This window comes from Glycine soja, chromosome 3 (genome assembly GCF_004193775.1).
Source record: "Glycine soja cultivar W05 chromosome 3, ASM419377v2, whole genome shotgun sequence".
NCBI classification, from domain to species: Eukaryota; Viridiplantae; Streptophyta; class Magnoliopsida; order Fabales; family Fabaceae; genus Glycine; species Glycine soja.
The window spans coordinates 14,628,325-14,700,413 of NC_041004.1; the positions used below are offsets into that span (position 1 = coordinate 14,628,325).

The following is a 72,089-nucleotide window of genomic DNA, read 5'->3' on the forward strand; positions in this document are numbered from 1 at the left end:
CCCAGTTGAAAATAGACCTGGGAGCAAGGTAGTACAGCCAATCTTTTGCCACTCCCTCTAGAGAATGAGGAAAAGCTTTTAAAAAGATATGGTCTTCCTGGACATCAGGGGGTTTCATGGTGGAACATACAATATGGAACTCCTTAAGATGCTTATGAGGATCTTCACCTGCAAGACCATGAAACTTGGGCAGCAAATGTATTAGTCCAGTCTTGAGAACATATGGAACACCCTCATCAGGATATTGAATGCACAAGCTTTCATAAGTGAAATCAGGTGCAACCATTTCCCTAAGAGTCCTCTCACGAGGTGGAGGTTGAGTCATGTTCTCAGTATGAAAATTAGTAGTCGAATGCTCAAGATCAGAATATTCAAAATCACCCTCAACAGAATGCTCAAAATGCACAGAATGACCAGGATGCACACTACGCCTAACTAATCTATGAAAGGTTCTATCTATTTCAGGATCAAAGGGTTGTAAATCACCTGGATTGCCCCTAGTCATGCACTATATGCAGCAAAAAATGTGTTTCTCAGCAAACACCTAACAGGGGGTAAAACTACAGCTATACTCAAACGATATCAAAATGAGCTGAAATTTTGTGAGGAACACCCTAAAATCATGAAAAGATAGCACAAAAATTTTCAAACAAAAATTCAAAATCTAACTATGAAAACTACCTAAGCAAAGTTTAGAAAAATAAGACAATAATACTTAAAAAATTAAAAAAAAAAACTTAGTAAACGGCTAATTTTTAGAGTTTAGGAGTCCCCAAACGGCTTTAGCATGTTGTTGCGATATGTGAAATTTTTTTCAGCCCCAAATTCATATATAATAATAGTTATTCTGATACCCGGAGCCAAAGTTATGACCGTTTTAAGTTTTGCTAAAAACAAGTTCCAAAAAATTTTGTCTCTCTCAAATAATGTCACACCAAGTGCTCCTGGAATTTTTCACACAAAATATGGATCAAAAGAAACTACCACACAAAAATTCAGCCAAAAATAACAACTCTAACTATCATAACAAAAATCGTTAATTAAATTGCAAAATTCGTCGCTAATCACTGTTCAGCACTGTTCTCAGCAAAATAAAAGGCTGAATCAGTCGCTGAATCCGTCGCTAAAATAATCGCTAAACAGGGAATGCAACTGAAATGCAAAATAGAACGCTACACAAAATAAGATAACTAAACACTATTATGAACCTTTGGCCCATTGCTCCCCGGCAACGGCACCAAATTTGATCGAGGTCGTACCCGAATCAAATAAACATTAAAAATGCAATACCTAGGAAGTGATCCTAGGTCGTCTCCCAATGAGCAATGGTCAACCAAATGTTCATAACATATAGTAATAAAGCAGTAACGAATGGGGGGGGGGTTGAATGTTTTTGTAATTTAAACAGCGAGCAAATTTTAATTAGAAAATAACAGAATTAAAACATGTTGTTTTCCCTTGATTCACAAGCAGTCTCTTATCCCAGGTTACGAGAATTTATCCTTAATCAGTTCAACCACTTAATCCAACCTTAAATTAAATTACTAAGTGAAAATTAACATAAGGCTGTCATTATGGGATTAAGCAACACATACACCAATTAATCATGAACGAAACTGATCATTAAGCATGAACGTAAATTAAGCACAGAGACAATTAATCAAACACAAAGCATGCATGGATTAATAGCAACAATTATAGAGTAATTGGTGAAGAGGAGAAAGTGATCAGAATTCAATAGAAATAATAAAACCTCAAAGAGAGTTGTGCTTGATCCTCAAGAGAAAACAACGCTGGAGACTTAGCCTTCCATTAATCAGTAGAAACAAAAGTTGTAGATTGAAGTAGAAAATGAAATTTTATTGCTACGTGAATAGTAAAAACTGGAATTGCAAAACCTAAAATTATCCTTTGTCCCTAAAACGAAAAAGAAGAGACCCTAAAAGTAGAACCTTGGTGCTGTTATATAGTTCTCAGCTCCAAAGCTTACAAATCTGTTTTAAGTCCAAGCCCATAAATAAAATAAAATCTATATAAGATAAGATAAGACAAAATCTATATGAAATAAAATCTAGATGAGATAAGATAAGATCTAGATGAGATAAAATCTAGATATGATAAGATAAAATCTAGATATGATAAGATAAAATCTAGATGAAATAATATCTAGATGAGATAAAATCTAGATAAGATAAGATTTGTTAGAATAAAATTGTCTGCTCTCTTCAAGTCCAAGCCCAATTACTTATAATTCTCCTAAAATTAAATTAAAAGCACAAAATTAATCAAGTAGGCCCAAATGATAAAACTGCATAATTAATTTGACAATTAAGGCTAATAAGTAATTAAAATGGTGACAAAAAGGGTTAAGAAATATGAGAAAATGATGACACATCAATGATATTTTCATTGTGTATGTTATGTAACAAAAATTTCCAAGAGACTGTTATCCATTACCGTCATTAGCATTGTTATGGTCTACACATTGCCATCATTAGGCAAAGTAGTGGCCCACACCATATATTAGTAGAATGCAACACTATACAAATTTGTCAAGGTTGAAAATAGACTTTGCTAATTTAGGTGAAGATTGAACATTTAGTTACTTATGCGGTTGTCATGTATTAGCATAATATACGCGTGTTTCCTTCGATGTTGATATAATTATGTATTTCACTTAATTTTCAAATGGTATTTATTGGGAGTATGTTTTAGTGTGTTTATGACAAAGTCAATCCACTAATCAGGGTTTAGTCTCACGTAACTAATTAAGGTTATTTTTAAGGTTACTATAGTACGTAGTGTCTAGTATCATGTCACTAATTAGGGTTTACCTAAACATTTCCAATCAAGGAAAGTTTTTACATCGCTATTTAGGGTTTACTAATACCTTTGCAATTAGGGGTTAGGGTTAAATTAGTATTTAGGGTTTAGTGTTACTTGAATAATTAGGTTGGTTTGACTAATTAGGGTTATTAAAGGTTTAACACAATAATGTAAAATGGTGATTACTTTTAAATCCATATACAATTTAAAAACTTATCAAATAACATTAAATAATAAACATTGTTTAGTCATATTGCATACATAAATAATATAAAACCCAAGAAATCGCAAAACTCTTCATGCGTCTTCCATACGCCGCCTTCATCTCGATCGAACATAGACATTTCGTTGCCCAATGACACCTCTTGCGATCCTCAGAGATTCTTTGGTGACAGTGTATGCTTCTATTCCTTCGATCACTATCCTAGGTTGAGCAGCCTTGCCCAACCTTTCAACTATGGCTTGGCAAGCCTCCTAGGACATTATAAAAAAAAAGAATTTTTTTTAGGGTTAATGCATATTCAGATAAATTGAGTAACAGTCACAATTGAAAATATATTTTACAACTGCATGTTGAGGCTGCCCTACATCAGTATGTGCATCTTCAGGTGGTTCGTCCATAACCGCTGTCGCCACCGAGTGCGGAGTAACATCTAGTTCAACAAATGTGTCATCGTGTTGCATGGGCAGATGTCTAGGAGGATCCCCATGCTGTGTCAAACTCATGAAGGGATGAGATATCATGTAGAACCACTCCAAGTAGTCTGGTGAACACTGTCCAGGTGCTACTCATATCTGACACATTGGTGCAATGTATTCAGAAAACTGAATCCATCTATCATGGTGTGGAGGAATGGTTTGCACATACTTATTCGATATGTCTTCGGTCAGTGTATGACAATAGATGGACCACATTCGATATGTCTGGAAAATAAAGAGATAACCTTAAACTCTTTGAATGCACGATGGTCACAATATGAAATCCAACACACAACATCAGACGTCAATCTATCCAAACACTTTCAATACGTCGATACTAGTAATGCCTTCCCAGACTTCCAACGACAGACACATGCTTTCCTCTCATCATAATCATCAACAACAATAGCAGAACCAACAGAAGGGAAATGCTTGTAGATCCAACACTGCACATGTTTTAAAAACAAATAAATTCAACACAATTCTCAATATAAAGTAAAAACTAAAAATAAATTAAAAAAATTTCAAATTACCTGTAAAAGTGTGATATATCCTGCAAGTTGTTTGGCTGCGTTCTTTGATGCATCATTCAAATTCTCAAACATACGCACTAGTGCAACAACTTCCCATGCATAGCTTCCACTCTACATAAGGTCACAAAATGCGTCCAAGAATATCACATGAACGTGTGTGGCACTCTTGTTAGCAAAGAGTGTGCAGCCATGCTATGCAACAAATACGCTCAAGCTGCTACAATCCACTGTGCTGCGTCATATTTTCTCTGATATACGTCTCGTAGCCAGGATAGTTGAACATATGTCCCATGGTATTGTACTGTCTCAGCTCTTGCCTTTTCAAAACTCACTTCAAGCAATTCGATTAAGAGGAAGACGACATTGTCAACATGAAGAAGCTCAAAGCTATGGAACACGCTTGTAATGGGGAGATGCAACAACGATGCCACATCACCCAAGGTGATAGTCACCTCTCCTACGGGCAAATGGAAACTACTAGTTTCCTTATGCCACCGCTCCACAAAAGTAGACATAAGTCCTCGATCACCAGGGTCCAACAAACATACAATCAGAGGACTTAATCATGTGCCAGTCGCTAGGCCTTCGATCTCTGGAGCAGGCCTGCCAAATTTGTCAACTTTCATGGGAGGATAACTTCAGCTCAGGATGTTCCTGAAAATCATAATTTAAATCATTTCAACAATAATAACAAATATTTACGAAAATATTATTTATTTAAAAATATAAATATCTCTCCATTCCAAAATTTCATTGCCACATGATAAACATAGTCCATCAAAATTGATGTGTCGTGGGGCCTGCCTAAAAAACCCTCGACATTAGTAACTACATCATCAGCAGCTGTTTCTTTAGGCTGTTCATGGACCTCATCATCTGCATGATCCACATGCTAAACATCCTCAGCAACAGGTGCAACTTCTCACTGTCTATGTGTAGATGTTGTAGGCCTTCGCTGCTGGGGGGATTCATCCGCATCACCACTAGCTTATCTCCTAGGGCTCTTCCTATAATCCTGCCTAAAGTCTGACCTAAACCTTTGGTTCTAACCATAATCTGCACATTAAAATAGTCATAACAATTTATGTAAACGTTCAAACAATACTTCAAGAAATTACTATTTAATACTTCATAAATAAAATTTTTATTATTTTTTGAATAAATTTTTTATTACTTTAATATATTCATAAATGCATATAAAAATTCTTTTTTCAAATATATAGAGTTCACAACACTAATTCTACTAAACTTAAATTAATGACCAAAATGTAACTACAATTTTGGTTTTCATTTCTAACAAATCACTATTTCATTTTTCAACAAATTACTATGACAATAACTTTAAATTTTGTTTTGGCTAATGACAATTTTAATTTTATACTTCCAAACACTATTTATATACATATTTAATACTATGACTCTAATAATATATATATATATATATATATATATATATATATATATATGACTATATCAATAAAAAAATTGTAATTTACAAATTTAATTTTTTTTGTTAAACTAAATTGTGAAATATATATTAATAAAAATTTGAAATTTATGATATCTACCAAATTTATAAAAAAACTTTTTAAAATATCAAATATAACAAAATTACTTGTACTTTTAAAAAAAATCGCAATAGTATATATATACATTTGTTTTAAAATAAACAAATCAGTTAACTTCTTAATTAAAAACCAACTTAAAAAAACAAATATAATTAATTAAATAAAAATAAAAAACAAAATTATTACAATTTTTTAACATAAATATTAATTTTTTAAAATTTTAAAAAAATTATAAAATAATTTTTTCTTTCAAATTTAAATAAAAGATTAAAATAAATTTATGGATTGACTAATCCATATAAGGCATATGGATTGACAATATGTATGCCTTATATGGATTCTCAATCATTACTTACGCAAATGCAGAAATAAAAAGAAGGAGGAACCTAGACCACTTATGACAGTGGAAGATGACGACCACGACGAGGCACGACGCAGATGGATGAGGCACGAAGTGTCCAAATCGCAAAGACGACGCAGAGAAGGAAGAAGAAGAATCAACCGTACACATGAGGAAGAGAGAGGGAACACTTTTTAAAATTTTAAGTGAAAGACATTTTTATCACTCCACTTAAAACATTGGATGTACCAACAATACGGATGGTGCCCAAAGCAAAAACCTTTCCTCCTACGTAGTCATTAGTACCACCTTAGAGATCATGGCCTAATCTTAACTAGAGCACCAACTGTTTTTGCACTACTAAATATTTGATTTCAATTATATTCATGTGATTTACACATTAAATAGCACATGAAGTTTTTTTTACCTCTATAAAATATTGTTTTATTATGAAGTTAAGATCCAAAAGCATCGGTTATCATACATGAAAATATTGCTTTATTACGAAGTTAAAATGTTCATGAAAATATATTTAATGTGTAAATTATTTGCAATACCATGCATAATCATGGATGAAACCCAAGATTTGATATTTTTTTGCACTACTCAATTATTTCCATGTGTGTTTTATGCACTCCTCCAGAAAACGTGAATAAAATAATTAAAAATATTTTGAAACTATATCATAAAATATGTGCAGATATTTATACAAGACCGATTTGCTTTTATTTTTAATTGTTCGGGTCAGCCTATCCCGAGGCCAATTGGCCCGTCAGGTTAAATGGGCTGAACCATTTTGACTAGTTTCTATTTGGGCCACCTTTTTGAGAGCCCATCCTGGCCCTACTTGAAGGCTGGCCAGCCGAGCCCACCAGGTCAAGTCCATTTTGCGTGCTCTGTATATTTGCATAATTGTTTTAAACTCCAAAAAACCATTAAGTCATGTAATCAAATCAACCCTAAACTGGTAAGTGGTCACTGGTCAAAACATAAAATATATTGGGCGCTTGTACTAGGGAACAAACTTATTCTCCTTGCTTTGATTCTGACAGCAATAAACTCAAATTTTCCACATGTTCCCCGCTCATATACAATACTAACAATTAGATGATGAATCTGGACATACTAATGTCTCACAATCTATTGTAACTGATATGATGAAAAACTGAAACCTGATCTTCCATCATTAGTGGATTTCAACTCAAGCTTCTGGTAAGGGCTGCAAAGGGTCCATATGTTTCATGTCAAAAACTTTCAAAAGATATAATTAAAATAGTGAGAGGCAATAAAAAATGCTAAATGATCTGATAAGCACATGCATAAGACTAATAAGTTTGCTGAAGTTCAAGGCTGAAAAACATGGACCACAATAAGTGAATAAACCAATTGGAAACATAAGAGGAGAGCACCTGCTATTGGGATCATAATAGAATCCACTGATAGAGCCATCGCTGCAAGAGAAACAAATGTAGTAAAATCCGGCTATGGTTAATCCACAGTCGGTTCCAACATTCACAAAGTACTGCTCCTTCCACCTCTGCAACAAAGAAATAAGTGCGATTTGTAAAGGTTCTCATTTCAGATAAATACTTTTTTTTTCAACATTATCATTTTCTCTTGGTGAGGGCGAGCCCTGGTGCAGCGGTAAAGTTGTGCCTTGGTGACTTGTTGGTCATGGGTTCGAATCCGGAAACAGCCTCTTTGCATATGCAAGGGTAAGGCTGCGCACAATATCCCTCCCCCATACCTTCGCATAGCGAAGAGCCTCTGGGCAATGGGGTACGAAGTTTTTTATTATCATTTTCTCTTGGTGAAAATTAATTTACCATGAATATGTAAGGATAGTTGCTCAGGTCCAAAGACTTGCCACCATCAGCCTCCACTTGGCCCTAGAATGTTAAAGAGCATTAGAAACGCTACAAGCGATGCAATCTTACACATGACACCAAAATTTAAATTGTTACCAATAAGGGAGAAAAAGATGGAAATTTAGACCAGTGCCTTATATCATCCTCGGGACTGAAAAACATAAGGAACAGAAAAAAAGGTTAATAAAAACAGAGTATGTATCCAAACTAATTCATGGACATCATCAGTGTTATTGAAATTAAGCTCCTCTTGATTTAAGAGTTGATTGCATAGTAACATACGATGCCTCCCATTTGCCAGTGAAGAAAGTATAATTCTTTGTATCAACTATCTCCCCTTCCCAGAATGTTACTACCTGATATAAATCATTAAAAGATAAAGTGAAAGCCATGGTGATTTTTCTTTCTTTCTAAAAACCTTCAAGAATTGACAACCAGGGCATATAAGGCAAAAACTGAAGTTAAAATATATTTGCTCTACGTTACACACCATTCAAGAGTATTTTGAAGAAGAAAAATAATAAATATATTATCTATAGTATTCTAGTCTCGATTTAAAATATTGAAGTTAAATCTTTGTGAATATGCTATAAGACACAAAATATCCTATACATTATCCACATAAGGGATAAATGCATAGAAACTAATTTTTGGCTGGATCATATTGGTCACAGCAGCAATATAAAATGTGAAGATTGATCTTTAACAAAGAAAATTAATAATTAATAAAATCATTAGCATGTAAAAAAACCCAAGACAAGTTCTACCATACTGTAGGTTAACAACAATCTAAGAATTCAAAGGCCAGTTAACTACTTTGTATTTAACAAAAAATACTGTATGCCATCAAATGGAAGCTGAACAGACATCATTAATTCATTTATATAAACTGTTTGTTAGGTAAGTAATAAAAAAATAGGTTATTCTGATAAGAGTAATGTATTACAGATTAATGCTGTCCTAAATCGACAGATTCAATTTGTGACAAAACAGTAATCAACAGTTTAACACAACCAATTGTTCAAATTAAACTAGAACAGAAACTATAAACATGCATATTTTCTAAAAGATGAAAAGTGGTCACTTTTCTGTTTCACTTTTAAGAAAGATGAACCAAAAGGAATTGCTTACAGGTGTGTCTGCCATAGGAACATTAAGAGCTTCCATGGTGCCACACAAATACCCATGCTCAAGGTCACATCCTTGTATACGGACATTTACTCTCCATGCTTCATCCTTTTGTACACTTGAGACATTCTGGGTGCCAGAAAAGGCCTGTAAACATAAACACCTTGAGTATATGCCATGACTCTGAACTTATAGTAAGATATACTGGACGAAAAACAGAAGATGTGAAATCTAATTCAGTGGAAAGTTGAAGTTGTGTTCTCTATGACTATGAAGTGTGGGTACGACAACAACCAGCAAACTGTACACATAGATAAAGGCATACATACTAAATTAAACAATTTTCGACCCTCCAAACACACTTACCAGACACCAACAACAACTAAACTAAAGAAACACACAAGCACAACAGAACAGAAAGTGTTTCATTTGTTTCTCCGAAGCAGGGAAAGAAGGGAAGAAACAAAGTCACAACACAACAATGTCGATCACTTTCTCCTTCTTAACTCCACCCTCTTCCACTTCCTGTTGCCTTTTCCCTCTCTACACCCTCCCTCTGTTTCCGCATCACTCCTATCCGGCGCCCTACAGATCCCTTTTAACCTCTCTGCTCCACCAGCAGAGGCTCTATTGCCGGATCCTTCGAAGGCCACAGCAGTGGCAGTCACAGAGATGACGACAATGACAACAATAATGAGGCTTTATTAGTGGTGACAGAGGCGGGGAGGTCATGGGAGAGCATGTCAGCGGCGATAAAGGATGGAAAGTGTAAAATAAGAGAAAATAAAGAGGGATAATAGATTGAAACCGTGTGTTAGAGTACACAGCAGATGCTCTATTATATAGTGGTCATTACAATAAATACCGATAATGAGAGGATATTCAGTTTCCTCAATCAGATATGTTTCCTATAAATCAAATCCTAATGAATCTATACATTAAATATTTCTGATTCTCAACAGAAAGATTCCGACGTCGGTTGTGACTCGCTTTCTCAAACTGGAGAAGTCTCCATTCCTCTGTCTGGAACAACTTTGAAGCCAAGCAGCCCTGGCGGCATGCACGGGGTGAGCAGAGTTGCAGCGGCCAACAAAGACAAACCTCAGAAGGAGACAGGTGATGCTAACCGATTCGCTGTGCCCTTTCTGCAGAAATAAAGAGGAGGAGGCTACTCACCTATTCTTCAACTGCAGCAACATCCTCCCTCTATGGTGGGAGTCATTGTCCTAGGTTAATCTAATTACAGCTCTGCCTCAAAACCCAAGGGATCACTATTTGCAGCATGGAATCGGGAACGATCATGGAAAGAAGGCTACAAGATGGAAATGCTGGTGGATTACTCTAACAAGAACAATATGGCAGCATAGAAACAAAATAGTTTTTCAAAATGCAAGTTTTGATGGAAGCAAACTGCTGGATGACGCAGTCCTCCTAATTTGGACGTGGGTCAAATCCATGGAGAAGGATTTTGCAGTACATTTTAATCAATGGTCCTCTAATTTAAAGGAAGAGTTTAGTAACTAGAAGGGGTAGGGAGATGATGAATCTATGTAAAATTGTTAGGTGTATCTTCCTTGGTTTTGCAATTAATGGAACCTGATAGATCCCTACAGCCAATATGTACTTATAGTACCACTGGTACTTTCTTAGATTAATAAAATATCTATTTTTGCTGTGCAAAAAAAAAAAAAGAGTTGCAGCGGCCAAAAGCTCTTGGGTTGGGCCTAATTAACTTATGGTAAGCCAAAGCACTTCGGGACGGATTGGTTTCCGATGGGTCTAGAAATAACTACCAAACCCGATCATGTCTAATTGGTCTAACCCGTTTCTTTGACCCACCACACCTGCCCCAAACCACTTGAAATGCATTTTTTTTTCCGATTTGTGCGGTTTTGGGTCAGGTCACCTTGCACACCCCTAACAGCAAGGGTGACGCCTCCTTCGCAAACGAGAAAGCATGTCTCTACCTAGCGCCTCCTTCATTGACAGGACACCTAAGTGGTGTCAAACCTCAGCCTAGTGCCTCCTGCAAAAAGACAAAGGACGAACACAAAGCGCCATTATCCTACATGGCAAAATTCATCCCTGACAGGTAAATAGTTTGAAAAACCCTTATTTTGGTATATTGTTTCACGAAAATAACTAGTTTGGTAAAAAAGTCATTGTACTTGTATGGCAGTTATTCTGTGTTTAGTAATTGTAGAATAGTTATAAGTGTGTTTCTTAAATAGAATGTATGACAAATTTCTGGGAAATTGTGCATATTAAATTATTGGAGGTGGTTTGAAGGAGGAGACTCCTTGTTAGGGAAGAGGCATGTGTTAGCATTCTGTACTATAGATTCTAAATTTTGGTTTGATTGCAAAATTCTTTTTATAAAACCTTCCAGTTTGTGCCCAAACTCTTGAATCTAACAGATGAGAAAGTGTTAAATGAGTAGATGTACTAGACAAGATAGAATTAAGAATGAATGCATTAGGAAAAAAATTGGGAAGCATCCACTGCAGAAAAGTTAGTAGAATTTCGCCTTAGGTGGTTTGGGAATGCATGAAGAAGACCTAAAGAAGCCTCGATAAGAAGAGCAGATCATATGGAGGGCAATCTATTTCCTTGTATTAGAGTATTGTATAGAGAGGTGCAGTATTCAACTCACTCTCTCAAGTTAGTAGTTGGCATACTGTGTCAGTTTGTAAAGTTAGTTATTGACAGTTGTCATAACTAACTAACTGTTTCCTAACTATCTAACTTCATAACTCTATAAATAGAGTGTTGTAACTCAGGATTCATTAACCTCCATAATATTTTCTCATTCCATTTATCTTCTTTCTTTTCTCCTTTTTCTATGATCTAAACAGAGTTCTAATGTGATCTATTAGTTTTCTATTATGGTATCTAGAGCTTGGTGAGATCTTCAATGGCTGCGAACAGCACCACATTCCTTTCCGCTTCTTCTTTTTCCCAATTCCATATCACATAAACTTGATGATTCAAGCTTTCTTCTATGTCGTCAACAATTTGAGCCTGCTATCAAACCACACAAACTTAACGATTCGTTGCTAATCCTCAGATTCCACTTCGATTTCTCTCTGAAGAAGATCAAGAAGTTGGACGTGAAAATCCAGCTTACGAAGCATGGGAAAAGCAAGATCAGGTGTTATTAGCCTGACACAAATCAAGGCACTTGCTGATGCTCTTGCTTCAGTAGGAAGCCCTATAATGATTCAAGAGCACATTGATTCAATTGTTGAAGGTCTTTCTCCAGATTATCACCCGATAATCGAGATAATTTAGAGTAAGTTTGAAACCGTTCCAATCACGCAAGTTAAAGCACTTCTTCTAGCTCATGAGTCTTGTCTGAATAACTTCAACGATTAATTACACTCATGCACAACACAGAGCGAATTCGCATTCCTAAAATTACACTTTGCCAAAAAAGTCAAGTTCTCAATCGGATCCTGAAAGTTTTTTCTGGTTTTCGCGGTGGTTCTGCGTGCGGTAGCTATAATAGGGGTGGCAGCAGCGGCGGTAGTGGTGGCCATTGTCACACTGGTGCAGGTCAATTTGCCTATTTCCAATGCCAAGTCTGCTTTAAATTTGGTCATACTGCAGTGTTTGTCGCTATCGCTATGATCAATATTATCAACCAAATTCTGCCCTAACACTACATGATTCTATGAGTGTTGATTATTCTCCACAAACCTCATCTCAGAGTAATTACACTCAGCATAATGGCAATTCTGGTCAGACTTTTAGTGATCCCCATCCCTCTAATGTTTGGACTAACAATACTTACAAATCTGGAAATACCAGCAATCAGGCAAACCCTAGTGCCAGTGATATGCTAACCAATGCACAGCCTCAGTCCAATTCTACAAACTGGATTCCTGATTCCGGTGCCTCGTTTCATGTCACTAGTGAGTCAGAATATTCAATAGCTAGAGCCCTTTGAAGGACCAGAACAGATTTTCATAGGAAATGGCCAAGGTCTGAAAATTCACTATTCTGGTTCTTCCATTTTTATATCACCTCATAATTCTTCTGTCTCTTTATCTCTCAATCATCTCCCGCATGTTCCCACCATAACAAAGAACCTTATATCTGTCAGTAAATTTGCAAAAGATAATTCAGTGTTCTTTGAGTTTCATGCTAATCACTGTGCTGTCAAATCTCAGGTTACCAATGAAGTGTTACTTCAAGGTACTGTTGGTCCTGATGGTCTATACATTTTTCCCAACATCCAGTTTCATTCATCTTCAGCTGGTGTTGCTTCATACTGCTTGTCTAGTGCTGTCTATTCTGTTAATCCTGCCACTTCTAAAGTCAATTATCCTTTAGATACTTGTAATAAGATTGACAATTCTCTTGTAAATCCACGTAATAGGTCCAATAGTATTTAGCATGACTTGATCATCCAAATAGTCATGTTTTACAACTTGTTCTCAAACATTCTAATATTTCCACCACTAATAAAAATTTTCTTGAATTTTGTTCAGCTTGTGTTGCTGGAAAATCTCGTAGACTTCCCTCTTCCCCTTCTAATTCTGTTTATTCCTTTCCTTTGGAATTAGTATATAGTGATCTTTGGGGTCCTTCTCATGTTCCTTCCACCAATGGTTACCTATACTGAACTACTTTTGTTGATGTCTTTCCCAGGTTTACTTGGATCTTTCTTCTTAAAACCAAAGCTGAAACTTTTTCTGTATTGAAAAGCTTTAAAGCCATGGCTGAGTTACAATTTAACACCAAAATCAAAAGTTTGCAAACAGATTTTTTTTTTTTGGCCGGGGGGGGGGGGGGGGGGATTTCGTCCATTAGCATCCTTTTTGGTTGATTGTGGCATTAATCACATAATCATTTGTCCCCACACTCACCATCAAAATGGGGTGGTTGAAAGAAAACATAGACATGTGGTTGAACTTGGTCTTGCTCTTTTACATCATGCTTCCTTACCTATAAAGTGGGACTTTGCCTTTCTTACTGCTGTTTACCTCAAACAGATTACCCACAGCCTCTCTCTCTCAATTTCTCTTCAAGCAATTCCCTGATTACAGGTTTTTAAAAACCTTTGGTTGTTCTTGTTTTCCATTGCTTGGACCCTATAACACTCATAAATTGGACTTCAGGTCTCATGAATGTCCTTTCTTGGGCTATTCTACCTCACATAAGGGTTACAAGTGTTTTTCTCCAAGTGGCAGATTATTTGTGTCTAAAGATGTTCTAATTAATGAGTCTAAATATCCATATTCAGCTTTGTTTGAGTCTGTTTCTTCTACACCTGAACCTTCTTCATACTCCACTTAATTTCCCTTCCATACCTGTCATACATAATCCTCCTACTTCTTCTTCCTCTAGTTCTTGATCTCAGTCCTCCCCAAACAATCATCCTATTAATCACACTGATGTCTTTGCTGAACCCACTGTTCAGTCAGATCCTGATATATTTCAGTCTACCCAGTCAGCTTCTGCTGAGATTTCTCAGACTTCACAATCAGTAGCTGATAGTGTTGTTGTTCCTTCTTCTAGACCACCAAATACTCATCCTAGGTCTAAGTCAGGTATTCATTTACCTAGAGTTAATCCCTCTCTTCTTTTGACTCACAGTGAACCAAAGAATGTGAAACAAGCCTTGACTGATCCAAACTGGCTGTCAGCTATGAAACTTGAATATGAGGCTTTGATCAAGAATCATACTTGGGATCTAGTCACTCTTCCTTCTGACAGGAAGGCCATTGGTTGTAAATGACAGTTTAGAGTAAAGGAAAATGCAGATGGCTCAATCAATAAAATATAAGGCTCGACTGGTTGCCAAAGGTTTCAATCAGGTGCAAGGTTTTGACTTTTCTGAAACATTTTCTCCAATTGTAAAACCAATCACTATCAGACTAATTCTGACTTTAGCCATTACAAATCAGTGGGATCTTGCTCAATTAGATGTGAATAATGCATTTCTGAATGGCTTGCTTAATGAGACTGTTTACATGTCTCAACCTCTTGGTTTTCAACAGTCTGATTCTTCTCTAGTGTGCAAGCTGAATAAAGCTTTGTATGGCTTTAAGCAGATCCCCAGATAGTGGTTTGAAAGACTACAGTCTACTCTTCTTCAGAGTGGCTTTGTGGCAAGCAAGTGTTACCCAAAATTATTTGTTTACAAGATTACTTCTCACACTGTTTATCTTCTAGTCTATGTAGATGGTATCATCATTACTGGTAGTTCATCTAAGTTGATTCAGCATCTTACTACTCAGCTACATTCCAAGTTTTCTCTTAAACAACTTGGTCAATTGGACTACTTCCTTGGAATTGAGGTTAAAACTCTTTTTGACAAGAAGTCTCTACTTCTTACTCAAAGTAAGTATATAAGGGATTTACTGCAGAAGACTAATATGCCAGAAGCTCAGCCAATCTCCTCTCCTATGGCTTCCAGCTGCAAGCTTACTAAAGCTGGTTCGGACCTCTTCACTGATCCAACTTTATACAGTTATAGTAGGTGCCCTACAATACTTAACTATTACTAGACCTGAGATAAGCTACACTGTGAACAAGGTCTATCAGTTTATGGCCAATCCTTTAGAATCTCACTGGACTGCAGTAAAATAGAATATTAAGATATTTGAAAGGCACAGTTTTGCATGGGCTTCATCTTCGAGCTGCTGCATTGGGTTGACCTTACTCTGTTAGGGCTCTTTGTGATGCTGACTGGGCATCTTATGTTGATGATAGAAGGTCAACCTCGGGTGTTGCTATATATTTGGGGCTAAATCTTATATCCCGATGGTCATGCAAGCAGCAAGTTGTTGCAAGATCTAGTAGAGAAGCAGAATATAGAAGCTTGGCAGTCACTGCTGCAGAGTTATCCTGGATTCAGACCCTGTTGAATGAGTTACAAGTTCCCTTCAGTACACCTATTGTTTTTTGCGATAATCAGAGTGCTGTTGCCCTTGCTCACGATCCTGTTCTGCATGTAGGACAAAGCATATGGAGATTGATCTTTTCTTTGTTAGGGAGAAATTTCTAACAAAGCAGATGATTGTGCACCATGTTCCTGCCCTTGATCAGTGGGCAAATGCTCTTACAAAGCCACTTTCTCCAAGCAGATTTACTTTTCTGAGGGCCAAACTCAATGTGCTTGAGACTCCCTTAAAGTCTCACCCACCTTGAGTTTGAGGGGGAGTATTAGAGTATTGTTTAGAGAGGTGCAGTATTCAACTGCACTCAATTTAGTAGTTAGAACACTGTGTCAGTTTGTAAAGTTAATTATTGACAATTGTCACAACTAACTAACTGTTTCCTAACTACCTAACCGTATTTGCAACTAACTTCATAACTCTATAAATAGAGTGTTGTAACTCAGGATTCATTAACCTCAATAATATTTTCTCATTCCATTTATCTTCTTTCTTTTCTCCTTTTTCTATGATCTAAACAGAGTTCTAATATGATCTATTAGTTTTCTATTGTTGAAAGTCCCGCATCGGGTGGTTAACGAACATGATAAGTGCTTATATAGCTGGGTAGGCCACCCCCTTATGAATCGGTTTTTAAGGGGACCTTTCGGATGCCTTTGCTGCACTTTAACATGGTATCAGAGCTAGGTTCTGCCCGGTGGTGTGGTGGATAGTGCTGTTAGCCCTCGCTTTGTGGTGACGAGCCCTGGCTCGAGGGGGCGTGTTGAAAGTCCCACATCGGGTGATTAACGAACATGATAAGTGCTTATATAGCTGGGTAGGTCACCCCCTTATGAACCGATTTTTAAGGGGACCTTTCGGATGCCTTTGCTGCACTTTAACATCTATTAACTAGAGGCAGAGAGAACAAGAAAACTATAGGTGAAACAAATAAGGACTTAGAGATCAATAATTTGTCTATAGACAATTACAAGAAAACGTTATGGCATCATTTGATCCATTTAGCTGACCCCAACTAGTGGGAAAAGGCTTGACTATTGTTGTTGTTGTTGTTGAGTCAATATATATCCAATAGAACAAATTAAGTTTGCAGTTATCATAGAAAAAGAAATCTGTCATATGGTTCTAAGACATAATGTACCCTTATACACTGAAATACTTGGCATTTAGAATCATAAAATGAAATATATATGTAGTGCATCACTAATTTAAGACGTAACTCTAACTATGCCATATTTTTCACTTTTTAGCCAAACTTTACAAAGCCAATCCTAAGGCCAAATAAAAGAAGACGATCACATAAGGCAGTCAGAAGCCAACAGGCAACAGCCACTATAAAACCTTGATGAATCCTTTAGGACATAGATCATCAACTAGCCTACCCCATCAACTAGCCTACATTGTAATGCATATCACAAGTTCACAACCTTGCTAATTAACAAATTTTGAGGCTTGAAAACCGAAGTAGGTTGTTTATTTAATTGCTTGTTTCTAAACAACATGGAAATGAAATCACTTTAAATGCTGATTTCTGGCTATTAGAGTTGATCTGTAATACTATTCTCTAAGATCTTTAATACTTGATCAGAAATTGACTACACATCACATACTCTATCTCTCAAGCCTTTAGAAGGTCATAAATAAGGGAGGCAAAAAGAAGAAAATCCCTGCTCACTACGTGTCATTTGTCAAGTAGTTATACAAAGATAAAGTGAAAATGGACATTATATGAATATGTAAAGTCATTTCACTCCAATCCACTCTATCACATCATTTTCTCACATATCCCTAGTAGGCTCAGTTTCTTGAAATGAATTTATAAGGTCAAGCAAAGAATCATAAGCTCACACAAGAATGTGGTACCTATGAAGCACGAACACCTCTCTTGTTCGAAGTGTCGCCAAGTCAGACATGTTTCCGACACGACAAACCTGGACACTTGCTTGACACTTGTCTGACACTTCTTATTAGATGTCTGATTCAAAAATTACTTTTTGTTGGTATGAACACTTAAATCGATACCTTTATACAACTAATACACTTGAAAAAACATAAAAGGTTGGTTTAAACAAATGAATATACCATCAATTTAGATATTTTGTTATGTTACTCATGTTTCATTTAATTAGAATCTTTGTTTGTGTATGTATGTAGTGTCTCCGTGTCCTATATTCTAGACATTAACCGTGTAAAAGTGTGTCTATGTCGTGTCCTATGTTAGAGTCCATGCTTCATAGTGTGGTACTGACTACAAATCAATCTTCCAACAGAAGGAATCATAACATGCATAAAGTATAAACAAACATCTACTGTTTCCGTTGACACTCAATTCGTGCTGAACCACATTGGCCCAATGAATGACGCCTTAGATACCCATACAAATCACCATCATCAGAGACCGGTACAGGTTGCTAATTCTAATTTCAAAATACCACTTTGATCATCACCCAAAATTTATTATTTCAACCAATTTTATTTTATTTTTATAAAAGAATACATTTTATCAATTTGTCTTAAAGAAGCATTAGATGCTCCGTGTTCCCTTAAGCAAAGAAACCCCAATTTCATAATCTCTATTGGGAAAGTCTAACAAAACAAAAACACTGGAATATGAGTACCTGCCCAACGCCTAGAAGACTACAAGATTGGCACGAACTCCTTCCCGAATTAGCACCTAACACAACACAATCGAACAATAATAATAAAAAAAAAAAAAACAAAGAGCTTGTTACCAAAGAAAAAAGAGAGAGAAAATTGCATGAGATGAGAAATGATGGTTATTATTACCTGAAACCTGAGAAGAAGGTGCTGCGGTGTTCTCCAATACTCTCACGGGCATGTTTCTGTGATTGTGATGTGAAGAAGAAGATGCAGAGATTATTGCTGAGCAGTGTGGCAATTCCCTGAAAAAGGAAAAAACAAGACATGAGGAAATAATGAATCATGCCCATCCATTTGTCTTCTAAACAAATCTAAGGCTGACATTGAACACGCAAGAAAAAACGTCGTTTAACACTGAAAACGCACGCACAAACCCGAAACTAGGGTGCTCTTAAGTTGTATATTTTCTTTAACTATATCCATACCTAATAAATAATCAGATTAAAAATGGATATGATAACTATAACCATAATTCATTTTTAAAATAAAAGTATAATTTCATAAGTTTAATGTATATACACTTATCATTCTATATCCTCATTTAATCACAAATTTTTATTTAAATTGTATTAAAATAATTATTTTAAAAATTATTAAATTTATAATATATAATAAATTATGATTGGATAATTTTATATAATTTTTTCTTATAATTTGATATAATTAATTTTTATTTTTAAAATATTGACATATAACTAGTTTATTATATAACTAAAAACATAACAAGGTATATCAATGCATCTACTTACAGTTTTATATATACTCTTATATAATAACTAATTATTGTTATTTTTTTTAAATAATTTTTTTAGCATCCCTACCCGAAACTACTATATATATTTTGTTCGTTTTCAATCTCAGCCTTTAATTTCCTTTAAAAGAAATGAATGGACTAGATGCATCCGCGTCCTTTCCTCTTCTCAAGTCGTTTTTTTTTTTTTTTTTTTTTTTTTTTTTTTTTATGGTTAAACTAAAACCCTACAGCATTAGTAGGGCGGGGTTTTGGTGTTGAGGGAAAAAAGTGGCATGTGGGCTGCAGCAACAAAACCATTCGTCCAATTCCAATTCCGCAGACACACTACTACTTCTCTCCTTCCGATTCTTCTGATGGCAAACCAAGCTTCACTCTCCTTCTCTTCGGGGTCTCCAGTTCACGCGCCTCTGAAGCGCGTGGGCACGCACAACGGAAGCTTCCACTGCGACGAGGCCCTTGGCTGCTTCATGATTCGCCTCACGAACAAATTCAACAGCGCCGAAATCGTTCGCTCCCGAGACCCTCAGGTTTTCGTTCTCCTTTTCAGTCTCACGTTTTTCCTTTTTTCGTTTGGGTGCCGAGAAATTGTGATTTGGAGAGGGACTGTTGGTTGATGAGAAAATGTCATTTTTCTTTATTGGGTTTGATTGCCGAAAAAATATGATGTTTTTTGGGATTTGGTTTCTGAGAAAATGTTTTTTTTTTTGTTTGGTTAATGAGAAAAAAAGTTTTTTTTTTCTTTCTCGGGGCGTGCTGGAATTGGAAGCAAAATCACTATCTTTATCCAAATGAGATGAGTTAAATGTTTTCTTTTCCCTAATAAATACTTACATTTTGCCTTTGTTTCATGATAAATTTATGCTTTTCGTAGAGCCCTATTAAAACAGTCTTTGAATTACCTAATTTTGTGTTTGCTCCTTAATGAATTTTGTTTTAGTCCGGACTAATTACAAATAAAAAATTTATGAGGGAGAACCAAAAAATTACAAAATTATGACTCAACTCAAAACAAAAAAGAAAATATTAGGAAGTAAAGGAACTAAGGAGCTTAATGTAGAGGCCCAATCGGCTCTGGATCCTCCCATAAAAATAAGTTCCCAGACTTATAAAGCTCCTCTTGTAGATTTCAGCAGGGACCCGAGTACCAGCATATGTAATCAGGATTTTCTGGAAAAACATATGGATTTAGTTAGTGATATGGGCCTCACTTATGGTCAGGAAACTCAAAAGGTTAGAGACCTGATGATCCAGTTGGAGCAGAGAGATAAAGCTGTGACAGTTGAGAGGGGTATCATGAAACATCACTCATGATTATCCTTTCATACAATTGCAGAGGGTTGGGAAGAGGGATCAAATGGAGTGCTATAAGGAGACTTAATCTAATTCACAAGATTGATCTTGTTTGTATTCAGGAAACTTAAAGGGAGATATTTGATAAATTCATCTGTCAGTCAATGTGGGGGGATTCCACTGTCTCTTGGGACAGTGTACCCTCTGTTCAGGCAGCTGGAGGTCTTCTATGTTTATGGAACAATTCAGTTTTCCAAGTGGAAAGGAGAATTAAAGGTCATAGCTTTCTTTTTTTAGACGGGATATGGGTTGCTGAAAACCAGAGACTTCACATAGTCAATGTGTATGCTCCTTGTGATCTCCCTGGGAAGAGAATTTTGTGGGAAGAATTAAGACAGTTGAAGGTGGCCAATCCAAATGGTGTTTGGTGCTTCCTTGGAGATTTTAATAGCATAAGGAGCCACGAGGAGCGTATTGGATCATCTCAAAGGGGGGCTGATAATTCTGACATTTCAGAATTTAATGACTGGATTTCAGATATGGATCTTCATGAAATCAGAGGTTTTGGTGGAAGCTTCACTTGGTTCAGGCCTAACGGTTCCGTCAAGAGCAGACTTGACATATTCCTAGTGTCAGATCAATGGCTAGCTATATGGCCTGACACATCCCAACATGTTCTTCACAGAGATTACTCTGACCATTGCCCGGTAATTTTGAAAACTAAACTGGTTGATTGGGGTCCTAAGCCCTTTAGGGTGCTGGACTTGTGGCTCAATCAAAAAGGATATCAAAAGCTGGTGCAGGAGTCTTGGTCTAAGGACCAGCAGGGTGGATGGGGGGCATTGTCCTTAAAAACAAGCTGAGAAATCTTAAAAATACCATCAAACAATGGAGTAAAGCTAATGCTGATATCAATGTTAATAGAATCCAGAGTTTGAGACAGAAGCTTAATGACTTGGAAACTACAGCTGGTGATAGAGCTTTATCTCAAGAGGAGGCCAAAGTCAAGATACTACTGCAACAAGAGCTGTGGGAGGCTTCAAATGCTTATGAATCCCTGCTGAGACAAAAATCTAGAGATAAATGGATTAAGGAAGGAGATAGTAATACAGCTTATTTTCACAAAGCTATAAATGTTAGAAGAAATTATAATGCTCTCCAGGGTTTTTTCATTGATGGGAATTGGGTTCAACAGCCAGATCGTATTAAGGATGAAGCTTTTAATTTCTTCCTTCATAGATTTTCTGAAGATAAGAGGTTCAGACCCACCCTTGATGGGGCTTTCTTCCAGTCCATTGATCAGAATCAAAGAGAGGGTCTCATTGCCCCTTTTTCTGATCAAGAGATTAAAGATGCTGTTTGGAGTTGTGGTGGAGATAAATGCCCGGGTCCCGATGGTTTTAATTTCAACTTTATTAAGGCTTTTTGGAAGATTCTGAGACCTGAATTCAGGAGATTTGTGGATGAGTTCCACTGCCATGGAAGCTTTCCTAGAGGCAGCAATGCTTCCTTCATGGCCCTTATCCCTAAATCAAATCATCCTCAATCCTTAAATGACTACAGGCCTATTTCTCTCATCGGCTGCATGTACAAAGTCATATCCAAGCTTTTGGCAAACAGGTTGAGGACTGTTATTTCGGGAATTGTTGATGAAAGGCAATCAGCCTTCATAAAGGATAGACATATCCTTCATGGAATTCTGATCCTTAATGAAGTGGTGGAGGAAGCTATGAAGACAAAGCAGCCAGTTATGGTCTTTAAAGTGGATTTTGAAAAGGCCTATGATACAGTATCTTGGTCTTTCTTGGACTACATGCTGTCAAGACTAGGCTTCTGTACTAAATGGAGACAATGGATTGCTGCCTGCCTTCAATCAGCATTTATTTCCATTTTAGTTAATGGTAGTCCGACTAAAGAATTCGCTCCTACTCGAGGTCTGAGACAAGGGGACCTTCTGGCCCCTTTGTTGTTTAACTTAGTGGGGGAAGGTCTCACTGGAATGATGAGACAGGCCATTGTGAAAAATCTGTACCGAAGCTACCTGGTTGGAAAACAAAAAGAGCCTATTAATATTCTCCAATATGCTGATGATACTGTCTTCATTGGTCAAGCTTCCTTGGAAAATGTTATTGTTTTGAAGGCAATGCTTAGAGGCTTTGAGATGGCCTCTGGTCTGAAAATCAACTATGCTAAGAGTCAATTCGGAATCTTTGGAGATTATGTTAATTGGGCTCAAGATGCTGCTCACTTTCTGAATTGTAGGCAGATGGGGATTCCCTTCCACTACTTGGGCATCCCCATTGGGGTTAGATCCTCAAATCAGGTGGTATGGGAACCTTTGATCAGCAAATTTGAAGCTAAACTCACTAAATGGAACCAGAAAAGCTTATCTATGGCTGGCAGGGTCACTTTGATAAATTCTGTTTTGAATGCTTTACCAATCTACCTATTATCCTTCTTTAAGTAACCCCAAAGAATAGCTGATAGACTGGTTTCTCTGCAAAGGAATTTTATGTGGGGTGGGGGGCATGATCAAAAGAAGATCCCTTGGGTCAAATGGGATGAAGTTTGTCTCCACAAGAAGGAAGGCGGTTTGGGAATCAAAAATCTGATCAAATTTAATGCTGCTCTCATGGGAAGATGGATCTGGGAATTACATTCTAAGCAGAACCAGTTCTGGGTCAGGGTTATAAATTCAAAGTATGGGGGATGGCCAGCCTTGCAGAATGGTTGAGTTCATTGCTGGGACTCTCATTGGTGGAGAGACCTCAGGAAGCTATATCAGCACAATGACTTCAACATTATTCATCAAAATCTGGTTTGGAAGGCAGGTTGTGGGGATAAAATTCGATTTTGGAAAGACAATTGGCTGGGAGAGGGCTGCAGTCTGGATCATAAATACCCTCAGCTCTTCACCATTAGTAAGCAGCAGAATGATCTTATTTCAACCATGGGTAGCTTCCACCAGAATATTTGGAGATGGAATTTGAAGTGGAGGAGACACCTATTCGAACATGAGGAGGGAGTAGCTGTGGCTTTCATGGATGAGATTAGTGCTTATCCTATCCAGTGTCACTTGAAAGATACAGTTCTGTGGAAAGCTGAACCTACTGGATTATACTCTACTAGGTCAGCTTATAGACTCCTATCAAATCAGAATACATCTGTCTCAGATGGGAGGAACTTTCAGATTATTTGGAGTTTAAAAATTCCCCCAAAGGCTGTCATTTTCACTTGGAGGCTTATTAAGGATAGGCTCCCTACTAGAGTTAATCTTCAAAGAAGAAACGTGGGTCTGCAGGAATCTATTTGCCCTCTTTGCCATGAGGAGCAGGAGGAGGCAGGCCATCTTTTCTTTCACTGCACCCAAACTATTGCTCTATGGTGGGAAACCTTGAGATGGATTCAGGCTATTGGAGCTTTCCCTATTTCTCCAGCAAGTCATTTCAGGTTATTTTGTGAAGGTTTTGTTGTAGGGAGAAACCACAATAGATGGTGTGGGTGGTGGATTGCACTAACTTTTTCTATTTGGAAGCATAGGAACTTACTGATTTTTCAGGGTATTCCTTTTGTATCTTCCAAGGTGATGGATGATGCCTTATTCTTAGCCTGGTCCTGGTACAAAGCTAGGGATAAAGATTTTAATATTCCTTTTAACCATTGGTCTTCCAACCTTATGGAGGCCTTTGGTTAACTTGGGTCTTTAGCTGTTGGTGGGGTTTTGTGATGGGTTTATCCATGTTTTTTGGGAGGCTGGCAGCATAGCTGCTGTTGTATTTTTATTTAGTACTTCTGGTACTAATGTTTCATATTAATAATATTATATACTTTCTGCCTTCCAAAAAAAAAATACAAAAATCAAATATTTATTAGAAATAAAAACCATATTTGAGCCTATCCAGATTCACTCTCTCTTGGAACACAGATTCAGATTCTTTGTCGAAGTTGGACTCTTTTTTTATTGACAAATGTTAGTTGTTAGTATTATTAGTTTTTGTAGCAGCAGATTCGAACCCGTGACCTCCCTCTTTTCTTCTCCCTTCACCATTAGACCAAACTTTTATCTCCTAGGACTCAAAGTCTAGCTTGGTGGGCTTTCGACGGAAGAAGGGCCAGTTGAGCTATCAACAAAACAATGAATACTTATTGGTGAAAAGATTATCTTTGAAAAATAATCACCTCTTAAACCATTTGATGCCATGAATGGTTCTAAAATTAAATTAAAATTTATGATAAATTAACTAATCTAACCACTGTCTTAATGAATTAGATAATTGTTTCTTATATATAAGAATAGGGGTAGTATTATGTGCGAATGCTTTTAATATTATGTTTGGATTACTTAAGAGTATATTTTAAATTTACTTGTAGTAATTTTTCTAATTAACATATTTTATTAATTTTAGACATAAGTATAGTGCGAGACACAGGTGTGGTTATGAGTACATAGGTATTCAACGGGTACAGAAATGGGGATTAAAGTTGCTACATGTGTGAGTCTGAAAATGAGTACTATAGGACCCTTACCCATTGTCGTCCCAAGAGTGGGGGACGGAACTTGTCCGTGTGACTCAGACTCGAAATGGGTTTCACGGATAGCTTGCTGTGTTTGGTTTAGAGAATGAAAATAGAAGATAAATTTTTGAATTAAAGTAGAGCAGTGTTGTTAAATTGTGGTTATGGCAACGCCATGGCGGAATGGCATCGCGGGTTTTTGGATAAACGCCACCAAATAGCGGTGGCGTTGCGGGTTTCATATGGCTGCCGTCATAGCCTTAACGGTCGTGGCGGAAGCCTGCTTTTCTTTTATTGAAATTTTTGCAATGGGTCGTGTTGAGCTGACTCGACCCAATCCTAACCCGATTTTTGCATGCAAAAGGGGATGAGCACCAGTGCGACGAAAGCACCAGCACCACACACCAGCACACCACGCACACGACGAACGGACGACGGCTGCGGCGGCAACGGCTACAGTTTGCGACGGCAACGTGGTTCTATTTTTTTTGTTGCTGTTGTTTTTTTTTTCTGTTTGACACCCTTTTTTATTTTTGGTTCTGTTTTTTTTTTTTTTTTTTTTTTTTTTTCTGTTCAGCCCTCTTTTAAATGGCTGAACCTTCATCTAATGCTGCAACTGCATTATGTTTCTATCCTTTTGTTATTTTGAACTCTTGAATGAGTTTATTTGGTGTTTGTATTTGGCTATTGTGTGAACTCATGAAACTTTTTTAGTTTATTTGAATGTAATCCATTGTTTTTTTAATTTTTTATTTATATTTATTTTTTATCTATTGTTTTGTTAATATATATATATATATTATTTTTTTTTGTCCACCATGACGTCCGTCATTTTCCGCTACGCCATCCGCCATATTTTTGTGGCGGATTTTTGGCTTTCCACCATCCGCCATTAACAACATTGAAGTAGAGTGTACGGGGTGTGGGACCCACGCAATTTCTTCTTTATTTCTCTCCTCTCAACCAAACAAAAACTATCATGTATTTTCTTTTTTTGTTGCTGAGAAAATGTGATTTTTAATTTTTTTTTTTTTTTGTATAATGGTGCAACTAGGGTCGAACCTATGTTTTGTAATATGCAGTTTGATTCTTTTTCATGGGGGGTTTGGTTCATGAGAAAAAATTGGTTGATGATAAGTGTCTCTTTTTCTTTATTTGGTTGCTGTAATATTGTGTTTTTTATTTTTTATTTCTGGAAGTTTAATGAATTATCAGTGGTCTAGTGAGTTATTGATTTGTTTGGAAAGTTTTTTTATGCTAAAAAGTTGTCAAGGACCCAACAAAAAATGTAGACAGTAGCCACTTTTATGATTGTGTGTGTTTTAGTGTATGGTTCCTTAGAAAATGTGGACAAGGCTGATGCTTATCAAGTTGCTGGTGTATTGGTTTGTTTGTGGAATTTTCTTAATATTGAATTGTAGCTAGTGAAGCAAAAGTGAGGGAGGGGCACGGGAAATTTTGTAGGAGAGATGCGTTAAGTATTTATCTTGTTGCTAGTGTTGGTTTTTGGTTGTTGCCCTATGTGTTTTAGGTAGACTTTAGCAAATGAATGGAGTGGAAGTTTGTATCTAAATACCTGTTTGAAGTTTTTGTTTAACTTAAATTGTTGAACTCTAGGTGTTGGAGGATCTTGATGCTGTTCTTGATGTTGGGGGAGTGTATGACCCTGCTCGAGATCGGTATGATCATCATCAAAAAGGATTTGAAGAAGTTTTTGGGCATGGTTTCTCCACTAAATTGAGTAGTGCTGGTCTTGTTTATAAGGTAAAATTCTCTTCTAAACTACCTATTTTGGTTATGGGTTTTACCACTTCTTGTTTATGTCATTTATATGGTCGTGAATTCCTCTATTTCGGTACAATTGCCAAATGTTTGTGGATAATTTTATTCTAAATGTGAATATAACTTGATAATTAAATTTAACTTCTGCTTTCTGCCTGTAGCATTTTGGAAAGGAGATTATAGCCAAAGAACTTAAGGTAGATGAGGAACACCGAGATGTGCATTACATATATTTGGCTGTTTACAAGAGCTTCATGGAGGTAGTAATTTTTTTTTTCTTTTCTTCCTGTCTCCAACTATATTTTGTACGATCTTGCTTGTTTTAATTCTTTTTGATTCATTTTAATTTTTATGTTCTTCTGTTTAAGTAAAATCTGGGTTAAGGAGATTTAGGAGAGGTTCAGCCAGAAAGTGGATGATGAGAGTACCAAAGCATTCTGATAGATACCTTTTCACAGAATAGGAATTAGGAACTAATAGATGGGGAAAAATTATTGAACTGACCCATCCTCTATTAAGGAAAATCAAAAGTGCAGAGAAATAGGAAGCTTAGAACAGAAATCTCCAGGGATTTGAGAGCCTATTTGTAACACCCTAATCGAATCACACCAGAATGAGAGAGATCCACAGGCTGTGTAGGTATGAGATTGTACAGCTAAGGATGACTTAAATGAATTAATTGGTACTACTTATACCAACAAGATGTATCTACTTTTTAGTAGCTCATCATTTAAGAATTTTATAGTTAAATGTGTTTGGGCTTGGAGTAGTTATGAAATGAGTGACCTTCTAGAAAGTTTACCGGAAAGCATGAGTGTGGACAAAATACGTTGAAAAGTCTCGTGTTGGTTTGTGGGATTAGTCATTGATCTTGAAAGTAAACAGAACTAATTTTTGAGGTCTCGGAAAAGGTTATCTACGGAGGGTTCTGACCGATGGAGGGTTCTAATTAACAAGGATGTTGAGTGAAATACCACTGCGTGAAGTGTCGTAGTGTAAGAGCCATCAAGAAATCAAAAAGTATGGATGTTACAAATGGTATCGGAGCAAACCTCTCTCCCAATACACTGTGGTTCGAGGATGAACTAGGCAAAAACTGGTGGGCATGTAACACCGCAATCGAATCACACTAGAATGACAAAGATCCAGAGGTTGTGCAGGCATGAGACTGTACAACTGAGGATGACTTAAACGAATTAATTGGTACTACTTATACCAACAAGATAAATATATTTTTTGGTATTCCATCACTTAAGAACTCCATAGTTAAGCATGTTTGGCTTCCAATAGTTATGGAATGGGTGACCTTCTAGGAAGGTTTTCAAAAAGCGTGTGAGTGAGGACAAAACATGCTAAAAAGTTTCGTGTTGGTTTGTGGGGTCAGCCATTGATCCTAGAAGCAGGTAGAACTGATTTTTGAGATCTCAAAAAGGACTACCTACAAAAGATTTTGACTGGTGGTCCAATGTCTGGCAACTTCTAGGGCTCTTGCTACAAGTTTCCTAGAATAGTCTTTCCAAATAATTGGTCTGTGGGTGGTCCAATGTCTTGTCAACTTCTAGGGCTCCTGCTACAAGTTTTTTGTTTCTTTGGTGCAGAGGTATATGTCTGGCTATTGTGCATTCATACTGTGGATTAGTCCTTCGCTATTTGATATTCATTGCTAAATGGCTTGGTTGAAAGAAAACTCTGGTTGTCTTGTGTTGGGACACTCAACTATGAATCACATGTTCTTGGGTAAATTTGATAAATGCCTGCCGAATGACTTATGTGATTAATGGTGCATTTGGGGTTTACTAGTTATTATAAAGTGAAGCAAAACATGTTTCTAACCGTATAAGTTCATGATAATAGTATTTTTGTTTAATTGTACCAGGCAATTGATGCTATAGACAATGGAATCAATCGGTATGATACAGACCAACCTCCAAGATATGTGAATAATACTCATTTATCCTCAAGAGTAGGAAGGCTAAATTTAGATTGGACAGATCCTGATCAGTCACCTGAGAAAGAAAATGAGGCCTTTCAACGTGCAATGGCTCTTGCTGGCAGTGAGTTTCTGGATGTAAGTCTTCACTCGTGTACTTTCTTTTTGAACTTTAGCATGAATGTGGTTTTTAAATTTTTTTCATCCCTGCTTTACGTTTTGCTTTGTTGTCTGATATTGCTCCCTTCTCATTTACAGAGTGTTCGATTTCATGTCAATTCATGGTTACCAGCAAGGTCAATTGTAATGGAGACCCTAGAGGCTAGACATACTGTTGATCCTAGTGGAGAAATTCTAGTTTTGACTAAATTGTGTCCTGTGAGTTGAAAATTCTCGTCTTTCCTCCTTGAACATTTTTTATAATATTTGAATTTGATTCTGTTAGGAGGGAGAAAACAAACCAGCAAAAGCACCACTGAGGGCACAAACCAACGAACCAAAAGCAGAATCATCAAGCACCTGGTGGATTAATCTGTTAGAGGATGCTGAGCTGTCAAGAGGATATTGGTTCATAGAAAATATGCTGTCGGCATGTTGCTTCCCATCGTGCAGCACTGCATTGTCGCCATTTCCATTTTTCTATTATTTTCTTTTTGCATTCTAGAACCTTTTGTTTCCTTAGCAGCACCCTTGGCTAGTGCCTCTATATAAGGGATGCTTAGTATGTTATAGAAAACAGAAAATAATAGAATCCTTTTCCTCTCTTCATCCTTTCTTTGGGAGGTTCCTAGTCCTTGAATTCTAGGATTATCCTTGTTGTTCATAACAATTTGGTGCTTTCATTGAGCATCAATGGCTGACACTGTTATGGACTGCATCAAAGCGGCCATCGTGGAACTCATCTCTAGTCAACTCAAATTCACCGCTGCCGTAGACACCATGGCCACCAAACTGGACGACCTTCTTCAGCAGCTGGCCCTTCACAATGCCACTCAACACTTCCCATCTTCTTCCTCCGAGCAGTCACCACCACCGCTGCCGCTTTCCATGCCGACTTCGCCTCCATGCTCCACACCCATGCAACCAAGTGCCTCATCATTACCGGCCCCGCTTCCCATGCCAATTGCGCCTCCATGTCTTGCACCCGTGCAACCATTACCTGCACCTTGCCGGCTCCGCTTCCTACGCCTGCTCCTCATCTTCCCAATCTCAGTCATTCACGCCGCCATTTCCTTCGACAACCTCTTCAGCACTATTCTTCGTTGTGGCCATGCAACAGCTCCTCATGACAAGCCTTGGGAAAATAGAGACATGGCGCTGTTTGGAACTAAGTCCTATGGGACTGCCATGGTCGCACACAAGTGCCAACCAACTGCCTTTGCACTATGGACAGCTACTAAACCAGGTGCATTTCGCCGGAACAGACCTTGGGATCCCGGTATTACTTTTGGAAGCCATGGTTTGAAGCCCCAACACCTTGAGGATAAGGTGTTTTTGATGGGTCTGGAATGTTAGGAGGGAGAAAACAAACCAGCAAAAGCACCATTGAGGGGCACAAACCAACAAACCAAAAGCAGAATCATTGTTAGAGGGTGCTGAGCTGTCAGGAGGAGATTGGTTCGTAGGGAATATGCTGTCGGCATGTTACTTCCCATTGTGCAGCACTGCATTGTCGCCATTTCCATTTTTCTGTTATTTTCTTTTTCGCATTCTAGCACCTTTTGTTTCCTTAGCAGCACCCTTGGCTAGTGCCTCTATATAAGGGATGCTTAGTATGTAATAGAAAACACAAAAAATAATAGAATCCTTTTCCTCTCTTCATCCTTTCTTTGGGAGATCCCTAGTCCTTGAATTCTAGGATTATCCTTGCTGTTCATAATAGATTCATTCAACTTATTTCTATTCAACTGTCACATATTAAGCAATCATGTTTTGAAGCTTGAACATATATGTTGACAACAATCTTGAACATACTGAAAAATATGCTAGGGCATTTTTCATACAAATTTTCATTCTAACATTAACTAATGTGCCTTGATGACTTGTTGGTCATGGGTTCGAATCCGGAAACAGCCTCTTTGCATATGCAAGGGTAAGGCTGCGTACAATATCCCTCCCCCATACCTTCGCATAGCGAAGAGCCTCTGGGCAATGGGATACGAAGTTTTTTATTAACTAATGTGCAATTCACAAACAAAATTTCTTGTTCTATTTATTTAATAAGTTAATCATTAAATGTGTATTTAGATTAACATCTTCAATCAAGACTTTAACATTTCTTATATCGTTGTCATACAAATTTTCATGCTAACATTTGAAGTGGATATAATTAGTTGAAACAAGATATCTGTTAGGCCCCAGATAAGAGAATATGGTGTATTATTGAATTGGGAGTCCTAGCAAGGTCCTATAAAGCCTAGAAATTGAGAACAAGGTATAAAGAGGAATTCCTCCGGATGAGTGAATTGTATAGCCTTCACTCTCCTGAACTAATCCACAAAATGATCAAAACTGACTACCCTCCTTTCTGTTACACTCTTTTATTTGCCTCTCAACTACTTTCCCACTAAAAGTCTTTCTCCCTATCTAACTAATTCCCTTCTCAGCCTATGCTGTTTCAGAATTATTTACAACTGGGCCTAAATTATGGCACATACCCCTGTCATGCCTATTTCTTCTTGTATAAACCTGCCCAAACCTGTGGTTCCTAACAATATCGTAATCTTTTTATTAAATAAGTTTTACTTATGAGCTGGTGATTTTTAGTTCCTGCGGCTGACCGCACTTGTTTTCTACTCCTTAGCAGAGTTCTATGACTTTAATCCAGCATTGTGTCATTTTTACCCCCAACAACACTAGTGTTGGGAGCAAAACAAATTCCTGGTAGTGTGATCTTAGCAGTTGTGTAACAGCTGTGTTAGTATGATGAGCTGATTTTTTTATTTTTTTTTGCGTATTTTCCTGTTAAAATTAATATTGTAGGTAGTAAAAATAACTGTTGAATATCCTTGTAGTTTAGCCATTTGTAGTAACTTAGTTGGTAGCTTTTTTCAGAGGGCAACAGTGCATTGTCACTGTCATAGCCTCTCTCTCTCTCTTCTCTCCCTATCTTTTGTACTCTATATATATGTACTATTTTGAATTCAATAAAGTAAGGAAAAAGGCTCCCTTCTAGTCTCCTTCAACTTGGCATCAGAGCAGGTTGCCGCCGTACGCCGCCGCGCCGTCCGCCGTTCGCCGCCGCCGGCCGCCGCCAACTCCGGTGGTTTTCTCCGGCGAGACCAGGGTTCGGATCGCCTCGAAAAGCGCGATCCACCCCTGGAACTCGCGCCGCCGTAGGCCGCCGCACGCGCCCACACGCGCCTCCTTTCCTCCGCGCGATTTCCGGCGCCTGCTGCTCACGCGCCGCCGTACCGGCGTCGGGAGTTGTCCCTTCCGGTCCCGGCAGCCTCGCCGTCACCTCCTGGACCTGTTTCAGGCTTCAAATCCCGCTTCCGGCAAGTCGTTTGGTCAGCCCTTGTGTGTTTGCCTCTCGTGTGTTAGGGTTTGCTGTTTTTCCTCTTAAATGGCCTCCTCTGGACCTGTTTTTTCCTTTTCCGGGACCCCAACCATCACCACTGCCAAGCTGAACTGGAAAAACTATCCTTCATGGTCTGCTTCCGTGGAGTTGTGGTTCCTTGGTCAAGGACACCATGACCACTTGGAGAAAACTTCCGATTTTGTTTCAGATGATAAAAGAGCTGAATGGGAGAAGCTTGACTATCAATTATGTGCCGTGTTATGGCAATCAGTTGAGCCGGATATCTTGGAGATTCTCCGATCTTTTAAATCATGCCGTTCTTTTTGGAAGAAAGCCCAGGAAATCTTTGCCAATGATATCCAAAGCTTGTTTGATGCAACTATGAAAGTTACAGCCCTCAAGCAAACCGGTCATGACATGATCGCTCATGTGGGTAAGGCTCGGGCTGCCGTGGAAGAACTAAGAAAGTTCCTTGTAGCTGATTCATTGGAGGAAGTGAATAGGAAACTTGACAAGTTCTACATGGTTCTTATTTTGAGGAGCTTACATTCAGACTTCGATCATGTGCGTGATCAAGTGCTTGCTGGGGACCAAATTCCATCAATGGATTCTCTCATCACCAGACTTCTCCGTGTGCCTCATTTACTGAAGGATGAGAATCCTACTGATGGAGTGGAGACGTCAGCCATGGTTGCATCTAGAGGGAGAGGAAGCGGCCGCAATAGTCGAGGAGGTCGCAGTGGAAGGGGTGGACGTCCTCATTGCACCTATTGCAAGAGGATAGGTCACACCCAAGAGACTTGCTATTCATTACATGGGTTTCCCGACAAGGTCGCACAGGTTTCTAAATCAGAGAAAGCAAAGTCCAGATTCTCTGATGAGGAGTATCAGGAGTACTTGAAGCTCAAATCAGAGAAGCCCAGCAACCAAGCTCAACCCTCGTCTGTACCATGTTTTTCAACAGCGTGTATCTCTCAATCCATTGAGGGTCACAGCCCTTGGATTCTCGACTCAGGTGCCTCTGATCATATTTCTGGTAATAAGTCCTCCTTCTCATCCTTTTCTCTTCCAAAAATTCCTCACCTCGTTACTGTAGCTAATGGCTCCAAGGTAGCCTCTCAAGGAAGTGGTCAAGTTTCATTGTCTCCCTCTTTGAAATTAAATTCTGTTTTATTTCTTCCTCAGTGTCCCTATAATCTAATCTCATTAAGTCAATTAACTCGTTCGTTAAATTGTTCAGTAACCTTTACTGCCAATTCTTTTGTTATTCAGGAACATGGGACGGGGCGACTGATTGGAGAAGGACATGAATCACGAGGGCTTTATTACTTGGAATCCAGTCCACCTGGATCTTGTTTTGCTATCTCGAGACCCAAACTTTTGCATGATCGTCTGGGTCACCCAAGTTTATCAAAATTGAAGATTATGGTTCCTGGTCTTAAGAATCTTCGAGTCTTAGATTGTGAGTCTTGTCAACTAGGAAAACATGTCAGGTCGTCATTTCCTCAAACTGTACAAAGATGTGACTCGGCTTTTTCTACCATTCATTCTGATATTTGGGGACCAAGTCACGTCACATCTTTTGGTTTTCGATATTTTGTAACCTTTATTGATGAATTCTCCAGATGTACTTGGGTTTATTTAATGAAAGACAGATCTGAACTTTTGCCTATATTCGTGTCATTCTACAATGAGATTGAGAATCAATTTGGAAAAACAATTAAAATTTTCAGAAGTGATAATGCTAAAGAGTACTTCTCGCATGATCTTTCTTCTTTTTTGTCTTCCAAAGGTATTATACATCAGTCCACATGTCCACACACACCACAACAAAATGGTATAGCAGAAAGGAAGAATCGACATCTTCTTGAAACTGCTCGTTCCCTAATGCTAAATTCGAATGTTCCTACACATCATTGGGGAGACGCGGTGCTTACTGCTTGTTTCCTAATCAATAGGATGCCCTCTTCTTCCCTTGAAAATCAAATCCCTCACTCAATTGTCTTTCCTCATGATCCACTTTTTCATGTCTCTCCTAAAGTGTTTGGTTGTACCTGCTTTGTTCATGATTTGTCTCCTGGTTTAGACAAGCTTTCTGCAAGGTCAGTCAAATGTGTCTTTTTGGGTTATTCTCGTCTTCAAAAAGGTTACAAATGCTACTCTCCCACCATGAGACGGTACTATATGTCGGCAGATGTCACCTTTTTTGAAGACACACCCTTCTTCTCTTCCTCTATGGACTACTCTTCGTCTCTCCAGGAGGTTCTTCCTATCTCTTCTCCTTGTCCTCTAGATAATTCAGACCATAATGTCAGTGTTGTCCCATCTCCCTCACCAACTTCACCTAACGTTATCTCTCCACCTCTAGTTATCGATCAACCCAGGACAAGGCAAATTGGATCTCCAGTACCTGAAGCCTCTCCTAGTGATTCTCGTTCTTTTTCAGCCAGTCCTCCACTCATGGATCCTTCCTCTTCTCCTACTCATTCTGACTCACATTGGCCCATTGCCATCAGGAAAGGTACTCGTTCTACTCGTAATCCTCATCCTATTTATAATTTCTTAAGTTATCACCGTTTGTCTCCTTCATATAGTTCTTTTGTTTTCTCCTTATCTTCCCTCACTGTTCCTTCCACTATTCGTGAGGCACTTGATCATCCTGGCTGGAGACAAGCTATGGTTGATGAAATGCAGGCTCTTGAAAATAATGGTACTTGGGAGCTTGTCCCTCTCCCTCCTGGTAAGACGACTGTAGGTTGCAGATGGGTTTACACTGTTAAAGTTGGGCCCAATGGTAAGGTTGATCGGCTTAAGGCTCGCTTGGTCGCTAAGGGCTACACACAGGTATATGACATTGATTACTGTGATACTTTCTCTCCTGTAGCCAAGCTCACCACTGTTCGTTTGTTCCTTGCTATGGCGGCTATTCGTCACTGGCCCCTTCATCAGCTTGATATTAAGAATGCCTTCCTCCACGGTGATCTTGAGGAGGATATTTATATGGAGCAACCTCCTGGGTTTGTTGCTCAGGGGGAGTATGGCCTTGTGTGTAAGCTTCGTCGGTCTCTTTATGGGTTGAAACAATCTCCTCGAGCATGGTTTGGTAAATTTAGTCATGTTGTTCAAATGTTTGGACTAAAACGAAGTGAAGCTGATCACTCTGTATTTTATTATCATACATCTCCTGGAAAATGTGTCTATCTAATGGTCTATGTTGATGATATAGTGATTACAAGGAACGATACTACTAAGATTGTCCAGCTGAAGGAGCACTTATTCAGTCATTTCCAGACCAAAGATCAGGGATCTTTGAAGTATTTCCTTGGTATTGAAGTGGCTCAATCAGGAGATGGTATTGTGATCTCTCAGAGGAAGTATGCTCTTGATATTTTAGAAGAAACAGGTATGCAAAACTGTAGACCTGTTGAAAGCCCTATGGATCCTAATCTAAAGCTCATGGCAGATCAAAGTGAAGCTTATCCTGACCCCGAGAGATATAGGAGGCTTGTGGGAAAACTCATTTACCTTACTATCACTAGACCTGATATCTCCTTTGCTGTGGGAGTGGTTAGCCAATTTATGCAGAATCCTCATTTGGACCATTGGAATGCTGTCATGCGTATTCTGAGGTATGTTAAGAGAGCTCCTGAACAAGGGTTGTTGTATGAAGACAAGGGTAGTACGCAACTATCAGGATATTGTGATGCTGATTGGGCTGGATGTCCCATGGATAGGAGATCTACATCAGGTTATTGTGTCTTCATTGGAGGAAATCTTATCTCTTGGAAAAGCAAGAAACAGACTGTTGTCGCTCGGTCCAGTGCAGAAGCTGAGTATCGATCTATGGCTATGGTTACGTGTGAGCTCATGTGGATCAAACAATTTCTTCAAGAATTGAGGTTTTGTGAAGAGTTGCAAATGAAGTTGTATTGTGATAATCAGGCTGCTCTTCATATTGCCTCAAACCCAGTCTTTCATGAGAGGACCAAGCATATAGAGATTGATTGTCATTTCATTCGAGAGAAGCTTCTGTCCAAGGAGATTGTCACTGAGTTCATTGGTTCTAATGATCAGCCAGCGGATATTTTGACTAAGTCCTTAAGAGGACCCAGAATTCAGACTATATGTAACAAGCTTGGTGCATATGATCTATATGCTCCAGCTTGAGGGGGAGTGTTGAATATCCTTGTAGTTTAGCCATTTGTAGTAACTTAGTTGGTAGCTTTTTTCAGAGGGCAACAGTGCATTGTCACTGTCATAGCCTCTCTCTCTCTCTTCTCTCCCTATCTTTTGTACTCTATATATATGTACTATTTTGAATTCAATAAAGTAAGGAAAAAGGCTCTCTTCTGGTCTCCTTCAACTATAACCATCAGCAGGCTGCTGTTATGGCCTAGAATGGTCATCTCTGGGCCAATGTTCAGTTATACAGGACGTGTCTTCTGAAAAATTTCATCCTTATACTCAATTCCTCTATTTATTTATTCTCTCTGGGTATTAGCTGCATGGTACTATTAGCGTAGTATTGTTTAAAAATATTAACCTGGTTTTGTTTTCCGCAGTGGAAGCTTCACTTATTTGAGCTTGAGGGAGAGTTGAAAAATGACCCTTCTGTCAAATATGTTCTGTATCAGGTATGCATTTATTTTCATTTTTTCTAGGCTCCATTCTATGCTTCTAGTCCTCAAAGAGACTCACTAAAAATTTCAGACGATTGTCTGCCTTTTAGAATGACATGTAAATTAAGTTATGCTTTTATTTGCTTTGTTTTGGTACAATAGAGCTCATAATCTCATCTCATGTCATTAACCTACTTGGTTGGCAGCAGAATTTCAGCAAGAAGTTCAGAATAATTAAAAAATGGGATACGTTTAAACCTTATGTTTGGGTCCATCTGAAGGACTATCTTGTTCTAAACTCAAGCCCGGATTTTGAGACATTACTGCAAGCTAAGTTAGCTAACAACTTGTCTAAAACTAGTTCAGTAATAAAAATTTAAAATGGATAGAAATAATTAGTTATCAGGGTAATGCTGTCATTTTAGGCTGCATGGTTCTGGGTACAGTGCTAGGCACCTTTACACAGAACGCAGCATTTTTCAAAAGGTATTAGGATTGGGATAGGGCATAATTATCAGTTAGGTGCAATAGCAGCAGAGCCTGAAAACATTAAGGATGATCTGCTTATAAAACTAACTCACCCCCTTACATGTCATTTCTCTCCCTCCCTTGCCAACTAAGCCTCTCCATTTTTCTTAAAATGTTTCCTGTAGTAAATCTGCCAAACCTTGTGCTATTTTCTCTATTTAGTACCAACTTGTCCAATTCTTCCTCATGGTCCCTATCAATACTGCCCCCTATAGAATCAACCTTGTCCTCAAGGCTGAATTATGAAGGCATCATCTTCCCAAGTCACATCCTCAATCAGACTGCCCGTCCACTTGGTCAAACTCTACTTCACTGAAGTCCCTTCCCTTGTGATAGTGGTCTGGCCTAAAACTGATATGCAGAACCAGTTTGGACCTCCAACTCTTGTGGCAGCTAACACCCACCTTATTATCAAGACTGTAACCTATAGTCCTATACTCTAACAACCCTGCACCTGAAAATCTCCAATGGCCCTTTTAATTGGAAAATTAGATGAATCCTTGACTCCGGAGAGAAACTGCATCGACGGCGCGTTTAGGGTTCATTGTTCTGAAAGAGGAAACCAGGTCAGGTGCGGATTGTGGATTCATGTCAGGTACTTCATATTTGTTTTGGGCTTGCAGTCCACAAGGTTTTTAGCTTTGTTAAAAGTTAAAACATACGTGCAGTAGTCACATGGGTTTATAAAAGATTACTCTATTGGTTTTTAAAACATCAGAGTCAAATTTTTTGTTTTTACTCTATTTTTTTTACTTTTTACTTATGGACTTGGGCTTTCTTCTAATAGGCCTAGCAGTAGCATTTTGACTTCTACTTCACATAAGTTTTCAGTTTTCTAGACCATTCTAGAACCTCTTAGCATTTTCTCTGATTCTTAGTCACCACGTAAATCCTTCCCCTACCAAAACTTTCCAGCCTTCTTCGTCCAGTGCCTCTTTTTTTACAGGTAATTACTTTTTTTTTTTCTTTTTGTTTAATACTCCCCTTTCTTCATCCATGTCATCTGTCTTATACCCGACCTTATTATTCTGCTTTTTTATACATATTTAATTGTTATATATATTCTATTTCAATCGCCATGCGGCTCCCGCTATATTCTATAGTGGATTTTCTGCTTTTTGCTATTTTCTGCGATCCGCTATTGACAACACTGTAGTATAGCCAACCTACATTTTTTATCAGAAGTAATACGCTGCTGTAAGAAGTATTTTAAGCTGCGATGATCATCAATATACACTACAAATGGTTTGTCCAGCAAATAGTGTCGCGAATGCTGAATTGACCAAAGCAAATAGTTCCTTTTCATAAATGGACTTGGCAAGGTTCCCTTCTGATAGAGCCTTGCGGTAATATGCAATTGGTTGTCTTTTTTGCATCAAAACCATGCCAATACCTCTCCCTGCGGCATCGCACTCCACTCCATTTTATAACAATTTCCTTGATAGGCTATCTGTAAGTGGCATTAAAAATCCTTACTAAAGGCTTGTGGACCTAGCCTTGGAAAATATTGGAATGTTGTTCCATGTTCCTCAGTGCTTAAATGTTCCTTGCTATCCGAATATATGGGAGAGGGTCATTATACGTAGCCTTACCCTTGTATATGTAAAGAGGTTGTTTCCAGATTTGAACTCATGACCAACTGGTCATCAAGATGCAACTTTACCATTGTGGCAGGATGTTATTCCATCTAAAGTGGGTCAAACTTAGTTTTTGTTCAACTGTGTAAACCTGTAATAAGGCCTTCCATGTAGCTTATTTGGGCTAAGAGGTTTGGACATACTTAAAATACCAATTTCTAATTATGTTGGATTTTTATTATTGAGGTTCTGCTAAATTTTGACTGGAAAAATGTTCTGATAAAACACTCGAGTCCCTATATCACCATGACCAGTACTGGCTAACTGCCATAGTAAGGTTGTTTGATCAATATATCTCTGGTCTAGGTCTTCTTAACTGATTTCTCTAAATCACCTTATTGTTATTTACAGGATGAAAGAAGCAAACAATGGCGAGTGCAGGCAGTTGCAGTATCTCCTGACAGTTTTCAGAGCCGAAAGGCTCTACCCTCACAGTGGCAAGGGTTAAGGGATGAAGAATTGTCGAAGGAGTCTGGCATTCCAGGATGTGTTTTTGTGCATATGAGCGGATTTATTGGTGGAAACAAAAACTTTGACGGTGCCTTGGCCATGGCGAAGGCTGCTTTGACAATGTAGACGAGGATCATATGAACCAAGGGCTATCGTTTTTGCACGCTCATTCACTGTACAGTTTACTGATTACATTGAAAAATCAAATGGAGACTGGGAACAGTGGTTTAAAGATAGTTCTATATCAAGTTCTTTAACTCATTTCCTGACAGGGGAGTCTATCTTATCCAAATTTTCTTTCAATAGTTTAACCGTGTATAAGTTAATGAATTTGTTGTGTCTATTATGTTGTTGTCATTGATCTTATTGTTATAACCATCTGTTTATAACAATGAACTTCTTGTGTCTATTTGGTTCACTTGAGAATTAGAACTTCAGAAAAAATGACAAATCATTTCTAAAGGTCTTCTATCCAGTTTGTCATTCTTTCCCGTCTTACTTTTTGTCAATTTAGCTACTAGTTTCCTTGGCTATAAGTTATAACAATATGTCTAGTAGCACCACCCCTACCCCAAGCCTAACCAAACTACTTTAGTTGTGATTGAATCTTTTGGAAACCATTTCAGGTATGCAAATACGGGAGCTGAATTATTTGGTATGTCTTGAATTCATTTTAACCCTGCTCCTCCTTACCTGAGCTACTTTACTGATGCTTATGTTTGAATTTTAAGGTTATATAACCTAAATAGTGGAATAGGATCCTTGAACATGTAATGTCACGATTTATTAATTCCTTAGTCTTGGATTGGATTTTGGAATTCATGCATGTGAAAAGATATCGTTGAGGTTGCAATTTTGAGGTGTTTTGAAAGATTTTCGAGAAAGTGATCTTCAGGAATCTCATTATGTTTTGTACAATTTTTGAAAAAAATATTTCTAGTTAATTCTTAGAAATATAAGTTACTTTCCTTAAAAAAAGAAAAAAAGAAATATAAGTTACTCGTACTTTTTTCTTATTTTCCTTTCATAGTAAAAGGTGGATATTGTGTATTCTCATGAAAATGAAAATAAAAGCTATATAACTGCCACATGTCGCTTTATCGTGCAGTTCAAACCTTGTTTTTTTTTTTTTTTGTTATTTTTTTATCCCTCTACCCCTTTTTTATTCTCTCACTTTTTTTGTTTTTTTTCAAGCCCTAGAATAACTATTTATCCTCACTTTTTTTTTCTCTCATCCGGTGAAAGATATCGACTCAAGCATGTAACATTGGATTAAATTTTAAAATTCATGCTTGTGAGTAAAAATACCATTTAGGACTATTTCATTGTCCACAGAATGATGCTATGTGAACTAGGGAAGGAGCCGAGGGCGAGAATTCTTGCCAGCTCAATTGAATGGTGTATGGAATTTTTAATACAAATCTGACATAATTATGGAATCTTCCATAGCCATCCATCAATTTATCTATTTGGTATTTTTTTTCCTTCCTGTTTTGTATTGAAAAAATTATTCTCCTCAGTGGTTATCCAGCTGAAATCTTTTCAGAGCAATCATGCCTGGACAGTGAGCCACATCAATTACAATAACAATTTATGTGAGTATGCATCAAGAAAGTGTGCTGTGACCAACTCTTTAACCAATCAAATTAAAAGGGGTTGGCAAATTCGTAATGGGCAATGACATCCAAATATTAATGTGGCCTCCATGAATGGTGGCAACAATACTAACAAGTAGGAAAAAGGTAACTTCCAAGGGAAAAATATGTTTTCAAAACCTACTTTCAATCGAATTCTAACTTAACTGGTAAAATGTATTAGTTATTATATATTTTTTAATATTATTTTTAATTCTCATGGATAAAAAAATTAGATGTAATTATCAATGAAATTTAACTTAGTTAATTGAACATAATATGAGTGTTGTAAATCATAATATTGACTTTGATTCATATAGATAAAAAAAATTAAATATAATTAATATTTTTGTACTATTATATTAATAAATTTTTTAACAAAAAAAACCAGATGGATCTAGTCAAAATTTTAACAAATATGAATTCTTAGTGAGGATAGCCTAAATATATATATATTTTTTAAAGTTTGAGTACCAAGTTATAAAAAGGCATTTTATACTTATAAAAAAAGTATTCCTTCTTTAAGTCTTCTTTCCTTGGAAGGTGGAAGATAACTTGAATATTTTCAGGCATTCATACTTCATTGAAGTCTTGCTTATTTGACTTGAAAAGGGCTTTGTAAACGCCAATGGAAAATGAATGGTCTTTACTTTAAGTCTTTGGTATTATTTTTTGACATATTGGTCATACCTTTTTACTGAAGTTTCGGGTGCTTTAAATTCAATCTTTGCCCGTCAGTCTTTAAATTTTCTGATTTTTTTTTTTTTTGGTTTGAAAATAATTGAACGATTACTAAATTGGAAAGAAAGTATTAAACCGCGTTATGCTAACTTTTTTTTTTACATTATCAACTAATTAGAAATGATTTTAAATGCAACTTTAAAGATAGTTATATATTACAAAAGTGAACGATCTTGTAATATATAAGTTAAATTTTAAATACAATTAATCGATATAAAAAATTCTAAATATAATGTTTTTATTATTAAATTCCGAATCCAAGTTAAATTTTTTATTATTATGTATCTATTTATCAAGGACGAGACATTACTCCACGTTTCTTGCTATTTAGTCTTTATGTCCTTCCCATCTCCCCCATTAGGTGATTGGGTTACACACAGGAGTGTTTAAGTCTAAAACTATTTAAAATAAAAATTGAAAATGGGAAAAAAAATCAAAAATCAAACTAAATTGATTTTTTTTAATATTTGGGTATTTGTTTTTTCTGAAATCGATTGATTTGATTCTGTTTGCAGTTTGTATTTTTTGAAATCAAATCAAATCGTAACATTTATATTAATATTTATATTACTTTAATATTATGTCTTTTATATGTGTATCATTTGAGTTTTATAATATTTTGTAGTATTATATATATAAAACTTATATAATAAAAACTACTTCCTTTTTTATATGATTTTTTTAAGATATGCTTAGTTTAAAATAGATGAAATTTTACAAATTTTTATTTTTAGAAAGTTTAGCATATTAATTAGTTTCGTAAATTATTATTAACAATTTTTATGTAATTTTATTTAAAATATGAAAAAAAAGTATATAAATTTTAAAAAAATAATATTTTAGTAAAAATCGAACTCAAGCAAATCCTAAAATATTGGTGTGACTTTTTTTGTTTGAATTTTATTTTAAATAAAAACTAAACCAAATTGAACAGCTCAGATTAGTTTGAATAATTTTTTGATGAAAAATTGAACCAAATCAAAGATCCCTAGTTACACGGTTGGAGGTTCTCGTGAGCTTTTACATGAGGTTCATTACATAAAAAGCTTTCAAATGGGTTCAAAAGTAATTTTATTTTTTTTTAGTTTTCTAATGATAGGTATAAACTTATAAATTTGAAGTTAACATTATTATTTAATGAGTTTGACGACTAATATAAATCTTAACGCTGTTAAGTTTAAGTGTAACCCATCACCTCTTAAAACTGTAAAATCTGGTTACACACTTACACTTACGACGGTGAATCAAAATTAAACTTATCATTACATTGTGTATAAAATAAATATATTATATTAATATATAATTAGTTATGTAAATACTATAATATTTTTTATTGTATGTAAACATAGTCTACTTAGATATGATTCCTTTTTTTTTATGATAACTTAGATTAGATTTGTTAAAAGAATTTAAACTTCGCTTATTTGACACAATAGTCAATTTTTAAATTAGGGAAAGGGATAAATCATGTTAGACCATAGGACTAACATTATTAAGTCTGGGAATCATCTAACAGGTAGTTGTTTCAAGTTAACTAATCTTAGTTATGCAACAAGATTGCCTCTATGAAAGATATACATGGTCTCTAGCATAATGAATTTGAGCTGGGTTATAATACCTATTGTTAGAAAATGAAGAAATTTTAGGACATAAGCTTTTATGTTTGCTTCAATTTAAATTTGAAATCATAATTAATTTTTTTAGTTTTTTCAAAACAATAAAATAAACCATTTCTGAAAATACAGCGAAACCAGAGTTCAGGACCAAGGTTGGTATAAAATTACAAAGTTTAAGGATTTCAGTAATGGATGACAATAACAACAAATTCAAGAGCCAAAATTCGCCTTTCAATTATTTCAGCATGAATGAAACACTTTAATCCTTGTGGTTACACCAGAGCAGAACAAGATAAAATTTGTTCCTAGATAGCTCTTATAAGATAATTGAAGGCTGTCTCAACTAAGGTTTGGATTCTTTGTTCTCACAACTTCAGAAAACACCTTAGTAATGTTCAAGAGGGAAAAAAAATGTCTTCTATATGCTCTATCTGGGATCGGATACACTTCAACTTTCAAGTCCAATCATACAAAATATGAGAAATTGAGAGTCCTTTGTTATGACACATGGCAGAGCTCATGGAAGGAGAAAATGATTTGAAAGAAAACTGAAATTGTATTTATTAGAATGAGAAAAAAGTGTATACAAATGAGAATCTACATACTAATAAGCAAACCGGTCTGCAACTAATTAACTAACAGACTAATCAACCTCTAACTAACTAACTAGCTAACTCATCTCTTGTATCTCTAATACACTCGAAAGCTACTTGTTCCATCAACTAGGCACAACAACAAAATACAGAATCAAAGTTGTACAAAATGATGGGGGAGGTTACATTATATGAATGAACCCAAAAAATGAATGCCAATGGGGGGCAGAATTAGAATACAAACTTCGTGTATTGGGATAACTCATCATCAAGAACTTTCTGTCTACAATTATAAGACATCATGGGATGATAAAATAAACAAATATCTTAAAGTACATAATTGAGTAGAACTCTACGTAAAATGTAGATAATCACATTGTTTGTCCTTTACCATGGGGACTAAAAAGAGATGTATCAGTTAAAGAAGGAAAACTAGAATCCATGTCTCTAGTTCTACCATATGAACCTGTGCTCATCTGATCAAATGAAGAAGATTCAAGTGAGTGCAAGAATTCATCAAAACCCTCCTGGTAACCTCCCTCTCCCGGCTTTTTCAACTCATCTGGCACGCCAACTTCTCCTTCTAAAAATCTCACCACCTGTCTCATGCTAGGCCTAGCAGTGGGTGAACTGTTTGAACACAGAAGCCCTAATTTCAACACCATGAGCATCTCTCTTTCATTAAAAACACCATTTAGTTTAGGGTCCACCAAATCGAGTATGCTCCCTTGTTTGAATTTGTTCCAAACACAATCAACCAAAACCATATCTTCCGGCATTGCCTTTGGCTCAAGTGGTCTGAGTCCACATGCCACCTCTAGTAAAAGTGCACCAAATGCAAAAACATCGGAGCTAGGAGTTGCCTTCCCTGTCCTAGGCACCTCGGGTGCCAAATAGCCCAAGGTTCCAACCACCCTTGTGGTACTTGGGTTAGTCCCATGTTCATACAACCTTGCTAATCCAAAATCTCCTAATCTTCCATTGAGTTCACCATCTAGAAGCACATTGCTAGCCTTCACATCTCTATGTATCACCACCTGCTCATAGCCCTCATGAAGATACAAAAGGGCTGAAGCAACATCCTTGATGACCTTAAACCTTTGCTCCCAACTTAAGACTATTTCTGGCTCATCAAACAAGTACTTGTCTAAACTCCCATTTTCCATGAAGTCATACACAAGGAGGAGGTCACCACGGCGGCGACACCACCCCAGCAGCTGAACCAAATTCCGGTGGCGAAGCCGGCCTATGCTGGCTATTTCTGACACAAATTCCCTAAGGCCTTGATTGGAGTCATGTGAAATTCTCTTAACAGCAACTTGGGTATTGGAATTTGGCAATGTTCCTTTGTAAACACTACCAAACCCACCTTGTCCAAGCAGCCCTTTATCCTTGAACCCTTTTGTTGCTTTCTTGAGTTCTTGGTAGGAGTACCTATGTGGCCCAATCTCAAGCTCCCAAGCTTCTATAACATCAGCATTCTTGTACCTTCTGTACATGTAGATGCCTAATAAGACAGCACACAATACAAGAAAAACAACAGAGGCTGAAACCCCAATTATCAGAGACGTGTGTTTCTTCTTTGGCCCTGGAAGCTGTGGGAGAGAAGAGAGATCAAGGGGTAGAGCTGGCCCATTGATCTTGAAGCTCCAACCCAAGATGTAATGGGAGCTAGCAAGCATCCCTGTTGATGCAGAGAACCCAACATACATTAAATCCTCAAAGATTGGTGAAAGATCCACATGATAGGACAAGAGTGGCCTTTTTGGTTTGGTAGAAGATGCAGAAATTGTGACATGGACCACACTTTGAGCAGCATCATAATCAACCCAAGCTAGAATAGGTACCCCACTTTGGAGGGTGACATTCTGTTTGGTTGAATCCTCATCTCCAGAGTAGTAACCTGCAGATGCAGAAGCAATGGAGGACAAACTATTGATGTCAATTCCAACATGGTTGTCATCAATATCTCCAAACTCAAAATCTTTGGCTGTGTCAAACTCAACAGCAAAGAGGTGGTTGGAGAAGTTCCCTATGCCAGTTGAGTCAAGAAGACCAAGATACTGGCTTGGATGAGCCTTCAGTTCCTTAGTAGGTGCAATTGCAAAGGCAAGGCCATGCCCTCCTAGCTTTGGAAACTCTGGAACAATAGCCAAAGCAAAAGAGGAAGAAAAGGAGAAAGCTTTATTACCACCACCACTAGAGTTCTTGAACCTAAAAGGGGTTGGATAAAAAGCATGACCCATCACTTTACTTGAATCATTTGTGAGTTTCAGTACCCCATTTGGCTCTATTTCTGCTACCCCATCAAGGGTCATGTTGTTGCTTTTCAAACCCTTGAATCCAGCATAGAAAAGCTGGTTTTGCTGAGATGAAACTGGGATCAGAAGGAACACCAACAAAGACAGGAACTTGAGGAGCATGTTGAGGTTGGTGGCCATGAGAAGATGTGGAAAATCAAGAACTTCGAAAATTGAAAGATTAGAAGGGCTTGCTTGAGCCTTTTGAGGGTTCAAAATGTTAATTGCCATGAATAATAACAGAATAGAATGTGTGTTGTGAGGAAAAAGGTGGCAAAATAATAATAATAATTAAAAAAGGTCACACTTTGCTCATTTTTTTGAAGGAGTTGGTGAAGATGGAATTGATGGTGGCTATAAAAGATTATTTAGGAATGAAGGAAGCAAAGACAGGAACTAGTAGTTGTCCACATGGGTCAGCAGTAAAGTTCTGGGAACTAAGTGGGTGGGTCGGGGGGGGCGAAGCCATTTGAATAAATAATGGTCTAAAAGCATATGAATATGATACATGAAAGTGGAGCAGACACACGTCTTTGTGACCCTTTGGAAACTGAAAGGAAATCTACCTGTGATGTGTGTGTTAGTTTTGATGATGGTAAAATAAAATGAGTTTGAAAACGTAAGTTGGAAATTCAATTTGTGTGATTGAGAATGATGTGCAAAGAGTAATGATGGTGTAACATGAAATGCTAGCAATATTTTCTTTTTAAAATTTATTAAAAATAATTTTTTTACTAGAGTTTACTTTAAATTACACTAGTCAATTACCGTTGTGTAGAGCTGATAAAATATACTTGATCGGATTAATAATATATAATAAATATTAAATAAAATATAAAAACTTATTAATATAACTTATAATTTTAAATTATAGTTTATATTTTTTTTAAAAGTAAAACATATACATTAAATATAAAATTAAGTGTTCACAATAACCCCAAAATAATATTATTAATTTCAGCATTCATTAAACATAATTTAAAATAATTTTATCAATACTTATTAGGCAAAATAAATACATAATAATTAATTTTTTGTCTTTAAAAAATTCTAGCCCAAAAAATATGGACCAAACCTGCATCAATCCATTTTCAACGTGTGGATCGATGTGTCAGGCCAAGTCGGTCAATCCAATATTTTGTTTATATATATATATACTAGCTTGTAACCCGTGCGTATACATGGGTCGTCAGTTTATTTATTTAGCAAGAATCCGATTTTTTTTGTAAGATAGGAGTAAAAGATGCATTTTTTTGTTTTATTTTTTTTTCCTTCTAATGTAAATGATGTAGTTCAAACATGTAGTCCTTCGGAACTTACAGGATGAGAAAAGAAAGAAAGTAAGAAAGTTCCTAAAAAAATATCAAGGAAACTTTGGCATTATAATCACATCACAAAGGTTAAAATGAAAAAGAAAAAAAAATGGATGAGAAACACCACATACCCATAGCTTTTAGTTGTTGGATTAAAGCCATTTGATTTATTATATGGAAAATATTAAGAAATCCATTAAAGAAAATTGAGGAAAATAAAAAATAAAAAACAAATACTGATCTTAGACATAAAAAAACTGCTCATCTATATAAGTATACAAACAAGGCCTTGACTACTTTTTCTCTGTCCTGTTGACACCTGTCCACTGTCCATTCTCTGTCCTGTTGACACCTGTCCAGTTGTAGGCCTTCTTTTGCTCATTGCCATGTTTAATGCTTCTTCTTTCCTCATTCCCGTGTGTTGCCACCTGTCCTGTTGATTGCTCACTTCAGTGCACGTGTGTTGTCTCTTTGTTTATGTTCGTCCTCTTTGTTTGTGTTCGTCCGTCCTGTCCCTTTTTGCTTCTTCCCTTTTCTGCTTTCCATTTTTTTTCCCATTTCTTCTTTTCGCATTTTCTATGCTCACTTCGTTCACTATTTCTCTCCTTTGCGCTTGCTTTTTGAACTTTTGGTTTGTGTTGCATTTGCTTCTTTTTTTTTCCGGTTATGTGTTCATTGTCAGTTTAGCTTTTTTAGTTTCCTTTGGACTAAAGTGCTGAGAACATGCGTGAGCTTTGCCTGATTCTGATTTACATTGCTACTGTTTATGCCTTTCTGTTCGTTTTGATGCCTACAACTGTTTCTATTTTGTTTTTTTTTTAAACAGGTTTGCACGCATGTGTTCGTTTTGGCCTTTATGCTCGTTTGCATGCATGTCTTCAAAAACATTTACCTTTGTGTTTGTTTTTTATGTGTATTGTTTTGGACTCTTCATTTTCCTTCATGTTTAAAGCTTTGCCTTTGTAGTTCGGTTTTTTTGTGTATATTTGCTTTGTACTGAAAAAAAAATATACTTGAGCTTCATCTCATTTTTATTGTCATTTAGTTTCGTTGTATTTGGTTGTATATTGTTTTGGACTGAAAACAAATGTTGTCTCATTTTGATTTTTGCTTTGGACTAAAAATAAATGTAACCTTTGTCTCATTGTCATTCTCATTTTGATTAGTACTGTTTGACTTCTTCTATATCCAACCGTGAAGCTGTCATTTGATTTTTCTTTTTCCAGGTTTGTGTATGGTTATTGTGTTTCTGTCCGTTTTCATTGCTGTTTTTTTTCCCGGTTACCCTTTACTTTTTTGTTGGGCTTTACTGACGTGTGTTGCTATTTTCTTCTGTTATATGCAGGTTTCTATTTTCGTCCAACTTTTTTTGCCGGATTGCTCCTGTTTGCTGCTGTTTGCAAAACCAAAAAGGTTTGCTAATGTCTGCTGTTGTTTTGTTCTTACCACGTTTTGAGTTATGCATTTCTGTTTGGCGGGGTTTTTTGCAATGACAAAAAGGTTTTTAATGTTGGTATTGTCCCAACTATTTGTTCATGTTGAATGTGATTCCTATTTTCTTTGTATTAGTCTCTCTTTTTGTGATTCGCAATGGTCTTTATTATCTGTGTTGTAGTGATGTCTCGTAAAGAAAATCTGATATCTGAGTTACACACCAGAAAAGGAACATGGAAAATAGTTGTGCGTATCACTGATCTTTGGCAAGCTCGAAAGCAAAATAGTAAACAAACGATTGAGATGGTGTTGATGGACCAAACGGTTATTGTTTTGTTCTTTCTGATTGTTGTTATTACTAATTTGTATTTTATGTCATGTCACTTCATTTTATGATTTAAGTGTTTCAGGGTTCAAAAATTGGAGCTACTCTTTGGCAAGAACTCTTCACTGAATTGCGGGACAAGTTACAGTGTGGTTCTTCGTATTTGATTCAGAACCTGAGGATTGTTGACAACCAATCTGAATACAGAGTCAGCCTAGCTCCATATTTGGTTTATTTCCTAAAAACTACATCTGTCAAGGAAATTCACCGTCCAAAAATTCCTTCTAATGTTTATCTCATAACTCCTTTTACTGATATAATCTCTGGCCTCGCACCACGCCATACTTTAGTGGGTCTGTTTGTTTAGTTTTTTGTTTTACCAACAATTTTATATGCATCTTTGTGTCAGACTAACATTTGTCTTGCCTGACCATGTTTGACAAGATATTGTTGGTGTCATTGTTGATCTGATCGATGTTAAGACAGTTAATCCCCCTCACAGGATGATAGTCAGGCTCAGGGATAACAGGTATTCAAATATGCTAATTTTACATACATACATATATATATATATATATATATATATGTTCAGACACTAAACAAATCAGACGATTGCAGTTTGTCCTTATTATTTTATATGATGATATATGATATATGATGATATATGATATGATGAATGGGTTAGCAACAACTAACATACTGATTGTGATTATTTGGTCATAGTAACTACGACATTCTAATAACTGTTTGGGAGGACTATGCTATTCAACTACATGATGCTATTGACAAAAACCTTCTGCTTTAGGAACCATTGGTTGTTATGTTGACCTCAGGTAAAATCAAGGATGCTACAGGTGTGTTTGGTGTTGGTTAGTCTTTATTATATAGATTGATTTACTCTGGGTAATAAATATGTATGTTGTTGATGATATTGATGGATATTATTCCAGACAAGTATCCCCTAAGCCTGCAGAATATCAAATTTGGATCTAAATTGTATGTCAACGCTGATATTACAGAGATACACGAATTTCGTCAAAGGTTTGTCATTAAATTTGCATTTTGACTGTATTGGTATACTGCAGCATTTATGCTTTTTAGTTCCTTTGCATTTTTTATACGCTTTAATGGTTGAACTCTAATTTTTTATATTGTTGCCAATTCAGTTTGTCTGTGCCATTTTATTCTGGTGGGATGATCAATGATAAAGATGGTTCTCAGTCCCAATCTAGCCAGAGTAATGTGGTGGAAAAATTTCTACAGAATGCTCAAGTGGTCAGTATAGGTGAAATCAACAATCTCAGACAGGTTAATAGTTGAACAATGCTTTTGTTAATATGGCCTCTACCACATGTTTGTTTCCTCATCTATTATTCACCGTGTTACAGGATTGTTACTGCTTAACTGTTGGAACAGTTGACGAAATCATTATTGATGCTCCATGGAGTTATGACAGTTGTCCTAACTGTACAACGACATTTGATCCATTAAAAGGTGGCTCAGCTTGCCGTTCTTGCCATACCAGTGTGGTCGATACAGTTCCACGGTTAGCCATGATCATTTTTTGTACTGATTATTTATTTACACGCTTTGCTGTTTTAGAAAATTTCCCTGAAATTTCTATGGATGTCAAGGTATAAATTAAATGTTAAGATGGAGCATAATGGGGACAAAGGAAACTTCCTTCTCTGGGATGCAACATGTATCAAGCTGTTTGGTAAAACTGCTGGAGAATGTCGAGATGAGTTGATAGCGGTATCTTCTACACAATTGAACCATAGATTAAATAATGATTCTGTGATTTGTCATTGATACCATTTATTTCACCTGTCTAGGTTGGGGATGATATTAAGGTATTTCCAACATGCGTTGATGAAATCCTGTTGAAAACTTGGGCTGTCAGATTTAAGTTCCGTTCACAATTACGCCAATCATCTGTGTTGGATGTGAGTGAAGAACTCCATCATATTCAATCATTGATAGCCACCCTTGGGTTGAAGGTAATAACTAAATAAGTTTATCACAGTATAAGGTTAAAAAAAATAAATGGTGTTTCTCCTGTGTTAATATTTTTCATGCAGGAACAATCAAATAAGGGAAAAGGAATAGCTGTTGAGCCAGAAAGTTCACCACCAATTTTTGTTCCCACGGTGGGTCTTTTGTTTCAATATTGCATCATGCCAAATATTTACTTATGATATTGTTCTTAATATATATATTGGTAAATGTGTTCACAGCCACCGTTGCCACAGTCTTCTGATTACGATCCTGGAAACTCTACCTGTTTAACTCCAACCAAAAGGATTAGTTGTCAGCAATCCAGTTCTGATTTTGATTCTGATGAGCATGCACAGTATCAGTTATCAACTAACAAACATATCAAGGCTGAGTAATTGGGACTTTGACAATCCTGTGGCTTCAGCTTCTGTGTTTTGTTTAACATCAATTTGATCATATTGAATCTACTCACTGAGTAGATATGACAATATATTTTATGCAGTCCACCATCATTTCATAGCAAATGATGTATAAACAATCAAATATCAAATATATATGATATATGATAATTTTTTTTATTAAACTTTAACTTTTCATTGGTATTCATCCGTGTTATACTCTTTACCATCGTGAATACCATGACAATTTCACAATTATTAATTAAATGAATAACATACAACTATATCAATTAACTATTCAAATTGCGATACCATAGCATATAAATTGATTGGGTTTGCTTTATTTGCATATTACTAAGTCAAGTTTGATTGTATGACGAACAAAATACTTGGTTTCATGCAATAAACTACTGTTGTATTTTATCAATTAGCTTTTAAACATCTATGAGGAGCAATCAACTTTAAATTCTTACAATCAATCAATTAATTTTAAGATTTTAAACATGAAACAAAAAAATTTAACTTATGTCATTTAATGGTTTAATTTATTTATTCTTATATTCATATTTATTTATGTTTTTATATAAAATTATATATAACAGGCAAGGGATAACACTTATAACAGTGTTTTGTTCCTTTTTCAAGCATATGGCAGGGTTTGTTTTTTGCTTTCAAATATGTTGGCATATTACACTGGAATCAGTATTATTATATATTTATATATGGTTAAATTTTAATTCAATTAGTATTAGTATTACTATTAATAATAATAATATTATTATTATATAATCAGTATAATTTATTATTTATTATAATCAGTATTATTATTCTGCTTTTTCTATTGCAAATACATATCCCTTTACTTGGTGAAGCAAATGCAAATAACTATAATGTTGGTATCATTTTAAAGTCAGCCTACTACAGCAACTTATTTAACTCAGTTTTAACATTTGATTTTCCTGTTGTTTGGCAATTATAAGGCAGTTGTTGCAGAAATCAACTACTCATGGACATATATGCTGAACGAAGGAAGCGTGGGAAAACTATTTTGCAAGAAGGAAAAAGACAACGTTCAGCTACTAATGGTGATACTTAATACAGATTTGTAATTTGTAATTTGCAATTCATTTATAGATTATTATTATTCTTCATATCATCACATTAATATTATATTATACTTACAGAAACTATTGTTATAGACAACTTGCAGTGTATCTCACAATGTAGTCCAACTATTAACCATAATAATAACTCTGCTACAAGCTTCCAATCTACACCACCATCGCACGAGACTTTATCTATAGATGATTCTGAACGATGCTCAAAAAGACATGCAATCAATGTTTCTTCCATCCAGAGAAATTTGATGTCATCTTATGACAATCAAAAAAATATAACTGCTTCTACATCCACATACCAAGCCAGTAATGCTTATTCCAATATAACACAATTAGACATTCACATAGGTAATTTTTATTCTTAAGCTATTATCAAATATCTACATGCACACATTTTATTTATTATTACATTCTTTTCAGATTTTGTTCTACAGTCAACTTATATATAGAATGCCAAATTGGCTGTTTATTATCCAGATGAACATCAGAGACCAACTGACACTACACAGCATGATCAATTTGTCGGCTATGACAGCTCAAATTCTAGTGATGATGATGTAAATATGACACAGGAAAACATTGATATAGGTATTTATCCATCATTTATATTTTTTTATATTCTGTTTCTTTGATGATCAAATAAATAAATCGAATATTTTTGGCTGATGTGTGTTATACCATATCAATATGCATAGAATACTCATTAAATGACCCAACAATAGATGATCTTGATGATTATGATGAACAGACCTTTCTATCTGCCTCATCTACATACCAAAATACAGGTTTGATCTTCCAACTATAAAATTTATTCAAATGTGTTTGATATATTTAATTATTATTCATACCTTATTTATAGGTGGTACTTACATTGATATCGGAGATCCTGTATGGGAATGCCCACATTGTAAGGCTATGATGTGGTATGATGAGAGGATAAATAAAGACAAACAAACAAACAAGCCAATGTTTTCATTATGTTGTTCTTATGGAAAAATACAATTACCTCTGTTGCATGAACCACCCCATCCATTAAATCACTTACTTTTCAATAACCAGGATCCTAAAGCTAAGAATTTCCAGCAGTACATACGAATATATAATCTAATGTTTGCCTTTACATCTCCCGGTATCAAATTTGACAAATCCTATAACACTGGAAAAGGACCTCCAACTTTCCGTATACATGGACAAACACATCATCTTATTGGAAGCCTCCTCCCTATGCCTAATAACCCACCTAAGTTTGCACAACTATATATTTATGATACAGACAATGAGATCATCAACAGACTTTCGCAAAACCCGTTAGTATTCATACTTATGTCACACATGTAAAAAATTACATATTCAAATAGCTGTGTATGCTGTTCTGGCTAATTTTTTATTTACAGGATGCATGATATGCTTGATGAACGGATTATCATTGCAATCAAAGACATGCTTGATCATCACAATCACTATGCTCAAAACTTTTGAATGGCAAGGGACAAATTGCATTTTGCTGCAGTTCCAGACCTGAAGATGAAACTCATTAGTCAAAGACAAACAGACGGAAGGTTGTATAACTTACCAACTACCACTGAAGTTGCTGCCTTGATTGTTGGTGATGAACACTCAGCTGATAAAAGAGATATTATAATAGAAAAACAGTCCGGACTTCTGAAGAGAATACATGAACTTCATCCTGCATATTTGCCTTTGCAATATCCACTTTTATACCCAAAAGGAGAAGATGGTTACAGACTAAATATACCTCACAAAGATCATGCCAATATACATGCTGCAAAGAGGAAACAAGTCACATTGCGCGAATATTTTTCTTACCGCCTACAATCAAGAACTGATGAAACACAGACTATACTTCATTCCAGAAGATTATTTCAGCAATGGATTGTTGATGGATATTGTATGATTGAGTCTCAAAAACTAAACTATGTCAGACAGCATCAACAACAACTCAGGGTTGACAAATACATCAATTTAACTGGCTCTAATGATCATCCTCAAACAATTGGTAGGGACATAGGAAAAAGAATCATACTGCCAAGTAGTTTTGTTGGTGGTCAAAGATATATGGAGCAACTGTATTTTGATGGTATGGCAATTTGTGGACATCTTGGATTTCCAGACTTATTCTTAACAATGACATGTAATCCAACATGGCCAGAAATACAACGCAAGGTCACACAATCCAATCTGACCCCAAATAATTGCCCTGATATTATCACACGAGTTTTCAAAATAAAACTCAATCAATTAATGAATGACTTAAAACATGGCAATATCTTTGGCAACATTATTGGATGTAAGTAAAAAAAAATTCTATGACTTTTTCCCTACTTTCTAAGTTGATGTTTATAATATCACTGATGCAAGTTTATTACAGATATTTATACAATTGAGTGGCAAAAAAGAGGACTGCCACATGCCCACATTTTAATTTTTCTACACCCTTCAAACAAGTTACCAAACCCACACGATATTGATCAAATGATTTCAACAGAAATACCTGACAAACAGAGCCAGGCACAATTATTTGAAATTGTGTCCAACCATATGATGCATGGACCATGTGGGTTTGCAAATAAAAAATCACCATGTATGGTCAATGGAAAGTGCATTAGATGTTTTCCAAAAAAATTCCATGGAGCAACAATTGTTGACCAGGATGGATTCCCAGTTTATAGGAGAAGAAATGATGGTCGTACAATGATGAAAAATGGAATTGAACTAGATAACAGATTTGTTGTACCATACAATCCACAACTCTTATTAAAGTATAAAACACACTTAAACGTGGAATGGTGTAATCAAAGTACATCCATTAAATATCTGTTCAAATACATCAACAAAGGTTCTGACTGTATCACAGCTTCTCTTGGAAATCAAGATGAAATTAAGCAATATCTTGATTGCAGGTATCCTTCTATTCTCACCTGATTTGATTAACGAAATCATTTAACATAAATTAATTTATTTGATGTTATATGTTTAACTCAAACTTAGCAACATCTGATTCTATCTTCAACAATATATGTGTGCTGCTTGAATCAATAGATATGTATCTCCCCCAGAAGCATGTTGGAAAATTTTTGCATTCCCAATGCATGTGCGTTCCCCGGCAGTGGAGCGGCTATATTTCCACCTTGAAAATCAACAACATGTTTACTGGATAGATGATCAACAAATAGGTGAAGTCCTATCAAAAAACACAATCAAATAATCCATGTTCACAGCTTGGATGCATTCTAACAAAATATATTCTTATGGACGGGATCTTACATATCATCAATATATCTCAAGATTTGTTTATGTCGCCCGCAAAAGATGCTGGCAACCAATAAAACAAGGGAATACAATAGGCAGACTCATATGGGTCCCACCTTCAGCTGGTGAACTGTTTTACCTTAGAATGATGCTATCCACTGCCAAAGGTGCACAGTCTTATAGTGACATTAGAACAATCAACGGTCTGGTATATCCTACATTTAGGGAAGCATGTTTTGCAAAAGGCTTCCTAGGTAGTGATCAAGAATTTATTAGTGCTTTACAGGAAGCTAATAATTGGGGTACTGCACACTACCTAAGAAAATTATTTGTCAAGCTTTTATTTATGAACACCATGGACAGACTGGAATATGTTTGGCAACAGACATGGCAATGGATGGCAGATGATATCATATTCAATCATAGAAAACAAGGTGATTTTATATATTCTAAATAAATATTGTTTACTCATAATCATTATGCTTATTATTTTGCTAATCACAGGTATTCGCATTACTGAAAAGGAAACAATTCATTTATGCTTAACTGAGATTGAGAATATGCTACAAGCGAACAGAAGAAGCTTGCGAGATTTTCCATCCATGTCATACCCAATAGGATATGCGCGAAACCAACATCATAATAATCTGATCCATAATGAAATGGCATATGACAAAGAAATGTTAGCAGAACAATACAACACGACATACCAATTGCTCACAGGTATTCACAAATTATGACACATTTGATATAGGAACTCCTTAATCACAATAGTATATATTACTATTTGTTAATATGTGAATATATAATTACAGATGAGCAAAAAACTATTGTCGATACCATTATGTCTGTGGTTAACACTCAATCAGCTGCAATTTACTTTCTCTATGGATATGGTGGAACTGGCAAAACATTTGTTTGGACAACCTTATCATCTGGTATACGCTCCAATGGTGGAATTGTTTGTACAATTGCTTCAAGTGGAATTGCTTCATTACTATTGCCTGGTGGTCGGACCGCACATTCCAAATTTGCTATACCAGTCCCTGCAACAGAAAATTCAACATGCAATATTCATCAAGGCAGTGAGTTAGCTGAATTATTAAAGGTTACAAAACTAATAGTCTGGGATGAAGCTCCAATGTGTCACAAATTTGCATTTGAGGCACTAGATAAAAGTCTTAAAGACATGCAAAACAATCTGCCTTTTGGAGGGAAAATTATGGTTTTTGGTGGAGATTTCCGACAGATCTTGCCAATTGTTCCAAAAGGTAATCACTCAGACATCGTCCATGCAACTATAAATGCATCATACATTTGGGACCATTTCCAAATTCTTAAACTTACAAAAAACATGAGATTGCTATCAAATGCTCCCGAACAACCCAACAATGAAGAACTCAAACAATTTTCACATTGGCTACTTGACATACGAGATGGAAAAATTGGACAATATAATGACGAATTTTCAGAAATCACTATTCCAGATGAGTTTCTCATAAAAAATTATGATGATCCTATCCATGCTATTGTTGAAGCCACCTATCCCAGCTTGATAGATAACTACAGTGACATAAATTACTTGCAAAAAAGAGTTGTTCTTGCCTCTAAAAAAGAAATTGTTGACAAAATAAATGATTATGTCCTATCACTTATACCCAATCACGAAAAAGAGTATTGCAGCGCAGATAGTATTGATAAATCAGATGAATTGCTCAATCCTGCTTTTGCATTATTGCCACCTGAATTCCTATATTCATTGCAAACATCAGGTATACCTAATCATAAATTAAAACTTAAGGTTGGAACTCCAATCATGCTATTACGAAATCTCGACCAGACTGATGGCCTGTGCAATGGAACTAGGCTCATTATCACCAAACTCGGATCTAATGTGATTGAGGCTGAAGTAATTACTGGGCCTAATTCAGGAAATAGGACATACATACCCAGAATAAATGTCTCCTTTTGAATCTTCATGGCCATTCAAACTTATAAGGAGGCAGTTTCCATTCATAGTTTCTTATGCTATGACTATAAACAAATCTCAGGGACAATCATTACACCACATAGGACTGTATTTGCCACACCCAGTTTTTAGTCATGGCCAACTATATGTTGCAATCTCAAGGGTCAAAAGCAAAGATGGACTTCATATTCTCATACATGACAATGATGGTAATCCAAAAAATATTACCACTAATGTTGTTTACAACGAAGTCTTTGCCAATTTATAAACAGGTATCCTTCCATCATACAATACAATTATGCTGTCGCATTAATTACACCTTTCTGTTTGTTTGTTTTATTCAGTCTGACATATAACACATGCACTATGTATGTTGTTGCATTCCAAAATTGTTATACTCACTTCGGGGAATTCAATGCAACTTCAACTAATTTATTTAATTCTACATTATATTCGCTTTTACTCCTTTTGTTCAGTTTGACATATAACACATATACAATGTATGCTGTTGCATTCCAAAATTCCTATACTGACTTCGGGGAATTCAATCCAACTTCAACAAATTTATTTAATGTTGCAAATGTTATCTGAAAATTTATATTACATGGTCAATATCAAATTGTTTATTTCATGGTAATTTATTTATATAACTACAAATCATACAATAATTTACGAAATACACGTACAAATCCATACCTAAATGTCTAAGAAAACTTGAAATATCACTAATGTCCTTCAAAATTAAAGTGACTATTCAACATATATATGTTTAGTCTTCATCAAAAAGTTCAAACCTTAAAAAGAATTTAAACCTTTAAAAGAATCTAATTGAGTTGATTAAGCATGGTATGAGTATTATCAATCTTTTAATATTTATCTTCTGTTCCTATAGATAAAAAGGAAAAAAAAAAAGTAAAAACAACAAGGCATTCCAACAAATCAAGGAATGTCCATACAAAGTTTCAAACTCAAAATCCAAAGTATATTATAAAAAATACAATTCATTTTCGGATTAATTGTCATAAAACATTTCATAATGTGTATGATATTTTTCTCATCTACAGAAATTGAATACAAATATAAAAAAAATTATAATAATTTATACACACTGTTCAACCAAATTAGATCCGCTCAATACTACGTTTTATGGACAAAATAGGTATGACAGTTGTTTATGGACAGAAAACTCATACTTTCGAAAAATATCATGATTTAATTTAATGAAAATGTTTTTGAAGTCCCTAGGGTGCTGGACCAACCATGCACAGTTTGTATTCATGCTTTCAGCCCTATACCATAACCTTTTGAACTTCCACTTAGTCTACAAATAAATTCAACTTATATTCATTGCCAAATTAAAATTACACCAACGAATCCGTATTCCTAATAAATACACTGCACAACTGCTGCTCAACCCTTACTTTTCCCGATACATACACGCTTCCTACACGCTTCATATCCCCGCTTACTCTGCTATCAGATTGCCTTCTGAACTTCCACTTTGTTTACAAAAAAAAACCGCTTTCCCATCCCACATAAAACTTACACCACTAAGGCACTATCGTAATAAATGCACTAAGACAATTACTGCAGTTGTATCTCCCTATACTACATCAAATGTAATCATTATCGAGAGACGTCAGCGCTGTATAGGGTTGTGACTCTTCACAACTCTTTTTTGCATCGTTCAACAACAAAGAGTCACCATTTAATTTAATTTCTTAATTAAATCAATCATTATATCGATATAACACCACCGCCACTTACAACACTTCTATACACATATACCTACATATAGTACACATCCTATTCATCTTCTTCGCATTCTGCCAAACCAAACTAAACTCCCTATTCATCTTCTTTGCATCCAAGAGTCACCATTTAATTTGTTAATTAAATCAGTCATTATATCGATATAACACCACCAACACTTACAACACTCCTATACACATATATATACCTATACTGCACTTCCTATTCATCCTCTTCGCATCCTGCCAAACCAAACTAGACTCCCTATTCATCTTCTTTGCATTCTTATGGCCACTTCCGCATCACGCTCCACTATTGTAATTTATTTCTTCTTCTTCTCATTTTCATCTTTCTTATATTTGTTTCCTCTATTCCTTTGGTTACTTAATATTTTCACATTATTCGTATAGTTCCCACACGATCCAATGGACAGCATAAGATTCACCGCACCTTTCAGGGTTCAGAAGGTAACATTTCACATAAAAAAACGTTTTCTACTTAACTGCATTTCCATTTTTTTTCAACTGCCTCGCCTTACTTTCTTTGCCTGCAGAACCTTTTCCAAGTTCCTTTCACCTATCACAAGCAATGGCTGCGCAACTACCCCTAATACATTTTATTCCACTACGATTGCGAGATACATTTCATTAGGGTAAGAACACTCAGTACTAAATGTTTTTTTGCTGATGGCTTGAATGATTTTAGAACGGCACACAACCTCAACGAAAGCGTGATTCTACGTTTGGTCGCCAGTGACAAAAACACCACTTTCACCATTTATATTGACGGATCTGCACACCACCACTCTAGCCTAAAACCCATCATTTATAGAAGGAGATACATCTTTACTGTTGATATCACAGATGATATGCTACAGCAGAACCTACCTTTAGTGCGTTATACTACACTTTTTTCAGTCTATCATACTTTGTGGTTTCCTCATCAATTTGTTTAACCATCCTTTCTTTTGATGTTACAGAAACTTCCTGCAGCAGCTTCCAAATTTGTTGTATGGCTCCAAAAAAAGTATTACCATCCACCACGGACTTTCAAAATCCACGAAATGGCCACTCACCATCCACCATGTGTGATATCCTGGAAATTTCTACCCGGAATTTTTGGAAACGATGCATTCTGAATGATTATATATATATATATATATATATATATATATATATATATATATAAGTATTATTCAGTGTATATGCATATATGTCCTTGGTAGAAGTAGGAATAGTGGGGGCAAGATACGCGAGTTAGGCTAATTAAGGAAGAGAAATCCATAACTGGGAGGTTATGGGTTAATTCTTAATTAATTAGTTTAAAAATCATCGTTTTGCGTGCGACTTAAAATTTAACAAAACCAACCTCTGAACCACGCTCAGGGTTTTATTCTGAGCGTTTTGATATATATATTGCCTACTTTCGAAAACTGGCATATCTATGGATTTTGTATCTAGTTTACCCAAGACTAGTCGTGAGCATGACGTTGTGTGGGTTATAGTAGATCGACTCACCAAATCTGCTCATTTTATTCCGGTGAATATGAAGTATAGAATGGAGAAGCTAGTGGAGTTGTACATCAAGGAAGTAATAAGGTTGCATGGAATTCCTTCCAGTATTGTATCCGACAGGGATCCGAGGTTTACTTCACGATTTTGGACGAGTCTACATGAAGCCTTGAGGACAAAGCTGAAGCTTAGTTCAGCTTATCATCCTCAAACAGATGGTCAGACTGAACGAACCATTCAGACTCTAGAGGATCTACTTCGGGCGTGTATTATAGAGCAACAAGGTAGCTGGATTGATTGTTTTCCATTGATTGAGTTTACTTACAACAATAGCTACCAAGCCAGTATTGGTATGGCTCCTTTTGAAGCTTTGTATGGACGAAAGTGTAAAACTCCTATTTGTTGGTACGATGATGGAGAAGCAGTACTTCTTGGACCTGAAATGCTACAACAGATTAACGAACAAGTGAAATTGATTCGAGAGAAGATAAAAGCATCTCAGGATAGGCAGAAGAGCTATTATGATAGAAGGAGGAAGCCACTAGATTTTCAGGAAGGAGAACATGTGTTTTTGAAGGTTTCTCCCGTAACCAGAATCGGAAGAGCTCTCAAGGCTAGGAAGTTGACACCCAAGTATCTAGGTCCGTATCAGATTTTGAAGAAGATTGGACCTGTAGCTTATCATATCGCCTTACCTCCAAGTTTATCGAATTTGCATCCTGTGTTTCATGTCTCTCAACTGAGACGGTACAACCCAGATCCATCACATATACTTGCAGTGGACGAGGTACAGGTGAAGGATAACCTCACCTATAAAGCACAACCTCAGAAGGTCACTGACCGAAGAATGAAGTCGTTGAGAGGAAAGGAGATCGCGTTGGTGAAGGTGCAGTGGGGAACCGATGAGGGTGATTCTACATGGGATTTGGAGGATAGGATGAGAGAATTGTACCCAAGTTTGTTCATAGAGTAGTTAATTTCGGGGACGAAATTCCTAAAAGGGTGGGAGTATTGTGACATCCTGGAAATTTCTACCCAGAATTTTTGGAAACGATGCATTCTGAATGATTATATATATATATATATATATATATATATATATATATATATAAGTATTATTCAGTGTATATGCATATATGTCCTTGGTAGAAGTAGGAATCGTGAGGGCAAGATACGCGGGTTAGGCTAATTAAGGAAGAGAAATCCATAACTGGGAGGTTATGGGTTAATTCTTAATTAATTAGTTTAAAAATCATCGTTTTGCGTGCGACTTAAAATTTAACAAAACCAACCTCTGAACCACGTTCGGGGTTTTATTCTGAGCGTTTTGATATATATATTGCCTACTTTCGAAAACTGGCCTCGACGGACGCAAAGAAACACGAGGAACTGGAACCAGAGAAACGGCACGCAAACTGAGGCAGGATTTTAGTGTTTCAAAGGTCAGATTTTTCTCACTTTTTGTGGCTGAGTATGGGTCACAATCAAAAGAGAAAGTGGGCCCTTCTTGCTCCACTCAAATGGAGACATGTGGCATAGCTTAAATAAAATAATAGAAAAAGAGAAAACCCTTTATTTAAAACCAAAAGCTGTTCTCTCTCCTCACTCAGCAAAACAGAAAAATTCAGAAGCTCTCCCTCTCTCTCACGCAGCCTTCTTCTTTTTTTCTCCCATCCACCATTGTTGCCCAACAAAGCTTCAACCTTTGGTGCCCATTTCTGCTCCAAATCGCGAAAGGAGGGCATTTTCGGAGTCGTGAAGTGCGTGTCTACGAGTGGGACTTCGAAACTTCAGGTTTGGGTGGACTTCTTTCTCCTTTGATTTTCGTGGGTATGGGGTTTTGGGAGATATGATGGGTAGTCTTGCTAGGTTTCTGCTATATGATGATTATTTGTGAAGAAACTTGTTGAAAGCATGTTGAACTTGCCATGTTTGGATGAGTTAAACATACCCATTCAGTTTTAGGGTTTTCATGATGATGCTTGTGATGTTTATGTGCTGAAATTGCCTATGGAAACTGTTAGAGATGAAGGGTAGAGTTAACCTAGGGTTAGAAAGTGAGAATGTGGTGTTGTGAGTGGAAAAAGAGTGAGGCTTTGAGAGTTGGAAGGTTAAATCTGGATTCTGTGGTAAATGGAGATTAAAGTGAGTTAATCCTAGCTTGAAATGTCTTATAGGACTTAGGAGAAAGCTTGGACTGTGCTAGAGAGAAAAACAAATGACCAAAGTGAACAAAGAGCCATTTCTAGGGTAAATTTGGGTGTTGAGGAGTCAAATTTTGATTCGGTGGAATTTTAGGTGTAAATCCAGTTTGAGCAAGTTTAGATTGATGTTATGGACTGGTGTGAGGTGAGAGTTTGCTTCAAATTTACCTCATTCTCAACTTCACTTTTCAAACCTAGAAAACCCATTGAATTGAGGGGTGTTGGACACCTAGATTCTGTGTTGTTGTGCTTTAAAGCTTGACTTTGGTTTAGACATGATTGATACATGATTTGGGAATTGTAGGATTTGATTTGGGCAAGATTGGATGAGAGGAAGTGTGATTTTCGAAATCTGCACTTATGCAGAATTTTGCTGTCAAATAGGTGCAGCAGAATTTTGGCTTTGTGCAGAAAAATGCTTGTGTGTGGCGGGCTATGGGAAGAGTAGTACAGAATGAGTTCTGAATGTTTGCTAGTAGATCCCAACGGTCACAATGTAGGCTTAAGTACTGGAGACTTCCAGTAAAATTTTGGAGTCGATCCAACGATTAACGAATTGGAACGAAGGAATTGTTACTGGGGTCTTTAAGTGAGAAAAGTTGTGATTTTGGTTGGTGTTTTGGCAGAGTTTTCTGCCTTTGCTCTGTTTTGCTTGGCTGTGATAGCTTGTGCTGTTTGAATGTTGTATTACTTGGATGTTGGGGAAGCTTGGGAGGATTGATGGGGACCCGGTGTTGAGAGAAACGAGGATATGGGCTACGTGGGAGTACGTGAGCTCAGTTGGAGCTGGGCAACAGGGGATGATGGGTTTATGCGCGCTTTGTGGATATGGAAAACTTGTTGTACACCATCGCCCGACCGCCACCTAGTACCACATGTGATGGATACCCCATAATCCTACAAGCTTGAGATGAGGAAGTGTAGAAGGGTGAACTTCCTGCTTTTATTCGTTGACCACAGAGTGGTACCTGGAGATATGTCGCGGGGGTCAGGAGACCTTGGGGACGTCAGGTGGGGTGCTATTGCCCAAAACCAAGCTTGACCAATCCCGACCCAACCCGGGCATAGTCGGTCAGTGAGAACCTGTGATGTACCTAAACAGGCGAGCTCCTGGCAGTCAACAGATAAAAGGAACAAAGACCACAAAGCAAGGAGGCTTGTGGTGGATGGCCAGTTATGAACTTGATTGATGTGTAAGATATGGCCTCTGGTAATCGATTACCAAGGGTGGGTAATCGATTACAAGGCTTAAAAATGAAGACAGGAGGCTAAGATGGTCTCTTGTAATCGATTACCACGGGGTGTAATCGATTACCAGGCTTGAAAACGAGGTCAGGAAGCTAAGGGAGCTTCTGGTAATCGATTACCAGGGGATGTAATCGATTACCAGGCTTAAAAAGGGAACTAGGAGATGGTGGAGGCCTCTGGTAATCGATTACCAGTCTGTGTAATCGATTACACAGAGGAATGGGTCACTGGTAATCGATTACCAGGTATGTGTAATCGATTACACAGTGCATTTTTGCAGATTTCATGTTCTGAGGCTGTGTAATTCGAGTTTAGCCTCTGGTAATCGATTACCAAGTCTGTGTAATCGATTACCAGAGATGAAAAGCCTTAAGATACCCCTTTTAATTGCATGTAGTGGTTATGAGACGCATTGTGTTGCGGCATAGTTAGATTATTGTGAAAGAGTTTACCCCTTTCTTTTCCTTCTTGTAGATCGTGATGGCGGCACAGCTAATCCATGATCGAGTGGAGATGGAGTGCCTAGAGGGAGCTTGGGAGACCCTCGAAGGCAACACGAGGTGCCGATTTCGGGGCACCATTCGATTCACGGCTACTTCTTTGGTGCATCCAGATGAACCTGCACGGACGCTTCAGCGCACGGTGGAGTGGATACTACCCACGCCTACACCATATCGTCTAGTGGAGCCCGTCCAAGTGACCGAGGTAACGTCATCCGAGGAAGACCCTGAGGAGGATCTGGAGGAGCTACCTCCTGAGCCTGCTGTGGATGCCCTTGACTTTCTAGAGGGTGATGAGGATCCACTTCTTGAGGTGGATTCTCCCGAGGAAGTCATGTCGGCATCTGAGGCAGACTCTACGGAGGATAGTGGCCCGGGGGAGATGGCGATCAGCGGAGGCTCTTCATCCTAGTGGACAGCTCTTTGGATTAGTTTTGTATACTTTTGAGGGTGGGTGTATCTAGGACTGACTGTTAGGTTTACTCTTTTGTTTTTGTATGGGTAGACCTGATGTATAGGAATTTGATGATTGTATACATGTGGCTGAAGCCACCACTGTGGACACCTTTGCTCTAGATGACACTATGTATTTTGTAAAACTCCCATATTTTGGACAGCTTTAAATGATGAATGCATTTATGATCGATCTTGTTATTTGAAAAGAAAGTATTAGCAACTTTATTTGTAAAAGAGTTTATCGACCATATTTTATTCTTTTATTTTCACGTGACGACCTAAAGTAATGGCTGGTACATTCTTCCTTTTGAAACAGCAAAATAGTTTAGAGATTATGAACGGTAAGAAAGAAATGACTCCGAATAGAGTTGTGAACTGGCCATTCAGGACTCTATAGTGAGGATTTTCCTTCTAAACCTAGTTATGGTGAAAAGAGAAAGAAATGAAAAAGAAAAAGAAGAAAAAAAAAATTTACCATGGTTTTTGTTATTTAAATTATTACTATTAAACCAGTCATTAATTTAGGGACGCCACACCATGACATCCCTGCCATTACACAACCATGGTTCAACCTGATTCATGAAAAAAATTTAAGACCCGGAGATGAGGTAGTCTTTTACTACCGTTTTCATGACCATGCATGGGAGCTGCTCATAAGGAACGCCATCGAATGGAACAACAGCAACACCGACCTTGACTTTGATGAATAAGTTTTTTTATATTCATCTTTTTTTAAAAAGTTTAATATTTTATGTTTTTTGTTTCCTGCTACAACCACCAGACAATTTCCTCACTTCAATATTACAAATATTTACGTTCTGTTAATTTTTCTCAGCGCTTTGTTTTGTCGTTTGATTTTTATATTGATTTTGCGAACTACGTTGAAGCGATAGGTCAATATTGTTGGTATTTAAACGAAAAAAGAGATAGGTCAATATTGGCTTCTAAATTAGATTAAATGATGAAATCAAATGAACATTTAAGTTTAGATTATATTATTCCATAATAATATAATGGTTCGAATTTCTGTTTCAAATAAATGGTTGCAATTAGTAAAACTGTTTTGATCAAAAGTGTAGCCGCAGGATTAAACCTTCTATTTGTATGTTGTTGTCATTCGTTGTGTCTTTACCTTTTTCGGTTTCCTTTGCACTGAAACACTAAAAACATGTGTCAGCTTTGTCTGATTTCGTTTTCATACACACTGTTGTTTCTATTATGTTTTTTTTTACCCACGTCTGTGTGTAGTCCATTTTCGGCTTTATACAAAAAACCACATAGCTCAATACTGCCACCATCTGTAACAGATAACTAAAAATTTGAATTTTTTTTTGCTGAATTAAATTAGTATTTATTTAGGATCAGAATTAAATACTATTATTTATAGAGAACAAAATTATTCAACATCACAACAAATTATTTGTATAGACTGAAACATTTTTTAAAACAAAGACTAAAACATAGTTTTTTTTTATGAGTCTAAATTATCTTTTATAATCAAAATATTATTTTCATATGCTCACTAAACATTTTTACAAATTTATTTTTAAAATTTAGTCCCTCTTCACAATTAAATACATCTATAGTAATTTCTTTCCAGAAAAACAAAATATTTTTAATTTATTTCCCATGTTTCTTTTATATAATTTAAATCAACTTTAAAATATTTTCAACACAATCAAGTCTTCATGCAAATTATCTTTATTATATACAAACAACATGCTGACAGATGGTATTTTTATATCACTTACAGTAAAAATATACAAACAGCACCCTACAAATAGTATTTATTTCGCTTACAGTAAAATATCGACCCGTGCATCGCACGGGCACTCCACTAGTTATATAGAAAATTGAACTTATAGTGGTTATTTTGAGAGCAAAGCTTCTTATTCTACACTTAGTACAAAAATTCAAATTTTGATTTTTTGTACCTTGAAATTGAAATCACTTTGATTTCAGAGTGAGAAAAGAAAAAGTCTCATAACAACTCCTAACTTCCTTAGTTAATCAGTTCCCGCATCTAAGTTAATGATTTTCTTTATAATTCCCACCATTTCTCCCCCAGGGAAACGACCCAGACATCCCTTTGCAGCTGCCACTTCATTCAGCTCATAAACCAAATCATCCCTATAAGCTTCACAACATTCGTCTCTTCTCTCTTCTGTTTCCAAATCATCAAGCAAATCTTCACCGGGCTTAACACTTGGAATAGGAAATGGATCAAGAGAAGATTTGGAAATAGTGGATTCCCCAATTGCACCAACAAAGTCTTTCAACCGGCAATACAAAGGCTTAATATGATAAAAAGCAAGATTTTAAAATAAAATATTTTAAATTATAGTAAAGTTACAAATTATAAGAAATACACATAATTTTCTTACTTATATATATTTGATAAAAAAATAGGTGTTGTTTTTATAAAACAATTTTTAAAATGAATGTAAAAATTACAAGGGAGAATAAATTGATATTATGTTCACCACTATATCCTTCTTACTTTTACCAAACACAAAGTAAATTAGTAACACAAATGCACACCTTGACTCAAAAGCTTCAGTAATTTGATTTTTTTGTTATAATATTATGTTTTTTTTTTCAAAAAAATCTTATAATATTTTCCTTTTGTAAAAATATTATGTAATTTTTCATTGTTGCCCCAAAAAAAGTTTATGGATCCACACACACATCTTATGAAATACTTTAATCGATAAAAATATTAAATTTAACTCAAAATGAATTTTTTTTTCTTTTTTAAACCTCAATATCACATCTTATGAAATAATTTAATTCTTATAAATGATTAAAAAAATTATATCCCAAATTTCTAAATATTTGACTACAAATTAATTATTAATTTATTTCTACAAAATTATTAATGTCTAAATAATTTAATTACTTATAATAAATTTATGTATTTTTTAAAATTTAAAATATTATATTTAAATTTTTAGATATTTTATTCCTTAAGATTTTATATTAAACTATTCAATTAATTCCTATATTATTTGGAAATTTTCAAGAAAGTCCATGAATTTACAAAATAACTGTTTCACTATATTATTTTAGTATACGATATACTATTTAAAATAATATATATAACAGGTTTTTATGTTCTAAAAATATAGCAAATTACTTTTTATGTTCTAAAAATTTATTGTATGATGATTTAGAACATTAAAATTTTATTTTATTAATTAATTTTTTTTCACATGTCACATAGTAATAGGAAAAAGAAATAAGGAGAAAATAAATAAAAAATGGGAAAAAAGAAAGGAAGAAAAAGGTGGGTGGAAGCAAATGCTGTACATGTGTAAAGTTGGAAAAAAACTAATATTTAATTTAATTAAGATTAAGATAAATAAAAAATTAATTAAAAATTATTAATAAACAATAATATAATAACAAATTTTATTTATATGACAAAAATTGTAGAAATAATAATGTAAGCTCTAAATAATAGAAAACTAAAATTTAAAAAAATGAATATAATAAGAAATTTTTACTATAATAATAAAAATAATAAAATATTTTTATAAAATAAAATTTAAATAATTACAAAATTGAGAAATATGTATTTCTGACATTTAGTTTTTTTTTTATCCGTTGATACTGGTATTAGGTCTTGTAGTTTATTATTATGAGCAGGATTATGATCAACAGTAAACAAAATGACTAAATTAGTGAACAAATTGTTTAACATTTATTTTTCTAATTGAAATAAAAATATAAATTGTTAAAAAAGTTGGTAACATGATTTCATAATTTAATTTAAATTGATAAATATGTCATTTTATAATATGAAATATTTAATTAAATTTTAAAAAATAATGAAAAATGTAATTAAAAATTCAACTATAAAGATGTCTAATTATTTTATAAAATATATATTATATAAAAAATATCTAAACATTAGAATCATCTATAATTTTATAATAAGAAACTAATTATTTTAAAAATTATATATTATATCATAAAAATATAATAATTATTTTTAGAAAAAATATGTATGCTTTTAATTTATACAAAATTGGTTTCTACCTTTTTATATAAACGTGTGCATTTTTATCGCCATTTAATAATATAAACATTTATGCAATTTAAATGTTAAACGAATATAAACATATACTTTGTCTATATTGCATTCAAATCTAACACAATCATTTATATATATAATTTAAAATTAAATGAAAAATATATATTAAAATTAGGCTGAAATATTTATGAGTCTCTGATATTATTATAATCAAAACATCACAAATAAACCTTTTAATGTGCAAATAATAATATATATACAAATAATGAGATTTTTTATTTTCTTTATTAAGAAGTGGAGCACTATAATGGTTACGGTCGTATAAATATAAATACAAAGAAGGAAAAAAATCATAAAAAAAATAAATATTTACAAATAGTGAAAGAGATTTTTTATTTCTTTATTAAGAAATAAAACACTATAATGCTTACATTTGTATAAATGTAAATACATAAAAGGAAAAAAAATCATAAAAACAAAGAAAAAAGAAAGAAAAGAATGAAAAAAAGGTAAAAAGAAAAACACACACACAAAAAAAAAACAAACAAACATAAGAACAAGAAAAAATGTAAAAAAGAAAAAAAATTGAAAAAGAAAGAGAAATAATTGGATGAAAAGGAAGAAAGAGAAACCTGTTGAGAAAAAAATGATAAAAAAAAAACCCAAATTTGGACGCATGTTAAAAAAATTGTAATTTACTTAGCCTAAAGTTTCTTATATTGATAGTAGGTGAGAGTAGAAATAATGAGAGAGATTTTTATTTTCTTTATTAAAAAAGGAACACTATAATACTTACAATCGAATAAACGTCAATACAAAAGAAGGAAAAAATAATAAAAACATACAAACATAAATATTTACAAAAAATGAGAGAGATTTTTTTTTTTTTTTTTACTAAGAAATGAAGCACTACCGTACTTACAGTTTTATAACTATAAATAAAAAGAAACGAAAAATTGTAAAAATAAAAAAGAAAAGAAAAAAACATAAATATTTACAAAAAAAATGAGAGAGAGTTTGCTGAAAAAATTATTATAGTGGTTACAGTTGTATAAATGTAAATACAAAGAACAACACATCATAAAAAAAATTAAAAAGAATGAAAAAAAGAAGAAAATGCAAAATAAATAGAGAAAAGAAAAACAAAAAAACATTAAAAGAAAAAAAAAGAGAAACATAAAAAAGAAAAGAAAAAACAAAAATGTATAAGAAACAAAATTGAATAAAAGAAAGAGAAAGAATTTGGTGAAAAACGAGAAAGAGAAAAAGGTTGGAAGGAAACTCACAACAAAACACCCAAATTTGGACACGTGACAAAGAATAAAAAAAATGTTGTTTTTGAAATTTACCTAACTTAAAAGTTTCTTATATTGATAACTAGATTTCAAACCTTTCTTTAAATTTATACTATCATATTTGTATTTAAATTTTTTAAATAAAAAATAATTAACCTAACTAGTTATTACTACTACTGATTTAATTAATACATTGTTTAAACTTTAAATTTTTTTCGTAAACTCCCTTTTGAAAAATAATGGTTGAGATTAAATTAGTAATTTAAAATCTTATTATATGTTTTATTAATAATAATAATAATAATAATAATAATAATAATAATAATAATAATAATAATAATAATAATAATAATAACCTGTACATTAAATTCAATGTCTCTTTGTTAAGAAAATAATATTATAGGTTAAAGATATAAAGTAAAGTCAAATTAGCTGTTAAGTCAAAAAAAACATTTATGTCTTAAAGATGAATCAAGATTTCTATTTTTTGATTAGATTCAAATAAATATAAATGATAAAAATTGTATTTGATATGTTAACAAATCATGACTTGTCTCTATACGTTTGAAGTTTTCAGATGATGCACTCATAAGACGATCTGATATAATATTTAAGTAGTATATTTAAGACCCTCATTTAATACTCTATGTCTGAAATTCTTTCATGCAAAAAATATTCTCCTAGGATCTATCAAAATCCTATGAAAAATAAATGAAGCTCACAGTCTGGAAGACGTTGATCTTCATCAAAAGACACGTTTTATCGTTGCAAACCTACTATGATGAAAGAAATGACTTTTCTGCTAAAGTATAAGACATGTTATCC

The 72,089-nt window shown here is 35.6% G+C and overlaps 4 protein-coding genes and 1 long non-coding RNA gene across 6 annotated transcripts; 3 read left to right on the plus strand and 2 right to left on the minus strand.

Annotated features, from left to right (window-relative positions):
• Positions 1-6,909: 6,909 nt before the first annotated feature.
• On the minus strand, positions 6,910-18,796 carry LOC114406185 (glucose-induced degradation protein 4 homolog). The gene is made up of 8 exons (XM_028368828.1): positions 18,655-18,796; positions 18,486-18,541; positions 8,966-9,109; positions 8,117-8,190; positions 7,931-7,985; positions 7,793-7,855; positions 7,376-7,503; positions 6,910-7,185 (listed from the first exon to the last, which is right to left on the minus strand). Exons 1-8 carry the CDS (start codon positions 18,704-18,706, stop codon positions 7,107-7,109), a joined length of 651 nt encoding a protein of 216 aa, XP_028224629.1. The 5' UTR covers positions 18,707-18,796; the 3' UTR covers positions 6,910-7,106.
• A 711-nt stretch (positions 18,797-19,507) lies between these two features.
• On the plus strand, positions 19,508-40,051 carry LOC114406187 (UPF0160 protein-like). Of its 2 annotated transcripts, XM_028368829.1 has the most exons (7): positions 19,511-19,809; positions 26,705-26,851; positions 27,031-27,129; positions 28,746-28,937; positions 29,058-29,177; positions 36,882-36,953; positions 39,455-40,051. In XM_028368829.1, the coding sequence occupies exons 1-7, from the start codon at positions 19,555-19,557 to the stop codon at positions 39,677-39,679; spliced, it is 1,110 nt and encodes a 369-aa protein (XP_028224630.1). In that variant the 5' UTR covers positions 19,511-19,554; the 3' UTR covers positions 39,680-40,051. The 2 variants fall into 2 exon arrangements, with proteins under 2 accessions (XP_028224631.1, XP_028224630.1); XM_028368830.1 differs by lacking the exons at positions 36,882-36,953; positions 39,455-40,051 and adding an exon at positions 29,245-29,490 and having other exon boundaries at positions 19,508-19,809.
• On the plus strand, positions 29,626-30,900 carry LOC114406188. Its single transcript, XM_028368831.1, has one exon. It carries the CDS (start codon positions 29,652-29,654, stop codon positions 30,312-30,314), a length of 663 nt encoding a protein of 220 aa, XP_028224632.1. The 5' UTR covers positions 29,626-29,651; the 3' UTR covers positions 30,315-30,900.
• A 4,187-nt stretch (positions 40,052-44,238) lies between the features above and the next one.
• Positions 44,239-46,983, minus strand: LOC114406189 (L-type lectin-domain containing receptor kinase S.4-like). The gene has a single exon (XM_028368832.1). The coding sequence runs from the start codon at positions 46,666-46,668 to the stop codon at positions 44,509-44,511; it is 2,160 nt and encodes a 719-aa protein (XP_028224633.1). The 5' UTR covers positions 46,669-46,983; the 3' UTR covers positions 44,239-44,508.
• Positions 46,984-51,391: 4,408 nt separating this feature from the next.
• On the plus strand, positions 51,392-51,827 carry LOC114405444. The gene is made up of 3 exons (XR_003665223.1): positions 51,392-51,509; positions 51,591-51,659; positions 51,762-51,827. It is a non-coding gene; the product is annotated as an uncharacterized LOC114405444 (long non-coding RNA).
• Positions 51,828-72,089: the final 20,262 nt, after the last annotated feature.

What these genes read in the sequence shown, in the direction of transcription:
- LOC114406188 (XM_028368831.1), top strand. Translation starts at nt 29,652, where the DNA reads ATGGCTGACACTGTTATGGACTGCATCAAAGCGGCCATCGTGGAACTC.
- LOC114406185 (XM_028368828.1), bottom strand. Translation starts at nt 18,706, where the DNA reads ATGCCCGTGAGAGTATTGGAGAACACCGCAGCACCTTCTTCTCAGGTT. An exon ending in ACCTTCTTCTCAGGTTTCAG is followed by an intron (nt 18,542 to 18,654) that starts GTAATAATAACC and finishes GTGTTGTGTTAG; the next exon opens with GTGCTAATTCGGGAAGGAGT. An exon ending in TTCCTATGGCAGACACACCT is followed by an intron (nt 8,191 to 8,965) that starts GTAAGCAATTCC and finishes GATTTATATCAG; the next exon opens with GTAGTAACATTCTGGGAAGG.
- LOC114406189 (XM_028368832.1), bottom strand. Translation starts at nt 46,668, where the DNA reads ATGGCAATTAACATTTTGAACCCTCAAAAGGCTCAAGCAAGCCCTTCT.
- LOC114406187 (XM_028368829.1), top strand. Translation starts at nt 19,555, where the DNA reads ATGTGGGCTGCAGCAACAAAACCATTCGTCCAATTCCAATTCCGCAGA. An exon ending in GTGCTGGTCTTGTTTATAAG is followed by an intron (nt 26,852 to 27,030) that starts GTAAAATTCTCT and finishes TTCTGCCTGTAG; the next exon opens with CATTTTGGAAAGGAGATTAT. An exon ending in TTTACAAGAGCTTCATGGAG is followed by an intron (nt 27,130 to 28,745) that starts GTAGTAATTTTT and finishes TAATTGTACCAG; the next exon opens with GCAATTGATGCTATAGACAA.